General features: G+C 47.3%; 1 non-coding gene across 1 annotated transcript; it reads right to left on the bottom strand.

Annotated features, from left to right (window-relative positions):
• Nucleotides 1-40,754: 40,754 nt before the first annotated feature.
• Nucleotides 40,755-40,858, bottom strand: LOC138400463 (small nucleolar RNA U13). Its single transcript, XR_011236341.1, has one exon. It is a non-coding gene; the product is annotated as a small nucleolar RNA U13 (small nucleolar RNA).
• Between the last annotated feature and the right edge of the window lie 31,025 nt (nucleotides 40,859-71,883).

The raw sequence follows: 71,883 nt of genomic DNA, 5'->3' as shown, positions 1-71,883 counted from the left end.
TGCCCCTCAGACTTTCTGAGATGACCAGGACTTGAGGACTTCAGAATCTTTCAGTGCCTCGGATCTCGGGCCATCACTAGGAGTGACAGACATCTTCATGCAAAGTAGATGTGTAGTAAACCCAAGAGTTCCCGTTAAGAGAAGGCCAGGTAAACTTAGCTTTTATTATAGTTCTGTTAAGTTTCAAATTGAATTCTTAAAAGTCAGAGAAGTGTGGGTTTGGAGAGATTATGACAAAAGTGCACGGTTTTCTTTATTCCTGAGGTCTAGCAACACAGAGTGCATGCCTTCTTGGATACGAAGGGCCCCGACGAGCATGAACCTTGCGTATTGTGTCCTCCATTGTTCGCACCCCCCACCTTCTGCACACCTTGACGCCGATGCCTAAGGCCTTTTCTCCTCTTCAGCAGTAAACCTTTAATAGCCTTCGTGCTAAGGGCTAAAGATGAGGAGAAACAGCCCCTGTCTTCAAGGGACATTCATTTTAGCTGGAGAGACGTGAAGCTGACGCCAACCCAGGAGGCAGGTGCTTAGAGCAGAACGTGCAGCTGTGGGCAGGCTTTCCTGGCCTGGGCCCGGAGGAAAAGAACCTAGAGAGGGAGAGGCCAGAAGCAGCCTTGTCAATCACCAGGGTCACTACCCCGGTTCATCAAGCCAGGCCGTGGGCTGAAATCTGGAAATGGTTTTCTCACACCTGCTATGTTGGGTCCCCACCACTGGGGGATATCAAAAGCACCAGTCCGACAGCTTTTCCAGCTCACTCAGAAATTAATCAAGAGTCCCCTACCCGCGCAAACATCACCAAACCCTCACTCTCTCATTCAGTTTAAAGATTATTTTCCCGCCCAGGCTTGGAAATCCTATAGTTTCACCTTTTTTTCTATCCTAATTTTCTGTTCCTTATCCAGCCTCTGACTCCTCCAGGATGGGGTGTGGGGAACAAAGATGGCTGAAGGGCAGAAACTGCCTGTCTGACAGGGACCATTGTAAAGAGTCACTGTGAAGTGGCCCACATGACCCCTCATGCTTTGTTTGCTTTTTAGAAACCCAGGAGGGAGGCACAGGGCAGGCACTACTTGCTCCTTGGCAGGGGCTGTACCCTTGCAGCCCACCACCTGAACCCCACCTTGGCTACTGCTTTTGTAATAGGGTGATATGCCGCCCAATCCCCTAGCCCTGTGGTCATCTGCCCTGGCAGGCAGATCTCCTGCCCTTAAAAGAAATTTGAAGACAACCCAAACTGACTCTTTTTCCACATGTCCATTCCGGCCCCATTCTGCCGACCCTCCAAGGCCCTCGGCGGGTCACAGGCTCCTTCCTCCATGGCACTCCCCTGGCGCGGCCATCGAGAGCAGGGGCAGCTGGCACCTGCAGGAACCCCGTGGCAGGCACTCTGGGTCTACCTCATGGGCCACGAGGCTTGAGGGGAAGAGAAATACCCAGGACTCCAGGACAGCTCTCTGCCTCGTATTTTCACTGCTAACGTGTAGAATGAATTGCTTGAAAGTGAGTGGGCTTTGGCCTCAGAAAGGCAGAACTCTGGTTTGGTTTTGTTTGCTGTTTTTGTTTTTTATTTAACAAGTCCTGCCCAGAATGTCCAGCACCTTTCTATAAAAAGGAGGTGTTCTTGTCACCTATTTTATCAGTTTAGAAGACTCAGCTGTGCCTGACACAACAAGAAAAGTCCTATAGTCCTTCTCTATTATTCTTAATAAAAGCAATATCTAAGAGTTTTATAGAGCTTTTCCAGGGCACCACTAGACACTGTGACCCGCGTGGACGGCACCCTCTGGAGCTGTGCAGTGCTGTTCGCACAGCCCAGCTGGCAGCCCTGGGCCTTATGGTTTTGTTGTAAGAAAAGCAGGCCCTTTCACATATGTAGTAGTAATTATCATAACAACCATTACTACCATTTGTTTAGCACATACGATGGACCAGTATATACTACACAGTATAGAGTATACATTATATTTAATCTTCACAAGATTCTAGCCACTGCAAGACGGGGCTTTTATCTCCGGCTTGCAGATGAAGAAACCAAGCCCCAGCTTCTTGCCCAGTGATAGGCAGCTGGGATTTGAATGCAGCCCTGTCTGTCACCCCAGGCCTTGCTCCTTCTCCTTTCACCCTTGGATCCAACCACTCATCTTCAGATGAGCAAACTCCAGCTCAGAGAGGTCTCGCAGCGTGCTCTGAGGCATGCAGCATCTCCCACTTTATTTCACAGAACTTTTAGGGATTTGGTGTATCTGCAAGAACCTGTTCAAAGGGGGAATCTCAGGGAGAGACATAATAATATTGAATACATACAGCAAAAAGACACAGCTCAAGTTCTTTTTGACATCTGTACTAGTCAGGGTTCACCAAAGAAACAGAATCCATAGGTTTACATTATATATATCATATAAAAATAAAATATATATCATATAAACTGCACTGCACAACTCCAGGGGGTGCCATCTACATGGATCACAAGGTCTAGTGGTGCCCTGGAAAAGCTTTATAAAACTTTTGGTTATTATTTTTATTCAGAATAATCCTAGGACTCTGGGACACCGAGGCAAGAGGATCACTTGAGATCAGGAGTTCAAGACCAGCCTGAGCAAGAGCAAGACCCCATCTCTACAAAAAAATGGAAAAATTAGCTAGGTATTATGGCATGTACCCTATAGTCCCAGCTACTCAGGAGGCTGAGGCAGGAGGATCCCTTGACCCCAGGACTTTGAGGTTGCTGTGAGCTAGGAGTACACCACTGTACTCCAGCCAGGGTGACAGAGTGAGACTGTCTCAAAAAAGAAAAAAAAGGAATAATAGGGAGGTAATATGGGACTTTTCTTGTTGTGTTAGGCACAGCTGAGGCTTCTGAATGGATAAAGTAAGTGACAAGAACACCTGCTTTTTACAGAAAGGTGCTGGACATTCTGGGCAGGACTTGTTAAATAAGAAACAAAAACAAACAAAACAAAACAAAAACAGAGTTCTGCCTTTCTAATCCATCCATATATATATCTCCTATTTGTTTATATCATATAGAAAGAAAGATAAATGTGCATGTGTATATATAAAAAAAGATTTATTATGAGAAACGACTCCTGTGCTTGTGGAGGCTGAGGAGTCCCACGACCTGCCATCTGCCAGCCGGAGACCCGGGAAAGCAGGTCGTGTAATTCAATCCGAGTTAGAAGGCCTGAGAACCAGGAGAGCCGATGGCATGAGTCTCAGTCTCAGGACAGGAGATTTATGTCCCAGCTCAAGCAGGAAAAAAAGGGGGGAGGTGGATTCTCTTTTCCTCCGCCTTTTGTTCTCTAGTGTCTCCATGGATTGGATTGTGCCGCACCGGGGAGGGCAGGCTGCCTTACTGAGTCCCCGGGTTCCAATGCTGATCTCACCTGGAAACACCCTCGCAGACACACCCAGAAATGATGCTCAGCCAGATAGCTGGGCACTCCCGATCCAGTCAAGTTGACACATAAAATTAAACATCGCGGCATCTTGCTGTTCTTTCTCCTCCATGTGCTGTTCTCTGGGCGTCCTGGGGGAAGGTGGTGTGGGTGGCAGGTAGGCCCCGAGAGGTGCACCCAAGGCAGATGCTTTGGCTTCCTTGGCCTGGATTGATGATAAGGAAAGAGGTTAAATGTGAGGTGGGCTCAGTGCAAATCCGGCAAGCGAAATTCTGTAGCCTAATAGTTGTGTGTTTTCAAAAATGAATGTTTACTGATTTTTTTCCTGATTGAAGATAATACATGCCCACATAGAAAATTCACATGATACTGCAAAGCATAAAGAAAAAAGCAAAATCCTGTCACCCAAAGAGACTAATGGGGTTTGTTTGTTTATTATTGGAAAGCTGACAAAGGGAAACTGCACGTTTATTTGCTCCCTGTGATCATTCTACTGGGGCTGAGGTTTCAGGCATTTTAAATCCTTCTCAGGAAGTAGCAAGAGGGCATGGAAGACGCATTGCCTGACAGGACGAATGTCCTGCAACACCCAAATCCAGTGCTGCTCTTAGTCAAAACCACTCTTTTCCCTTCGTCGCCAGTTAAAAGTCAGTCTCTTCTTTCTTAGTTCAGTACTAAAAATGATTTACAGACTTGAGAAACAATTCCTCCCTTTTATTGGCGGCTCAGTAAATGCTCTGAGTTGAAATGGAATGAAGTCAACAATGGGGTATGAATCCATTGTGTTAGATTTTATGAAATCTGGTCTAAATGAGGAATCAAGGAGAGAGCATGGGTGGGTCAGACAAACCCGCCTCTCCCCCTCTCACGTGTTTGACTTTGGGCAAAGGGCCCACATATGCCCAAATAGCAGTTGGCACCAAATATGAGGCAGCCCTGAATTTTCCAATGGGTAAATCCTCCCATAATATTTTGGTCAACTTGAGCATATAAAACTTTTGGTGACATGGATGAAATTACGATCTGCTTATTACATGTATAAACTTAGTTATACATGCATGTTTAATATAATTTATATAATAAATCAATTAATTTATAACTACTGCTTTTTTCCGCTCTCGGGTTTCATACAACAAATCTATTCAAATTCTTCGTGTGCCTCTTGGTCATCGGCATCCTCATTATCATTCAAGCCACTTTGAAGGTGTCCTCGCTTCCATCTGGATGGCTGGAGAGCCTCCTGGACTCTGTGTAGATGCTGCCCCTGGAAATTTTAGCCCAAACCACAAAGTGCCCATTCGCATAGCATTAGTCAGTTTGTGTTTTCACTGGTCTCTCCACCGTAACCACGGGCTGTACTGCTTTTTAAGGTAATCATAAAAGGCTTGTTTACAGCAGCTGCCCGCATTGCAAATGTGAAGTCTCACCCCCAGGAATAAGGAACAAATCTGTGTTAGATCTCACCTCCTTTTGTACTGAGTCAACGATCTCCCTAAGCATCCAAAACTAACATTAATTGAGGTGATTTTAGGCTAATGTCTTCCCCAAACTGTACCCTGGTTGTTAAATATAAAGTAATTTAGAAAGCGTTGGTGTAATATGAGAGACATTGCAAAGATTCAAAGACAAAGTATCTCCTTCTTTTCGGAGCAATATTTTTTGGGGAAAAAAGCCTTATTTACTGGCAGACATAGTGGTTAACATCCTTAGACTTTACGTGGCCAGATATGAAATGTGAATAATGACTATTAAAACTAACTGGGGGCTTCTTGAGGGCAGGGCCTAGTTAATTATTCATCTTTGTCCTCTGTGCCCAGCACAATGACTGGCTCATAACAAGTGCTCTATAGAATTGTTGGATGGGTAAATGCATCCAAAAGCGTTACTCTGTCTGCAAGGCACGTGTCCACTTCTGTCGGCAAGACCACCCTGACCCCAGGCTCTTCCCACAGGGTCTGGCACAGGAAGTGCAGATCTCGGCCCAAACCGAGAGATACTTCTCCAGGCTGTATCAGCCCATGACCATCCTCCAGTGTTTGGACTAATGCTCCATAAACAGTTATTACATGGACGGACAGCGGAACTGCTTAGACCTGTTTGAGTTCAAAATCCACCTACGTGCGAATGCATTCTGACAAGATGCTGATCTTGGATGCCGCCTCCTCCAGTTCCTCTGGGCACAGTTCCTGTCACTTCTCGGTGCTGGGGCTCATGCTGTGGGAAGGCCCAGCCGAGGCAGAGCAGAGGTTTGCTCTGGGAGCCTGGACCTGGGGTCGGGTGGGGCATCTAGAGCAGAGGAAGCTGGGGTTGGGGCCACCCCAGACAGAGGCAGGGGCCCGCACATTTCTGGGACAACATCTGAGAATAAGTACTAGCAGCCAGAAGTGGGTTTGAGTCAAAAAAACCAAAAAGTAGCAGTTGGGTGGCACTTCGATGATTGGGTGAGAACCCAGGTAGAGAGAAATCAGAGGAAACTTTAATAACCAGACAGGACGTGGCCAGAAAACAAAAACTGAGTTTTTTTTGCTTGAATGGATATCATTCCTCTGCCCTCTCCATTAAGGGGACTTTACCACAAGCCTTCTGTGTACGCTAGTGTTTGTGTGAGAGAGACGTATGTGCACAATCAGAGGTGTGGGGACTTTCTGCCCTTAAGGGGCTAAGAAACTGGGGACAGGGAGAGGAGGAAACAGACACTTGCTGAGCACCAGACAGGCCAGGCACAAGGCACTCTGGCTCTGCGGCCACGCTGCCTGGATCAGAGCCCAGCTCTGCTGCTTCCCAGCCGGCGGACCTCAGCCAAGTGCCCAGTACCTCTGCTCTCAGCGTCCCACCCTAAAATGGGGATCCCACCAGTACCTACTGCCCGGGGCTGTTCTGAGGATTGCATGAGTTAACGCATGTTGTGTGGACCACGGAAAGCCACAGAATCTTTGCTATTCCTCCCTGTCCTCTCATTCTGCCAGTGAAGGGAGGTGAGGAGATTGCCCCCACCCAAGATATGTAACTGTTCCTGCTGCCAGGAAACCCAGAAGTCTTACGGAGACAGAGCCTCGCGTTGTGTGATTATGGTGGATGTGAAATGTAAAGGGCAAGGCCACCGGAAGAAGGAAGTAGGCCCTGACTTGCACTCACACTAAGCCCAGGCGATTCTGAGACCGAGTTCAGACGGGGAGAGGCAAGACCAGGGCTGGGGTTGGAGGTGAAGGACAAGAAGAACCCAAGAAAGGAGGAAAAGGCGGGCACAAAGAGAGGGCTTGGTTTCATCAAGACAAGGAATAGTTCCTCCAACTAGTCCTGCCAGGAAGAGCTCTTGGGGTCCATCTTCTGAAATTTCCAGCTCTGAGCCAGGACAATGCGGAGTAAGCATCTGGCTAAGGGAAGCGGGTGGGTGAAAGTAGTTGGATTCATTTACCGGACACCGATTTGCCAGAAAAGGAAGTGGGGGTGTCAGGGACATTATTTCCACTTCCTGGTTACATATTCAAACATGGAACAACTGAGTCCTAACAGGATGAGAGAATAAAATAAGCGACCACCCCAGGTGGCACCACACCCGTCGCATTTCAGAACGGAGTAAGAATTGGCAGCATTTTTAAGGGCCTCCAGAGAGCAATGCCTAGTGGCCACCTTAAACAAAGGACAACAAAGTTACCTCAAGAATATATACCTTTAAAAGCCGGCTCCAAAAAAATTGGACACAACCTCTTTGCTTTTGAATAAAATGATTAATAAATAAATTGTGGTTCATTCAGACAACAGAATACTATGTAACCACTAAAGAAACTTGTCTGCTTTCTACCTGTTGGTATGGAATGATCAAGATAAATGTGAAAAAAGCAAGAGGCACAACAGTCTGGGTAATGTGGTATAGGATGTTTAAAATGCATTTTACTACATTTGTATAAAATCACAGCATATGCCTATTCCTGAATGTGCATAGAATGTCTGTAGAGGAACACAGATGAATGTGTGTGAGCTGTTAAAAATAACAACTGGGTTACAAGTCAGGGTAGTGATTCTCCTTGTTTGGGGGGAACGTAGGGGGCTCCTGGGATGTAGCCAAACTGTTTCTTGACCTGGGTGCTGATTTCACAATGTGCTCAGTTTGTGAAGGCTTATACATCTGTATTTATGATTTGTGCACTTTTCTATGTTATGCTCCTATAAAATTTTCCAAAAAAATAATAACTTTGAATTAAAAAAAAACGTAACTCCAGTATCAGGCAATCCAAGAGGTTCTCTGTCCCTTTCTCAGCAGGATTAGTCCTGACAATTACTCATATGCCCAATTCAGGATGAAAGAGGCTTAAGTTTCAACGTCCCCAATCTGGCCTCATTTACTTTTCCTTCACACTGACCTCAGCCTCTTGTTTATCAATTGCTTCAGGACCTTTTTTTTCCCCCCAAACAGATTAAGCCACAGTTGTTCGTCTGTTCAATAAAGTCTGCCCGTTGTGCAATCTGCAGCTCCCCGGGACTGGGGTGTTGAGGAGAACCTGCCGGCTGCGAAACAGAAGGGAAGTTGTTTCATTTCGTGCCGGCACTGTTCAGTGTGAGCAAGCATATTCTTATTTCAAAAAAAAAAGGAAGAAGAGACTTAATTCTTTTACTTTTCTAATTGAGGAGAAAGAAAAAACAATATAATTTTCCTGATACAAGGTATGATATTTTTCCTAAGGGGATAACAGATTGCCCCAGAAAGAAAAATCAAATGCTCTCCAACCCCATTTTCAAATGTGACCATAAGATTCCCCTTGAGGAAGCTGCGTGTCTGCCAGGGAGTTCAGGGCAGCAGCCAAGAGCCACTCACACCTGGGACATAGACCTTCCCAGAGGAAGAGCAGGGAGGAGCCTGGCACATACTGAAGGCCTGCTGTATACCAGGCACTACACTAGGCATGTCCATCATTATTAATTCATATCACGGTAACTCTAGAAAGCACATACCATTATTTTGCCCATTTTACAGAAGAAAACTAAGCCTCAGAGTGGTTAAGTATCTCACCTGAGATCATACACTTTACATACCACAGTGCACGGTGGTTTCAATCAACATTTTACCATCGTCACTTATGATTCTGTGGGTGATGGAGCCCAGTCGGGTGCTTCTCACTTGGTTTCTCTTACGCAGTTGATGTCGGCTGTGGCTGGGGTCAAATGAAGGCTCCAGTGAGCTAGATGGCCAAGCACAAGTTGGTTGAATAAATGCTGCCTGGGGCTGTCACCTGAGTGTCCACATGTAGCTCCCCCCACCCCCACCATGACAGTTGTGCTCCAAGAGGGAGTGTCCCGAAGCATTCTGAGAGAGACGGGCAGAAGCTGCAAACCTTCTTTTGTCCCAGCGTCACTTCTGCTGTATCCTACTGGTCACAGTGAACCACAGGCCTAGCCCAGATTAAAGGAGAGGGGAACAGACTCCACCTCTCAATGGGAGAGGCACGAGAAAGAGTTTGCAGCCAAAATATAGTTAGATACTTAGACAGAATGAACAATATTTGATAGCACAACAAAGTATACAGAACAATAAATATACTTTAAATAACTAAAAGAATAGAATTGGAATGTTCCTACTACAAAGAAATGATAAATGCCTGGGTTGATGGATACCACAATTACCTTGATTTGATTAATACACATCATATGTCTGTATCAAAACATCACATGAGGGCCAGGCGCGGTGGCTCACGCCTGTAATCCTAGCACTCTGGGAGGCTGAGGCAGGAGGATCGCTCCAGGTCAGGAGTCCAAGACCAGCCTGAGCAAAAGCGAGACCCCGTCTCTACTAAAAATAGAAAGAAATTAGCTGGACAGCTAAAAATATATATAGAAAAAAAAATTAGCCAGGCATGGTGGCACATGCCTATAGTCCCAGCTACTCGGGAGGCTGACGCAGAAGGATTGCTTGAGCCCAGAAGTTTGAGGTTGTTGTGAGCTAGGCTGACGCCATGGCACTCTAGCCTGGGCAACAGAGCGAGACTCTGTCTCAAAAAAAAAAAAAACAAAAAAGAGTTTGCAGCCATCTTCAATCTACTATACCTAGGAAGTTCCGAAGTCAGGATTTGAATCCAGGTTGGCCCGACTCCTTCCTTTAGAGTCACCTCCAGGCTTAATTATGAACCCGCCCAACTGCTGGAAAGTGGCCATTATTGATTCTGGTATTTGAAAAGGAAGTTAAGTGGCAATATCAACACCACATAGATATCTCTTGATAAAGAAGCCAGTGCGTGCTACACCAAGCTCCACTAAGAAGGGTCTGATCTTCTCATTACCCACTGGAAGCTGTTATCTCTTTCAACAAAAGGTGAGCATCTTGGGAACCATTGAGCCCAATGCCCGCAAGACTTCCAAGGTGCAGGCATCTCTCCTGAGGTAGCTGATTCTTCCACCATAAGATGATGGGCCCCAGTTGAACCTCTCCTCTGCATACCTAGGTTAGGAGTTCTTGGGAGGCTCTCTGGTATGTGCTATTTGGAATCCTAAGCAAAGGTCTTCAAAAATAACTTTTTAACCATGGTTTCTTTTAGAAATGAGAGCTCCAGCCATGTTCCCCTGCCACCCATCCTTGGCTACTGCCCCTGCCCTAGGGGGCTACCCACTCTCTCCAAAGACTCATCCGCATGCTTGTGTTTGATGCATGTATGATGCTGTGCCCTCTGCTCTCCACATCTTTCTGCTGTGCTCTCTGGTGATGTGAGGCCAAGGTAAGAGTGGGCATTGCCAGATATAAGAAAAGCTTTCTCATCCTGGGGCAGCGAGGTTCAATCAAGGCAGGTCAGTGAAGGGGCATTCTATGGAAAGCTGAGTTATTCTCCCAAGAGAGACTGGCAAAGGAGTTTTCTTCCTTTAGCACCTGTTGCAGCTGAAGGGGACCAGAATATACTGCCCCCACATATGTCACTTTGGTATATGGATTATTTTGAGCTGAACACCATTGAGAATCAACAGATGCACAAAGAAGCCTTCCTCTGGCTTCCTTTATCTGACCAAGATCAGAAACTTCTGAGAAGTGAGGACTTCCATAAATCTCCCATAAATCTCCCCCAAGAGAGTTCTATGGCCATAAAGAAGTTGGAAAGTCAGCATTGAGATGGGCCTGCACAAACACACTTGACTAAGTAACCCTCATCCATTAGTTTCCCATCTGTTTACCTTCCCCAAATTCACCACCAATAGAAGCTCAAAGCCCTTTTCCTTTGTCTTATTACTTCTTGACAAATATATCACCCTTTGTTAGATTGGTATATGAGCCTTCTGGTCTGACTGTCTTTCTGGAATTTTCACTTCATTACTGTGTGGCCCCCTGGATGCATATCAAATAATTCTTTTTTTTTTTTCTCATGTTAATCTGTCAGTTTATTTGCAGGCCCTCAGTCCTGAACCTAAAAGAGTAGAGGATAAAGGTTTTTTCCTTCCCCAATACAGCATTCATTCATGCCTCAGACATTATATTGGTACCTGCTCTAGATCAGGCATTGCCTTAACCTTCTTCTAATTCTGAGCACCTCTTTCCTGGCCTCATCTCTCACCTACCTTCTTTCATTTGAGAGACCCCCAGACCCCACCTCCACTGCAAAAACCTCCTGCTTCCCCAGAGCCCACACAGTGCACTGCACCCAGTTAGTGCCCAGCTAACTTTATTCATTGAATAAATATTTTGTTTGTTTGTTTGTTTGTTTGAGACAGAGTCTCACTCTGTTGCCCAGGCTAGAGAACAGTGGCGTCATCGTAGCTCACTGCAGCCTCAAATTCCTGGGCTCAAGTGATCCTCTTGCATCAGCCTCCCGAGTAGCTGGGACTACAGGCACACGCCACCAAACCTGGCTAATTTTACTATTTTTAGTAGAGATAGGGGGTCTCGCTTTTGCTCATGCTGGTCTTGAACTCCTGACAAGCTCAAGTGATCCTCCAGCCTTGGCCTCCCAGACTACTAGGATTACAGGTATGAGCCACTGCACCCAGCCTGAATAAAGATATTTTACTTTTGAAATTTAGCAAAAGATTTTAAAGTTGAGGGGAGGAAGCAACTTAAAGAATTTGAATGCTGCAAATTGGAGTGTTAAAAACTAATTACTCTTCAGACAAAAACCTCAAAATGGCCTCAATCAATATTATTGAATGATTAAGCAAACTTTACATTTACACTGTTGGTCAACAAAAGGATTTTTCTAATAAGTTAATCATTAGAAGAGATTGCAAGAGGGAGTTTAACTTAATTAAGAGGATTGTTCTCAAACCTTTTTGTTTCATCCATTTCCAAATAACAGGCTTACTTACAAATTTCAAGTGTGCTTTAGGTATTTGTTAAAGAAAGTCTAAGATTTGTCTCCATTAGACAAGATCCCTATCGGTGCATTTGTAGTGGCCCTTAAAAGAAATAACGGTGAATGCCTTTTAAGTAGCCCTGATCCTAACTTTTTGCCAATTCCCTTAAAAGAAATAACTATGAATGGCTTTTAAGTAGCCCTGATCCTAACTTTTTGCCAATTGAAAATGATCTTTGATCCTCCCACCCACAGTACATGGAAAAGTGTTGTGGCAACGTAGCTTGAGAAGGTAGCTTAACGTCTTCATCTGACAAGTAGAGGTAGTGATGCACCCATATCACAGGGTGGTCATTCAGAATTAAATGAGATTGTGATGGGAAGATATTATTTTTACCTTTGACCCCAGGAAAAAGACACTGAAGAAAGTCTTCATACTCTTTAAGAAAGTTCTATTACCTTCTTTTAGAGAACCAAGGAAGGAAGGGGGGCGGTCATTTTATTCTCACCAAGTGACACTCAGGTTAGTACTATGAACAGTTATGGTGGGAAAATGTGTTCTCAACAAGCCAGAGAGTTCACTGTGGAGAGTCCATAACTGGTAGGGTAAGCTCCCTCTTCTCTGAGATTGACTCCACTATTTAGGGGCTTTATACAGACTTCCATATGTCCAGCAAAGTCAGCTTCCCTTGGACACAAAGTGAGACTACACTTCCCAGTTTCTCCTTCGAAGTCAGGTGGGACAGGACCATGGACCAATTCTGGCCAGTGGAACAGGAGAGGAGTAAAGGATGCCCCTTTCCTGCACCCTAGAAAATTTCTCTAACCAGAAGTAAAGTATTCTGAGGACAAGAGAGACAAGCAGCACCACGAGATAGAAGGAGCCGGGTTCCTGACAAGCCCCTTGGAGGACAGCCACACACCAGGACACTGGGGTTGGACTGTTCCTAAGTGAGAACTAAGCTTTTCTTGGGTTAAGCCAGTGCAATTTTGGGGCTGTTTGACATAGTAGTCTATCCTGATACGTGCTGTGTAAATAGTAGAGTAAGTTTGGTGAGTTCCTTGCAAACAGAGTTGTGGCTCCTCTGCCCCCATGTCCCCTCTCCCAGCCCTGTCACCACACCCCACGCTTTTTAGAAGCCTCCCCAGAAGTCAGAGAGTGACTGGATGCAATTGCACCCTATTTGCCTTGGAACTGCTCTTTTGGATTCAGGCATTAAAAAGGGCGAGCATGAGATGATTTCATTTTAGGAACCTGACAATCCTAGATTTGAGAGAATCTTTAGAAATGGAAGGCACATTTGTAAGCATTTGGCCCAGCTATTAACACAAGTGAAGAGGAAACCAAAGCCTTGAGAAGCAAAGTACCGGTGTGAGGCCACAGAGCTGGGTAGCACCAGCACCAAAATCCGGAGCCACTTCTTCAGAACTTCCTTTCACGTGCCTGCAGATGCGTGTGGGCGTCCAGCATAGCATCACATTAACAGCCAAGCTCAGGGTGGGACCAGACTGGGTTAAAATTCTGGCTCCACCTCTTACCAGGTGGACCACCTTAGGAATGGCTTTTTTTTTTTTTTTTTTTTTTTGAGACAGAGTCTCACTCTGTTGCCACGGTTAGAGTACAGTGGTGTCATCATAGCTCACTGCAACCTCCAACTCCTGGACTCAAGCCATCCTTGTGCCTCAGCCTCCTAAGTAGCTGGAACTACAGGCGCACGCCACCATGCCTGGCTAATTTTTCTATTTTTAGCAGAGACAGGGTCACGCTCTTGCTCAGACTGGTGTTGAACTCCTGAGCTCAAGTGATCCTTCTACCTCGGCCTCCCAGAGTGCTAGGATTCCAGGTGTGAGCCATCTCGCCCAGCCTAGGAATAGCATTTAACTTCTCTGAGGATCAGTTTCCCCATTTGTAAAAAGGGGAAAGTGTTGTCATAGCAACTAAACAGAACAATGCATTCAAAGTGTTTAGCACAAATCTGACCCTAATAAAGTTAGTTCCTGCTATTACTTAAAATAATACCAAAGTTGTACAAAAATAGTAAGGCTACCTTAACTGCACTGCACACAGCTTGAGGATTACTTCTGTGAACAGAACTGTGCATTCTCTGCTCATACTCTGTTTGGGGCACTGATTCCTTATCCTACATGCATGATTCTCTCCCCTACCAGATGACAAGACAAACTTCTTGTAGCATTATTGTTTTCTGTACTCCTCAAGGTATAGGAGAGTGACTTGCACGGAAGTTTGTTGGGGAGCAGAGCCTGGCATGGGGAAGATGACTGTAAGCAGGTTTGGGAGTCTCTGACACCCCTTTCTAGGACAGGTTGTCCAGGCCCCATTCCCACCTCCATCTTCAGAGCACCAGCTCCCACTCTGATGAAGAGAAGGCAGCCACTCCTGGCTGTCTGGCTGAATGGCCATTATTAAATGTGTTGGGGCTCAGAAACTGTACCCCAAAGTGTAGTGCTTTGACATACTGGGCTGAGAAGATACTCAAGGTCTCTCTGACCTCCACTGTGCCCATCCCTGTCTCTTGAGCCTCTGTCTGTCCCAAAGCAAAGGATGAAGTTGTTCTCTAAAGTTCCCTTCTCTACCTAAAGTCCAGACTCACCAAAGAAGAAAACAATTACCTCTGGTCCCTTCCCGACTTCTTATTGGCTAAGCTCATATTGCAGGTAGAAAGACCGAAGTCCATCAACACACGTGGCCTTTTTGTCAGCTGACTTTCAGCAAATGAAGGCAAAGGGGAAGTTTTCCCTATGCCCCTGTGTTAGAGAAGACCTTGACCTTGATGAGATCTAGAGAAGGCAGTGGCCCCAGAAATACTTGAGCAGTTCTGGCCACTAACAGGCAGACCTAATTAGCTGGACTCTTGCTGTCTATCAGCTTCAGTCCTGAGGACAAGAACTGCTTCATGAAAACCAGAAGGCTGGAAAGTCATGTTCATAATTCTAGCTCCTTGTCCTAGGGCTTACCAGTACGTTCCGGTACACCCCGCCTCCAGAGGCTGGGCTTGCTATCAGGATCCTGAGCACTGTGTTCCACATCAGCACTCCCAGCAGAGTGTCAGACTTAAACTGAACTGGCTGTAGCTCTGCAAAATGGACAGATTTGAAACTACTCCTAAGAATCAGTCTCGCTATTTGTTGATTGGCATCTGGGAGTTAGAATTTTCCAAGGCCTCTTCTGCCCGGAGGTGCTAATAGAACTCCACTAACAATAAAAACTCCAATTTCCTTGGCCTACGCTCCCACTTGCACAACCCAGAACCTTGGCCTCCTACCCTGATTTTAGGAGGCCCCAGTGGTGCACACAGATGCCTTGGCCCTTAAAGCCAAGTGAGCACTGGCACTGCCGTTTCTGCCAAAGTCCGCGAGGAAGCTGATGCTGGCCAGGGGCATCAACCGTGGGATCTTGGGCTGCCAGCCTTAGACACGCCAGCTTGCAGCCTTCACCCCCATGGGCCTCACTACCCAGTGAGCCATGCCGTGTACCCCTTAGGGTGGGGTGAAATGGGCCTGTCCCTAGCCCACACGGTGCAGTGGCCCTTGGGCACCCAAGTAGTCTCTGCCGATGCCACTCTGTGCATGGTTCAGGTTCAGACACCAGGCCAGAGCCTGTATAAGCCTGCATAAACAAAACTGATATTTTTTAGGTAAGGAAGCAATAATTTAAGGGCTGTCAACAGCTTTCAGGACTTGGTTGAGGCAGAAAGTTATCTTGGAACCTTTTTTTGTTGTTGTCGTTTTGTTTTAGAGGTGGGGTCTTGAGCTATTGCCCAGCCTGGGCTCAAGGGATCCTCTCACCTCAGCCTGGCAAGTAGCCGGGCCTGTAGGCATGCCCCACCTGGCCTGCCAAGATTTTATTTGTTCTGTAACAATACCTGGAGTGGCCCTCTTGGTCATGTAATGTGCAGGCTAAGAGGTGCTCCCTGCCCTGGGGGAAAGGATAAAGCAAGATCTTTGGTAGCAACCTGTCTACCATGTTTGATATGCATAGTTGGTCTCAAGGAAGAGAGGGGCAAATTTGAAAAGAGGCCCAGGAACTTCCCAGACCTCAAGGTTGCTGAGGTGGCTGATTAGAAGGATGGCAAGGACACCAACAGGGCCCATCTCCAGGGAGGCAGCACTGGGCAGTGGTGTGGGATCAATCAGGAACCCTGATGGCACTTTGAGGCTTCCCCAGCTGCCCCACAAGGAAGCCTGGCTTTGAGAACCGGGACAGGGCACGAACCTCCAGAAGAGGGTGTCTCAACCCTGCTGCATGTTAAAATCAGCAGAGGAGCGTCTGAAAAATCCAGATGCTGCAGCACTTGTAGCTACCTGTGCATCAATCTTTCCAACAGTATTATTCACAATAGCCAAAAGGTGGAAATAACCTAAGTGTCCATCAACAGATGAATGGATAAAGAAAATGTGGTATACACATACAATGGAACATTATTTCATCCTTAAAAAGGAAGGAAATTCTGACACATGCTACGACCTGGATGAACATTGAAGACATTATGCTAAGTGAAATAAGCCAGACACAAAAGGACAAATATTGTTATGATTTCACTTATATGAGGTACCTAGAACAGTCAAATTCTTAGAGACTCAAGTAGAATCATTGTTGCCAAGGGCTGGGGAAAAGGGAGAGTGGAAAGTTATTGTTTAATGGGTACATAGTTTCAGTTTAGGATAATAAAAACGTTCTCTGGATGGATGGTGAGGATGGTTGCACAACAGTGTGAATATAGTTAATGCCACTGAATTGTACACGTAAAAATGGTTAAAATGACAAATTTTGTGTTATATGTATTTTAACCGTACACACACACAATATCAAGGAGGTAATATGGAACTTTTCTTGTTGGGTTAGGACCCTAAATTAAAAAGGAGGTGACAAGAACATCTTCTTTTAAAACAAAAGTGCTGGACCTTCTGAGTAAGACTTGTTAAGTTTAAAATTTAAAAAGAAAAAAAAAAATGTTCTGACTTTCTGAACCCATCACTCACTCATCTTCAAGCTATGTATTCTAAATGATAGTAGTGAAGATACTAGAGGAGAATCATCCTGGAGTCGTGGGTACTTTACTGACACAAGAATTGGACCCAGGGTGCTTGATACGAGTTTCCTGGAATTAGGAAAACTGGAAAAGTTCAAAGAAGAGGTGCTGGCTTCCCCTGCTCTTGATCTGAAACGTCCTGACAGCACTGGAGGATCAGAGCGTGCCACCCCCAAACATGCCACTTTGGCGTAAGGATTATTCTGAGCTGAAGGCTTTTGGAGAGACACAGATACAAGAAAAGCTCTCTGCCCTCCCCCATTTGCCTAAAAGCAGGACATAAGTTTGCAAAGGTGTTCCCCCTCCCTTTCTACCAGGAAGGACAGAACTTAGACATGGGAGGCAAATCTACAGGAGGAATATGCATAACAAACCTTACTAATGAGCCCTTATCTTCCATTAGTTCCCTATATATTTGCCTTCCCACAATTTGCCGTCCTAAAAATTCAAAGTTCTTTCCCTTTGTCTTGTTACTTCTCTAATAATTTATTGTTCTTTTGCTAAGATGCTATATAAACCCAGGTTCTAACCACACCTCTGAGTTCTTACTCATCCCTGAGTGCTCCATTGTGTAAGCAGGATGCACATATTAATAAACTTGTTTGTTTTTCTTTTTTTAATCCATCTTTTTTTTTTTTTTTTTTTTTTTTTTGAGACAGAGTCTTGCTCTGTTGCCTGGGCTAGAGTGCCGTGGCATCAGCCTAGCTCACAGCAACCTCAAACTCCTGGGCTCAAGCGATCCTACTGCCTCAGCCTCCCGAGTAGCTGGGACTACAGGCATGCACCACCATGCCTGGCTAATTTTTCTATATATATTTTTAGCTGTCCATATAATTTCTTTCTATTTTTAGTAGAGACGGGGTCTCGCTCTTGCTCAGGCTGGTCTCAAACTCCTGAGCTCAACCGATCCACCCTCCTCAGCCTCCCAAGTGCTAGGATTACAGGCGTGAGCCCCTGCACCCGGCTTAATCCCGTCTTTTGTTGGTCTAATTCACAGGGTGTCAGAGAAGCTAAGATGAGTGGAAAAAGATTTTTTTTCCTCCCCTTCATCACCAATAAATAAATAAATACACACACACACAAATACATTAATATACGTATGTTAAATGAAGTTTGGCCTAAAGCTGTCTTCTCGTGTTTTAAGTTCGGCCTAAAGATTCCTCCACCCATAGTGAACTGTAACTGAACTGCATGTATACAGACTGTTGCCTACTCTTGTACCAACCACCAAGTTTCCGCCAATCAAGGGCAGCCAACTGTTCAAACCCTGTTCAAATAAAGCAAACACCAAGCTGTAACCAAGCCAGCTGTTTTTGTATCTCACTTCTGTTTTTTGTACATCACTTTCCTTTTTCTCTACGTCACTTTTCTTTTTCTGTCCATAAATCCTCTCTGACCACGAGGCAGTGCTGGAGTCTCTCTAAACTTATTCTTATTGTAGGGGGGCTGCCCCATTTATGAATTGTTATTCGCTCAATTAAACTCTGGTTAAATTTAATTTGTCTAAAGTTTTCCTTTTCTCAGGTGAGAAGCGATTTGGAAAGAAAAATAAAACAGGCCGGGCACAGTGGCTCACACCTGTAATCCTAGCAGTCTGGGAGGCCGAGGCGGGAGGATCGTTTGAGCTCAGGAGTTCGAGACCAGCCTGAGCAAGAGCGAGACCCCGTCTCTACTAAAAGAATAGAAAGAAATTATATGGACAACTAAAAATATATATAAAAAAAAAAAATCAGCCAGGCATGGGTGGCACATGCCTGTAGGCCCAGCTACCTGGGAGGCTGAGGCAGAAGGATTGCTTGAGCCCAGGAGTTTGAGGTTGCTGTGAGCTAGGCTGACTCTACAGCACTCTAGCCTGGGCAATAGAGCGAGACTCTGTCTCAAAAAAAAAAAATATATATATATATATATATACATATAAAAACAAAACAAAAAAAGTTTTTCTTTTAACATATAGATACCTAGATAGATACACTGCAGAAAGGAGCCTTCAGAGGGACGAGGAGTGTTCCACATCTTGATCTAGGTGGTAGTTACTTAGGTAGATACACATGCAAACATTCATGTAGCTGTATACTTAAGATTTGTGCATTTTGCTACATCTAAGTTAAACCTTAATTTAAAAATACCAGTGGCCAAGCATACCCTCCAGAGACTCTAGATTCCGATTGTCTGGGGTGCAGCTCAGGCATCATTATTTCTAAAGTTCCCCAGTTGGCTTTCATATGTGGCCAGAGCTGGGAAACACAAGTGGGGGCCTCGCAGCACACCCTTGCGGGGGCTGGCTAGTGGCTGGTCTGTGCCTGGCCTTGGAAAGCAAGGCTGGCTTCTGTGGACTCAGTGAACCCCAGGGATTATAGGGCAATTCATGGGGTGGGGGGAAGTACCTTATGTCCCTCCAGGACCTCCCTCCCTACTCTCCTTCACAATTCCACTGTACCAATCCACGCTGTAGGCCACCACCCAGTGGCCCACAAGTTCTGCCCAGACAGCCTAACCCCAGCAGCAAGGGCCGCCCACAGTGAAAGCCAACAGGCCAAAGCTTCAACCTTCAATGCCTCTGGCCAGAGCATCAGCCTGTGGTAAGCCAGGAAGCCAGAGGTTTACAACTGTAGGAAATCGAGGCCCACAGCTTCAACCTGGCATCTGGACACATGGACTGCTGGCCCAGCAGTGCAAGGAAGGTGGTTTCAGTGAGGCAGGTGGTGGGAGGACATGGACATTTCCAACGACCCATGAGGAATAGGAGTCAGATGATTTGGGCTGGGCTGGGGAGCTCCTAGTAAATGCAGTGTAAAAGCTTTGTGATGATGGTCTGGGGAGCTGTTGGAATAAGTATTTATGGCCATATTTTTTCAATGAGCTTGGCTTGAAAGCTTCAGAAATGAGAGATTTTTTTTTTTTTTTTTTTTTGGCATCAAAAGGCTTGCACCAATCAGCATATCTCTAAATTAAGTGGGAAGCAGACAGGCTCTGAGTTATTGGACACTAATTCATACCCCAACATGAAAATTCAAGCTTATTAGAATGAGTTCTTGCAATTAGACATTTAGAAGTATCCAATGAATACCAATGAAGAAAGAAAAAACGAAGTGATATCTACTTAAGCAGCTGTTAATGGCAGAAAGTGTAGAGAGCATCCACAGGGTGGCCCGTGGCAAAGCCCCCTTTTTCTTTCTGAGAGGTGAGAGCCACCCTAAACCACTTCCAGTTTTCCTGAACAACTGCCCAAAGTCCTGTACGCAGTCAGTGTACATTTGAAACAGCACCAATGGCACTGTCAAATCATCCAATCCTCTCCTTAGGCTCCAAATATCAAAGCCAGACCCTCTTCCGTCTTTCTCCCTTTACAGTAAGTCCTTCCCTTAGGGTGTCCCCGGCTCCCTGACACGGTTTCCTTGGTTTCTCATCTCTCATTCTTACTGCTATCTTTCTCCTTCTTTGCCTTCTTCCTTTTCAACTTCAGTCCCCAATTTTGTGCCACCACCATGATTTTTACATATCCTAATATTACTTATTTACATCCAATGACTTTTTTCTCTTGACTCTACTTTAAATAATATTATTTTATAAATAAATGTTTTGGGCTGGGTACAGTAGATCACACCTGTAATCCTAGCACTCTGGGATGCCAAGGTGGGAGGATCGCTTGAAGTCAGGAGTTTGAGACCAGCCTGAGCAAGAGTGAGACCCCATCTCTACAAAAATAGCACAATTAGCCAGGTGTGGTGGTGCATGCCTGTAGTCCCACCTACCCAGGTAGCTGATGCAGGAGGATTGCTTGAGCCCAGGAGTTAAAGGTTGCAATGAGCCATGATGGTACCACTACACTCTAGCCAGGGTGACAGAGGGAGACTCTGTCTCAAAAAAATAAAAATAAACTTTTTGCTGGGCACAGAGGCATGTGCCTATAGTCCCAGCTACCCGGGAGGCTGAGGTGGGAGGATCTGCTTGAGCCCAGGAGTTCTGGGCTGTAGTGTGCTATGCTGATTGGGTGTCCGCACTAAGTTCAGCACCAACATGGTGACCTCCTGGGAGTGGGGGACCACCAGGTTGCCTAAGAAGGGTGGACGGGCCCAGATCAGAAACGAAGCAGGTCAAAAAGAAACTTTTTAATCAGTGGAAAACCAGTATCCCTTGCTATAACTAGGAGGACATATTATAAAACAATAAGATGAATACGATGAAAACAGAGCAATGGTGTTAAATTCTGCTGGATACTCTTGCTGACTGAAAGCCCTGAGCCTGAGGCCTACTCATCCTTGGTTAGGAGAGAAGATAGGGAAAGTTAAAAGAGGTGTTGAAGACAGAGTAGCACCAAACTGAGGCTGTCTTCTTCACATAATCACAAGTGCCAAGGGAGAGCCTTGTCACTGTGTTATTTAACGCTGTGTCCGTAGATCATTTTGTGTAGCCCAGAAAATATTGGTGGCAAGACTACTCTAGTTTGTTTTTGCTGTAGTTTGGATGTTTGTCTCCCTCACCTCATGTTGAAATTTGACCCCTAGTGCCGGAGGTGGGACCTAATGGGAGGGTTTGGGTCCGGGGCTGGATCCCTCATGAATGGCTTGGTGCAGTCCTTGGGGTAACCAATGAGTTCTTACTCTATTAGTTCTGGGAAGATCTGGTTGTTAAAAAGAGCTGGCACCTCCCCTCTCTCTCTCGTGCTTCCTCTCTCACCATGTGATCTCTGCACCGCTGGCTCCCTGTCCCCTCTGCCATGAGTGGAAGCAGCCTGAGGCTTTCACCAGATGCCCAGTCTTCCAGCCAGCAGAACTATAAGCCAAATGAACCTCTTTTTTTTTTTTTTTAATAAGTTACCCAGCCTCAGGTGTTCCTTTACAGCAACAAGAATTGACTAAGACAGTTCTCTTCCCCCTACCCCTTGTTTCCCTCCCTCACTGCTTCCCTGTTTCCCTGTTTGTCCCTTTCCCTCACATTCCCTTCTCACTTTCCCCCTTTTATTTTTGGTGCAGCAGACAAATACTTCTGTTAGCTTCAATAACTAACAACGCATGAGAAAAAAAGACAGGGACAGAAATTCAAACTAAGGATAAAGGAACCAAGAGGCATCTAGTCAGCCTGCCTCCCTGCCCACGTGAGCCTTGCCTCCAGGGCCTGGCCAGCAGGCTGCCTTCCAAGCTGGCCTCCTGCTCTCAGAGGGGGTAGGACGACTTCCCTGGCTTAGTTTTTGAAAGTGTCAAAAGAGGAACACTAATCCATGGCATGGGGCTGTGGGGCCCAGGTCAGCCACCCTGGGCCAGCCCTAGCTGCCATCCTTGGACACGCTGTCTCTCCAGCAAAGCCGGCCAAGAGTAGCTCTGGTTGGATTCATGTGGACACAGAGACAGATGCATCCAGCAGCCACTCACCACACCACATGGTGGGATGGCTGGGCCTAGTAGACGAGGTATGACATTGTTAAAAGGTAAAATTGCAACTTCCATAAAAATATTTTAAAAGAAGAACAAGTGTTAAAGAATTTATGTTGCTCAAATGATATGATGGAAGCAGGCAGATAGGTGTTATCACTGGTTCAAAGGAAAAAACAACAGATTTATATGCAATAAAGGAATATTAAGTCGAATTGCAAATGAGGACAAAAGTGGGTTTTTTTCCATTGCCCTTGGGAAGGGGTGGGAAGAAGCCAAATCTCTGTCAGACAGAACAGAATTTTGTATCTATCAATTACCTACAATTTACAGAGTTGCAAAATAGCTTAAACACAATGACCAGGGCTAGAATCTCATGGCCCTGAGGGGTGTGCTATAAATGATACATAGTTTTCCATTGAAACACAAAATTTTTTCTGCATAAAGTTCTTAACCCAAGACACCCTATTCATTGGATGAATGCTTCCCTCACACCAGCTGCTTTGATCATGGGCCACGCATCCTGTCCATCAGCCCTGCACCAGGCCCGAGGTTAGGACAGGATGTTCATCTGCCAGTAGGTTTAAGGGGTGTTGGGGGCTTGGGTTCCAAGCGTGACTCATCATTCGCTAACAGCAAGAACAGCACAGCCTACTCAAGTCACCTAGCCGTCCAGGTCTCTTCATTAAAATGAAGGCTGTGGGCCGGCCTAACGGCTCACACCTGTAATCCCAGCACTTTGAGAGGCTGAAGTGGGAGGATTGATTGCTTGAGGTCAAGAATTTGAGACAAGCCTGAGCAGGAGTGAGACCCCTCTCTACCAAAAATAGAAAAAATTAGCTTGCTATGGTGGAGTGTGCCTGTAGTCCCAGCTATTTGGGAGGCTGAGGCAGGAGGATCACTTAAGCCCAGGAGTTTGAGGTTGCTGTGAGCTATGATGATGCCACTGCAATCTAGCCTGGGCCACAGAGGGAGACCCTGGCAAAAAAAAAAAAAAAAAAAAAAAAGAACAGAAAAGAAAAGGTGGTGAATTGTGAGTACTCGCTAAGGTTTCTCTACCTCTAAGTCTCTAGAATTCAGGGGAATAAGAAACATGTTTATCAATTTTAAAACAGTCAAGGACTTAGGGCAAGTAGGTGGCAACCCACAGGTCTGACTGGGGTAGGGCCCACTAATTCAGTCACTACCCTGGGATAAATGGCAAGTAGGATAACACCGTTGGACTTTTCCTTTGTTTGGTATTCTTACCCGTCCCCAACAGTTTAGGGCCCCGCCCCCCAGCAACACTGCCACGGTGATTAACTGAGAAGACCCCTTTCCTTTTGTCTCATGGTGTTCCAGGAAGAGAATGGCTGCAGAAGACAGCAGCTCTTTGTGCCCATCGCTTCCCGCTCGCGTTCCACGTGTCTGTGTTTTCTCCAGCTGTGGGCCGAGGGAACGGCTCCAAGCCTGGGACGCGGACTGCAGCCATCCAAGCCATCCAAAGGAGGCCGAGGGAGGCTGCGAGTCCAGTTCGGGCTACACACCCCGGGCGCGCCCCGCACCACCCCAGGAATTAGCAGTGCACGTGCCACTTCAGGGGCACACCCAGCACGGCGCGGCGGGGCTCCTCTCCGGGCCTCCCACCCGGCTGCGCGGCGGGGCCGGAGCAGGGTGAGTCACGGGGCGGGGCCCGCCGGGAGGCCGCAGGAGTGACTAGCACTACAGCGTCCCGCGGGTGCCGCACAGCCTGCGGCCCCGCGCAGAACCGGTGTGCCAACCCTCCACTTCGCCCGGACTCTCCTGGCCCCAGAGGCAGGAGGAGCCAAGAAAGAGAGGGGAAAAAGAATTCAGTTTCCAGTCGTTGCAGTCCTAAATTCTGCCTGCGACTGCCAGAAAAGATGCTAATGAAAGACCAATTGTGTGGCCAGAGTGTTTTCTTCGGACATCTGCCCAGGGAACTGGATACCCAGCCCAGAAGCCAGGTCACCAGCCCCATCCTATGGCAACACCTTTTGCTCGCCACTGCCCCCTACTGGGAAGATGGGACAACGGGCTGAGGAGCGGGAGGCAGCTGGGAAAAAGAAAGTAGACCTGGAAGTGCCTGTATGTTCTCAATCCAACATTTGCTGTTGGAGGATGGATCTTGCTTGAACCTCAGGCCACAGACCCAGAGGATCAAACCTTGGGAATTCCCTTTCCTCCAAGGGTCCGACAAACCTTTCACATTGGACTTCTTTTTTGCCTGAATCTCCCTAACATTTTGTTCTGCAGGAAATGGGGACTCTTGGAGACCTTTAGGAGCACGAAATGAACATAGTTAGCAATGTCGCTCCAGCAGCAGAACACAGAGTGAATTTGGGGCGCAAGGCTAGGGTCAGCCAGAGTCCTTAACAATTATTTATTGACATCGTACTAGGTGCTGGCCCAGCAGGAAGACCAATTAGGAGCTTGGCAAACATCCAGTTGAAAGATCTGGAGGGACTGCAGGAGGACAAGAGCAGTGGGTGGAGAGAAGAGGATGGGGAGCGGTTTGGGAGGGGCCTCTGCTGGCCCTTGGTGAGGGGTCGGACGGGGTAGGGGCTCTAGAGCTGGGAGCAGAGTCCAGCACCACCTACCCCTCCATACCCTCCTCTCCCCTGGAGGGTTAGTTTTTGCCAACATCCTTCCCGCAAAATGGGATTTTAAGCAGAAGAGCAGATGTGGAACATGAAAAGAGAATGGAATTTGATTGTCGAATATGTTGAGAGATGGGGTTATTGTAGCGGTGTAGAAGAAGGACTTTGGCCTTAAACTCTGTTCAAAGCCAAGCTTGGCCACTGCCAGGCTGTAGGACCTTACACAGATGCTCCATCTCTCAGCTTGTTTCTTCACCTGTAAAAAGAAAATACAACACCTATCCCATGTCTTTAAATAAAAATTTTTGTGTGTTTTTTAGGATTAAATAATGTAAATTGTTTAGTGCCTGGCTGTTCAGGAAATAAAAGCTTTTTTAAAAAAAGATGAGTAATAGGCAACAGAATGCCATGGAAATAACCTCACTGATTGTCACTGTGAGTCAGGCACTGTACTAAGCACTGCACATAGTCTCATTTAATCTTCTCAGCAGCTGCATAAGGTAAGCACATTATGATCTCCAGTTTATAACTGAGGAAACTGAAGCACAGAGATTAAGCACCTGACCAAAGTCACACAGCTAATGGGTGGTAGATCCAGGACTCAAACCTAGATCTGTCTAACTCCAAAACCACGGACCTTAACAATCACACTGAGGCTTCAGAGCAAATATAGGTCAAAGCATAGAAGAAAAGTCTTAGCTAAAATTACATAATGATTAAGGAGTTGTCAGGATTTGGTAATAGTGGAAACCATGGTTATAGCTGAAATCGTCCAAGAAAAGCGTGTACAGTTGAGAAGGAGAGAGGGAGGAAACACCAGCATTTACACTGCAGACACAGGAAGAGGAGCCCTAAGAGGAAACTGAGCAGGAGCAGGCAGAGATGGGAGGGGAAGTAGGGAAGTGACATCAATGGAGGATTGGGCTCTGAGGAGGAGGGTTGGTCAGTAGGGCCACACTGAGCAGCCAGCCCATGGCCTGAGTCCACTGACAGGTCCTTGGAGAGCCCAGCAAGAGCAGTGGTAGGGGCAGAGTCCAGGCTGAAGGGAGAGTTAGGAACAGACAGCAAATGAGACTTGTATTGCAGGTCGCTTGTCAGGGAAGGGATGGGGAGAGGGTGATAGCCAGAGGTGGATGTGGAGGGCAGGAAGGGATGGAGTCTGGATTTCTGATGATTGTTTAGGAGAAGTAGGGAAAGGCTTCCTCTAAGCAGCAAGAAAGGAGATGCATGCTGAGTGAGAGTGCAGGAGAGCAAGGAGGTTGATGATAGCCGATAGCTTCTGCTTTCTTGGTGATATTGGAAGTCAGTGGCAAAAAGAGTGGAGTGGGAGCTGAGTAGGCATTTTGAAAGCCCCGGTGAAGACTTGTAACCACCACTGAGGTGACGGGGACAAATAGTGCTTGGTAATAGGATTGCCAAATAGGGATGAGCTCCGTTGGAGATTGGAGACTATACATTGGTACCGGCCATTGATCACATTGTTGGGCACTGTCCCCAGCATCCTCACCAGCTCAGGATAGGGTCACTCACAGTCCCAGTTCACCCAGGACAGTCCCAGTTTTAGCACTACAAGTATGGAATCCCAAGAAGCTGCTTGGTCTCAGAAACAACTGGACAGTAGTTTGTAACCATAATTCAAGGGTAGAAGCAGTGAAGGCAGAATTGGATGGCACCATGGCTGGGAATTTCAGGGGTGAGTGTGCTGGGGTCATGGGAAGTGAGGATTGGAGGGAGCTGGCAGGACAGGGGTGAGAAGAACTACTGTGCAAGGATTCTACAATGGCATGAAGGACATTAAGGACAGGAAATGATTGATAGAACTGGAGAAACAGGAAGGCTCATAGAACTAGAGTTTCCAATGAGTTCACTAGAGAGTGGGCTTAATGGTAAGAAAAGGATTTCAAGAGTTGGGAGGACAGCAATGTGGATGCTTCGGGCTACAAGTAACAGAAAACCCTGACTCAAATTAGCTTAAACGATACAGAAATGTGTTATGTTGCATAGCAGAAAGAGTGGGTTTCAGGATGGTTGATTTCATGGTTCAACAATACAATCAAAGAATCCAGTTCTTTTTGTCTCTCAGTTCTGCTACCTTCATTGGTGACTTCATCTTCAGACTAGCAGCAAAATAGCCACCTCCAGACATGACAATGTACAGAGTAAGAAGAAAAACCATCTTTTTAAAATGAGTTTCTCTTAGAAACAGGGACATTGTCCTCTGAAATCCCCTAGTGGACTTTCCTTCACCTCTCATTGGCCAGAACTGGGTCACATGCTTGTTCTAGAACCCATCATCCGCAAGATAGACCAGTTAGACCCCTCTGAGTGTGGGGGTGGGGCCAGCTTCCCTCTGGGCACACGGCTGCATGGGGGAGGAAGAGATCTTGAACAAAATTGGAGTTCTGTTAGGAAGAAAGAACTGGTAATGGTTACCGAGTCTAAAATCAACAGTGTCCATGACAAAGGCAGCAGTGGGCGAGTGGGATATGAACATTATTGTAAAAACTCTTCAATTTTAGGGCTGGGCGCGGTGGCTCACGCCTGTAATCCTAGCACTCTGGGAGGCCGAGGCGGGTGGATCGCTCAAGGTCAGGAGTTCGAGACCAGCCTGAGCGAGACCCCGTCTCTACTAAAAATAGAAAGACATTATATGGACACCTAAAAATCTATATAGAAAAAATTAGCCGGGCATAGTGGCGCATGCCTGTAGTCCCAGCTACTCAGGAGGCTGAGGCAGTAGGATCACTTGAGCCCAGGAGTTTGAGGTTGCTGTGAGCTAAGCTGATGCCACGGCACTCACTCTAGCCTGGGCAACAAAGTGAGACTCTGTCTCAACAAAAAAAAAAAAAAAAAAAAAAAAAAAAAAAACTCTTCAATTTTAGTTCCTTAGCTGTTCAAATTTTTCACTGGCTCTCTTCTGCCCATGGGATACATTACATACTCATTAGTTCTAACCAATATTGCAGAAAATCTTCTATCATTTCTTTATAAAAATCCTCTGCTCGGGCTAAGCATGCTGATGCTAGAACACACCTTGTACTTCAAACCTCCTTGACAGTCCCTGTACCTGTAATGTCTCCCACCCTCCTCCCCCAACACCTAATAGATAGCCAGACCCCACTCATCCATCAGGCCTGGCCCAAACTCAATCACCTCGTTCTAGAACCTAGTTCAATAACATAATATCAATGTCCCAGGGAACCTTTAGACCCCCCAGTCCAGAACCGTCTCTCTTCAGGGATCTCCCCGTGTAGATGTAGCTCCCTGAGAGTGGGCCCAGTTTTACACTTCTCAGGGGTCCTCTCAGCTCCCAGTACAACGACTGATACAACAGATGCTCACTAAGTACGTATCGACTGGCAGATTAATCAATAAATGCGCACAGACTGAGGAGTGAGTGTAACCCACCCTGCTTTAGAATCTGCAGACGGCTCTCAGGAGAGAGAGCCCAGAGGAAGGCCATGGGGAGAGCTGGCTCGGAACCCAGGAGGCTCTGCTGGGCAACCCCGCGCTGTCAGGGCAGGAAACGAGCGATTCCAAAGCTGAAAGGCACGGAAAGGATCACCCCTCAGACGGACATGTTCCATGACAAATTGTAACCCACTGACTGTCTCCTAAGATACACTTTCAGCATCAGCTCTGCTAAGCCAGGTGCTGCCGCCATCCCCTTCACAGCCCTGAGGGTCGGGATCCTTGGTGGGAAGGTGCAGAGACCTCCCTGTGTGAGCTGCCTCTGCCTGTCCTTCATTCTTAATGGCAGCTCAGCACCAAGAGGCCTGGATTTCCTCTTACTACTCTGGATTTCCAAAGAGCCTGGAAGATCTCGAGGATTCTGGGTCCACTCAGAGCTTCACAGATAGGTGTATTTTTAGTGATTAGTGGTCCTGCCCGGGCCTGTTTGTCTAATAGTTAATCAACCAGTCAGCAAACCTGTATTGAGGGCTTGCTTATTGGGGGACGCCAAGACAAGCACAGGAGAGAACACCTGCTTTTGAGGCCTTCACTGTATAATTGAGGCCTAACATTAACTAAGGCAGGCAACGATCACAAACGATGTGCTGGTATGTGTGTGGCTCCGATCGCCCTGGTCCTCCCAGCACGACCCCTCCACGTTCTACTCAGACTTCACTGCTGGGGGCCCAGGTGGGTTGCGACGAGCCAATCAGAGTCCCTCCTTGAGGTGCTCGCTCTAAAGCTGCCAGCCAGAAGTTACAAGGTGGTAAGGGGACAACCTAGGAGTGGCCCAAGGCCATGTTCTGGCCTTCTCGGGCAGTGAGCTTGAGAGAAAGAAAGAAAAAAACACACTGGGAGACACAGGCAGGGACAGACAGACAGATGGAGTTGGAGTCTCTGGTCTGCCAGGCTCCCCACAGCCACCTCTAGCTTGTCACTTTCTTCAGATAAGTCACACGAGACAATACACTCCCTCCTTTTTCCATTTAGCCAGGGCAGGTCAGTTCCCCACGCTGTGTAGCTAAAAGGTCCCGAACAGAACGTACAGCGGCGTTTGCTCAGCAAGGGCTGGGTGATTCAGGAGGGTGGTCTCGCAGGATGGAGAGGGTGTCTCAGGTGAAGAGGAGGACAAGAGAAAGCTCTAGAGAGACTTGAGCAGGGATGGTGGCCAGACAGTCCCGGAGGGGGCTCTGGGAGGGTGCAGGTGGAGGCCAGAGCCAGCTAGGCACAGCAACCTGGGTGAATCCTTTCCCAGGGGTCCCCCAGGCTCAGCAGAAGCCCACCCCGCCTGCCCACGACAGAGTGCTGGCCTCGGCACACATGCCCTCCCCATTTTATACTGCAGAGCTGGAACTGCACACTCAGACCACGCTGTGGCTAACCGAGGATCCCATCCTGCTGCTGGTTCTGTTTAACGTTTGTGTTTTGTCCACATTCTCCTCCAACCCGTTTTATTCTTCCCACTTCCTTCTAACCCTCAGCTTCTCTTATTCCCCATCTTCAATCGTTTGAAGACTTGCTCACCGTTGAGACCCTCCCTCTGGGAGGAGTGGCCTCTAAAGGACCCCAAATCTCTACTTTTGAGAATTGTATCTGTACCCAGCCGGCAGCTTCTGAATTTCAAACCAGGCAAAGGCAGGGGTTCTGGATATTCTCATGGAAACCCCGATTTACACGCCCAGAAGAGCCTTCAGGATGGCCACCTGGACCCCGGTGGCTTTCCCTGGGCAATGCTTGTATCAAAGGCTTGTTTGCAGCGGGATCTGCTGCACCCAGAGGCTCCCTGCCCCACCCACCCTCTGGCTCTTCCTGCCCTACCTCCTCCTGCTGCACCAAGGTGGAGCCGCGCCGCCCTCCCCCACCCAGCCCTCTGTGACTCAGTGGAAGCCGGTGGCCACTTCTACTCACCCACCCACCCACGCTCACATTCCAACAGCCAGCTCACTCCCTTCTTGGCACTCAACCCGCACCCACCAGGCCTCTGCCTAGAGTAAATAGTCATCTCTTTATGGGATTTACGGCCAGGGCCAGCCCAGTATGGGAAGGGGTCACGTGTACTTGCCCTCTGAGCACACTCCTTTCTCTCCACAGCCAATAACTGACCCCTGTGGTTCTTTCCTTTTGGCCCCTGGCTGACCTGGGCCATTTTGTTTAAGCACAGAGACTTATCCTCCAGTGTTGCACCTGGCGCAGTGCTGACTCAGTACGTTTGAATAAAAGTTTTTTATTTTAAAGGATTAATAGGCCAGGCATGGTGGCTCATGCCTGTAATCCCGGCACTTAGGGTGGTTGAGGCAGGAGGATCGCTTGAGGCCAGGAGTTCAAGACCAGCCTGGGCAACATAGTGAGACCCCTGTCTCTACGAAAAATAAAAAATATTTGCTGGGCATGGTGATGTGGGCCTGTAGTCCCAGATACTTGGGAGGCTGAGGAGGGAGGATCACTTGAGCCCAGGAATTGGAGGCTGCAGTGAGCTATGTTCACACCTCTGAACTCCAGCCTGGGCAACAGAGCAAGACCTTGTCTCAAAAGTAAATTAATAAATATTTAAAAAAAATAAAAAGGTTAATAAATGGAGAGTAATATAGAGAGCCTCCAGGTTTTCCCAGCACCTGACAGATCGTACTATCTTGGTAAAGACTTGTTTCAGCCACACCTGGCAACAGGGTGATTAAAGGTGGAGTCAGCGATACCTGGCTTGAAGTCCCAGCTCTGCTACCCTAAGATCTTGAGCACATTTTATGACCCACCTAAGCTTCCATTCCTTACCTGCTTACTGGGGATGATAATTCCGTGTTTCATCAATTCCAGGATGTGCAGTTTTTCACATTTTAATATCTCCCAAATCGGGATATATTCTTCAATTGATCTGGGAGTGGGAGGGTGGGCTGCTGTTTGCTGCAGTGCCCCTACAGTGCCTCTCTGCAGCCGGAGCCCACATCCTGCCTGCTGAGCCTGGGCTGCAGCTTTAAAAGGCAACTGTGGTTCACCTCGTGCTCTTTTCCATCCTCCCCGACAGCCAGCAAAATTCCAGACAGAGGCGGTTTCGTGGCCCTGATCCTAAAGTAAAGATGGTGTAGAGCTGATGCATTTAAGGGGAGAGAAGCATAAACCTTTCTTCTTTAGCCATTGAGATTGGGGGTTCTAGGTTTTGACCTCACAGTGTAGCATATCCTGATTGGTACCGAATCTTCCAGTTAATTGGCAGATTCTTTTTTCTTTCTTAGTCCTATTGGCGTAACTCACAATAGGTGGTATTGTTGATTCAATGAAACAGGATAGTACCTCTCGCAGCCTGATTGAGTTAATCCATGTAAATCACTCAGCACAATGCCTTCCTCCAGTAAATGTTCAATGCATGTTAGCCATTGTTATATTTCTAGCCCACTGCATATAGCCAATGTTTAATGCACGCTTGGAGTGATGATACTGATGACACATAAAGTTGGGCGCCCCCTTAAGTCCCTCGTGGAATGAGAAAGGGTATTGTCAAAAGACAAAATTACAACAAATTCAGTTTAAAAATCTCAATTGGCTTTATCACAATTCTGGAACCAGGCAATACTTCATTCTGTAAAATAGAACAAGTGTTCCAGTGAGCAGAAGAGGTTGGTTTTACAGACAGAAAGGACTGAAGAAAACAGAAACAAGAACAAAAAGCAGATTGGTTATTTCAAAGTTACTTTCTTTATTAATGCAAGGACAGGGAGACAGAACAGTAGAAAAATAACTGATGAGTTAATATCAGGTTATTTCAGGCTACCTTTTTTGTGTAAAGATTAAAGCAAGGAGGCCGGGTCTGGTGGCTCATGCCTGGAATCCTAGCACTCTGGGAGGTGGAGGAGGGAGGATTGCTTAAGCTCAGGAGTTCGAGACCAGCCTCAGCAAGAGTGAGACCTGGTTTCTACTAAAAATAGAAAAAATTATCTGGGCAACTAAAAATAGAAGCAAAAAGTTAGCAGAGTGTGGTGGTGAGCGCCTGTAGTCTTAGCTACTCAGGAGGTTGAGGCAGGAGGATTCCTTGAGCCCAGGAGTTTGAGGTTGCTCTGAGCTAGGCCGATGCCATAGCACTCTAGCTCAGGCAATAGAGTGAGGGGAAAAAAAAAAAAAAAAGGATTAAAGCAAGGGGAACTTCATTATCATGCCGACAGAAGATTGAATCTGGCGTGTTTGGGAAATTGACTATCTCTTTCCTGATTCCTCTGAAGGCCAGATAACAACTTAGTTCAGGTTTGATGACATGGAACTTTAGCATGGGTGACTCCATTTTGATTTTTAGTCTGGTTTGTCGGGGCCTACTGCAGGAGCTTAGTCCAAAACAATGGCCTCCTATAATTTTTATTTAACAATATAATTAAACAATTTGACAATATAAATAAGTTCAACTAAATAAAAGCATGGCTTTGGTGCTTGCTTATGGAGGCTTTTTGTGTGGGTGTAGGTATTTCTGATGCCCTTCCTGACAGGCAGACATTTAAAAAGCCACTCATTTTGGTAGGTAACTAAGAAGGCTGAGTTTTTATTCTTATTAATTAACAGTTTTAATTAATCTGGGATATGAGAAGGAAGGAGAAACTCCTCACATGTGACATGGCAAGTTTTTGGTGCAACTGAATAAAGAAACTCCACACTCTCTTAGAGAAAAATATAAGCATCTTGAATTTTTGCAGAATTAGGTATGGGCCACAGATCCCGGTAATGAAGATATACTTCCAGGTAATTCTTGACCTTCTGTGTTATACCTCTGTGCTTTGGAACAACTCCCTCCAGGAATTTTATAGCCAGCCCCTGCAGACCCAAGAGCAGTGGGAGTGGTCTGCATGCTGGGCTGGGCCTGAGTACAGCTGTGAGCATGACTTTCAGAACCACTTTCCATCCTCTACCCTGAACCTCATGTTTCCTGCCTGCCTCCTCCTTCACTTCCTCCACTAGAGAAGATGATGAAAGTAATTTATCCTAAGTATTAGTGATGTATGCATTTCTTAAAAAGGGAACCTGGAAAGTGAAAAAGGAAATTACGGGGCAGTTATGCGAGGGATCTGTTAACTGCAAGAAACAGAAACTTACTCCAGGTGGCTTAGATTTAAAAGGTAGGGGGACTTATTATTAGGAAACTAGAATTCACATGAAACTTGATGGTAGATAGTACAGTGTGGCCTCAAGGAGACTGAAAAGTCCCCAGGCAGCCTCTGTCTCTAACTCTTTCTCACTCTCTGGACTTCCATGGTCTCTGCTGTCTCCTGCTTGTGTCCACCTCAGTCTCTTCTCCAGCAGACGGCTTTCCTCACTCTTCACTCCAGCTTGCACATGGCCCCATACAATGGCTGCCCTAAAACGGCAGCCCTGGCACCTCATGACTGTGACTTTCTATTTCAAGCGATGCTCAGAATCTCAACCATAGTTGGGAAGAAATAAAGCACATGTCTAGTATATTTTTATATTTTCTTTTTCTATAAAAGCATGTGTCACTTTGGACATTTAAAACGTAAGTAAAAGAACCACTTTGGAAAACACATGAGAAGTTCTGGAAAATAGAGATCAGTGCTTAATCCAAAGGAATAATTTCTGGAAGTGGAATTTCAGGCATCGGAGAGATGGTGTTTTAGAAGTGGGAGTAGAGACCTTGCCAGAGACCCTCAAGTCACTGCACATGAATGTGCGGAAGGCCCGTCTGGTCTGCGCGAGGGTTCTGTGAGCAGGAATGTCCACCCCTCCCACACTGGAAGCCAAAGCTGGTCTCCTTGTCAGTCCACCCTTCTCTTCCCCATTTCACAATGTCACTCATGGTGGGGGAACATAGAGCTCACAGTCCACTTGGACTCAGTTCTTTCTCCCCACCACAATCACCCCCTATGCAACTGAGAGCTCTTTCAAAAATGCGAAGCAAGCCTGTTCCTCCACTGCTTGTATCCTTCTCAAACTCCCTGACCAAAGCAGGCAAACTCACTCCCCATGGGGCCCCTTCCCTAATATAGAGTCCTGCTTTCCGCCAGCTCTTCTGCCTCCTCCTTCTTCCCAGATCCAGCCTCCAAGGAGCTTCTGCTCTCTGGGATGCCCTGCCCCACTTTTCCTACCTAGCAAACTCCTACTTTCCCTTCAATGCCCTACTCAAACCACCTCCCCCATGAACTCTTCCTTGACTGCCTACAGACATGGGCCTTTTTTCCTTTAGTTTCCTGTGACACCTTGCACCCATCTCTGCTGGCAGCTCTGTCTTCTCCATCAGAGCATGAACTCTTTCAGGCTAGAGACTGGGCTTTATTCTCAGCTGAGCCTCAGTGCCAGGTGTCTGGCATAAGGCAATTACAAGGTAGTAGAGCACAGTAGTCAAGAGTATAAACTTTGATTCTACCCTACCTGGGTTTGAGGCCAAGGAATGCTACCCACTATGCCCTAACACCTCTGTGCCTCAGTTTCCCCACTTGTAAAAAGGAGATAATGATATTTCCTACCCCACATGGTTATGTTGAAGGCTAAATGAAGGCACATATGCAAAGGGTTCATCACTCATTATGTGTGAGCTATTATTTTTATTATTTCAAAATAAAGTTCTAGTCTAGCAGAAAGAGCACACATAACCCTGCTCCTCACCAGCTCAGGGATTTTGGCGAGGCAAGACTATCTCTCTGACAGATGCAGGCTGATGTTACTTAGAAATATTTTGCGGCAGTGACATACTGGCATTTCACCTTCCTGGACAAATTCAGGGAAGTTACAAAACACCATCTCTTTGCTCAGAGGATCTTGCATATTCCCTAGGCCCTAGACCATTTGCAAGGAGCACTTGTAGTAACCCAAACGGAGTATTGGAAAAGCTTGTTTGGAAAGGGTTAATCGCAGAGCCTTAGAAGGAGTTGGGCTCTGGGGAAAGACAGACTTCCAGGGTGAAGAATGAGGCCTCCCTGCCCTCTGAGACTCTGGGAGTCTGCACCACGGTGAAGTGCGGATCTACTTTGTGTTTTGCGTGGGGCTTTTCATTTCATCTGTCCTGGTGAGGGTCAGTTACGCTAGATTATAGGGAAATGAGGCACAGAGAAAGGGAAATGCTTTGGCCAGCAGGGTAGCCCGGGAAGTTATTGGAAAAGCAAGGACTAGGACTCTGATTCATTCATTAACACATGTTTATGGAGTCTGCTCTGCCAGGCCCAATTCTAGATATGGGGGACTTGGCAGAGAGCAAGGCAGATACTGTCTCTGGCCTAATGGGTACAACAGGCAATAATCAAGGAAGCAAATATGTGCCATATTTTGCCAACTCTAAGATGCCCACCCCCCTTTTTCACATTTTAAAATCTCTGAAATCAGGGTGGATGCATCTTACAATCAGTGATGTCTTGAGAACATATTTTTTCTTTCACAGCAATACATCATGCTACATGTTACAGAAGACAGCAGCTGAGATCCAATAAAATATAGTAATATGATTCAGGTGATGGTATCTTAACTCCTTGATGCTGATTTATTCTCCTTCCAAGCAAGTTGCTGTAGAAGCTCCTACCTGGAATGGACAATGATTCCTCTGATTGATCTATTCCTGGGACTTCTTTAGAAATTCACAACTTTTAGTTACATTTCTAAGAATCCACTTTCCTTTGGAACCAACAAGTACCCTCCCTCGTATCAGTAAAGAATTTGTTTGGCTGCAAACAAGAGAAAACCCAACCAACAGTGACTTGTGCTAATTTGCATGACCCTAGGGATGATACAGCTGCTCATCGGGCATCCAGGCTGCTGCTTTCATTCTGTTCTACCCTCCTCAGCTCGTGACTTCAGTCCTCATGGTCACAAGGTGGCTGCTGTACTTCCTGGTCTCACATCCATGTTCCAGGCAGGAAGAAGAAGGAACAGCAAAAGGCATGCCAGTCCGTCCTTTTTTTAAATCAGGAAAACAAGATTTTTCAGAAGCCTCACTGGGCTAACTTTGCCTACCTCTCATAGGTCAGTGTAGTGTCACACGCTCACCTCTAGCTAGAAGATGCCTGTGGAAAAGGGCGTTGTGTGTGAAGATGAGAAGCCAGCAGTGTCTGCTCTGCTAAAGAAATAGAACAACGCAGCCCTCCCGAGTGCACTGTGTGCCTGAGTGTGATGGCACGTGGAGTGGGACTCAGAAGGAAGGGTTTACAGTTCCCACTCCTGAAGGGAAATCCCTAAGCAGATTTGCCTCACCTGAAAATGTGACAGAAGCCAGTCAGCACACATTGCGACAGAGCCTGCGCTTCTTCATGCTTGTCTCCACGTATCCAGCCACCTCAAGGAACAGGGTGATCTCGTGGATGCTGGCCATGTTACTAACCACAGTGAACTTCCAAGGAAGAGGGAGGTAAACATTCCAGACCAGGGTAATGAACCCCGACTCTTGGAGCAGAGCTTCCATTCCTCCCAGAGAGTCTGAAATGACTCCATTGAAAAGTCGAGTAGCTCACAGGGGAACAGGATTGCTAGATCCAGGGAGCCAGGAGATGGAGAAAGGCTCCTAACCAGATGCTGGTGTCCTGAGGGCAGGACTCAAGTCCTGGGCTAAGGCTCAGCCAGGATCTCACATGAAAGGGAACAGGGAGTAGGGATGGGTCAGGGGAGGGACCTCTGCGGGGTGGGCTGTTGGGGGAGCAAGCACATTAGCAAAGATACTTTACCAGTCTGATGGTCTTGCTTTCCCATGTATCTTTTCACTCTAGGCTTGTCAACTAACATGTCAATATAATTTCCTTTGGGAAATGTTGAAAAACTATACACACTTATGGAATGTATTGGTACCTACAGTAGTAGATTACAAAAATGGCCACAATCCTTCACCACTCCCATGTGCTCACCCCTTTGCAAAATGACTCTGCACCCCCGTCAAGGGAGGCGGGCTATCTCTCCTCTCGCTGAACTGGGGCTGCCCTAGTGACTCGCTCTGGCCAATGGGACACCGCGGACTTTGTTTGTACAGTTCTGAGCCTCTTGCCTACTTCTGTCTCTGGGAACTCGTGTGAACAGGCCCGGGCTGGCCTGCGGGAGAAGGAGGTGCCACGTGGGGCACAGAAGAGCTGCCTCAGCTGAGGTCATCCTAGACCAGCCAGCCCCCAGCCCGTCAGGCAGCGACTTCAGAGCACGAGTGAGCCAGTCAAATATGCCAAACTGCAGAACTGTGAGCTAAATAGTGGTTGTTGTTTTAAGCCACTAACTTCAGGGAAGTTTTGTTAAATAGAAAGAGCTCACTTTCCAGTTGATACTTCTCCTAGTTAAAAGAAAAAAAAAAAAAAGCTAAAAAAAAAGAAAAAGAAAGAACTAACTGACAGACTTACTATGGATGCGGGACCCTGGCTAGGAACTTTATGTAATTGCCTTATTTCTTCTAACTGCATTAGAACCTATCGGTGCGTAGACTGCATGTTCAGGGAGAAACAGCCCCCTCAGCGCACCCCCGGGGTGCTTCTGCTTGTGTATCCATTCTGGTCGAATCTCTGTGTGGTCAATTGCTCCAAAGAGCTTTCACTCTGACAAAAGGATCAGAATGTTCTGTGATAAACCCCTAACATTCCTCAGCCTTTAGTCACTTAAAAGTGTGTGGGGTTAGGGAGGTGGTGCTCTAGTTGGAATCCATCCAACTTTTCAACCTGCAAGCAGCACTTTGGGGAGGTTTCTTTCTGTTTTTAAACATACATGGGCTCCTAGGTGACAGGAACTAAGGGATGATCCTTTGATGTCACTCACCAGACAGTCCTAGGGCACTGAGAGAGGGAAGGCAAGACGCTAGATTCTTTCTATGCAGAAAGAAATGGGAGTCAATGGAAGGTGGGTTAAAGCCCTTGGCAGGAGGACAGTCACCAAAGCAGTGACTCTTCAGCTATGGCACTGACATTGTCCACTCAAGGAGGACATGAGTGGAGGCCAAGGAAACCCCTCCACACAAGCTGTGGTTATTTCTAAGAAACCCAGGTTTAACTTTTGCAACATCAGTTTCCTCATATACCCTCCAGGCAGCACACGGAAATGTTCGATTTCCTTTGGGAATTGGAAGTCAATATTAATGGTTAATCCAAAAAGCCTCCTTCATCAAGTGCTTAAGGAAGGCTTGTAAGAAACCAGTTGGCTGGATTTGTTTCCTTTACTATCTATGAGCCTCTGTTGGAGGAGGGAAGACTTGTACACACTTAGTCCTTAAAAAGTCCAAACCCAACTGTTATGTCCTTTCTTCCCAAGGGGTGTGGGAAAATTGGAAAGTGGTCATTTCTCAACTGCTTCCCTTTATAGCCACAGGGAGGTAGATATTGTGGAATATCTGTCTCTAAGCAGCAAAACCAGAAAAGAAAGGAACAAACTGCAAAAAATGCAGAAGTGTTAAAACACTCCTGAAGTGTTTTATATCAAATTTCTTAAAAAGACAGAGACGCAAACTGGTTGACTATTCAGTCACTGGGAGAAGAACTACCAAAAGAATCCCAAAGAGACCGTCGCTGTCTCCAAGGGGCGACTGCTGAGAGGATTTTTGAGAAAGGTTTCCAGAGTCTGCAGTCGAGAACTGTCTTCTTGGGGCTGTGTGGGTCTTGTTTCATCTTCCTCTTTCGTAGCTCCCTGTGGCGACATGTTTCCGAGGAGCTCGCTGCTCCCAGTGACAAGGAAAACCCAGAGACTGAAAATAGAGCTGATTTCCCAGAATCTCAGGTACTGAGCGGGGGCGGGGGGTGGGGGGAGGGTGGGGACTTCTTGGACATGAGCTCACATGAGCTGATGAAATGCCGCTGTCCTGTGCCCCGCGGCTCTGCCCAGTGCCTGGTGGCAGGGCAAGAAGCCCGTTTTGCTGGGAAACACTGCAGAGGTTTTTACCTTGTTTCTGTGGGAAGGCCTGAGCTTCCACACTCTGGCAACATAGGCCAGACCCAAATGGACCTGTGGCTGGGGCCTGCTTTTGCTAATGAAAGTGTTCAATCAATCCTCAGCCGTGGGAACTGTGTTAGATCAACAGCCCCATAACTCCCATTTTGACGTTTGTTACCTGAGCACTGAAGGTCATCTGTGAGCAAAGTCTGCCACCCAGGTATCTGTTTCCAAGACCACTGACTTGTGAAGCACAGTTCACATTGGTGTGAAACTTCTCATTTCGAAGGAAGCTTTGTGTAACTTGGCCAGAAGATCCTTAGCCTATCGTGTTATAAACAACCCAGGAACAAGGTGGTCCTAGTTATTAACACTGCTCACAGGCTGGGTGCGGTGGACATTTATAATCCCAGCATGTTGGGAGGCTGAGGCAGGAGGATCACTTGAGGCCAGGAGTTCAGGACCAGCCTGGGCAACATAGCAAAACCGTGTCTCTACCAAGAAAACAACAAAAAAATAAAATTAGCTGAGCATGGTGGCATGTTCCTGTAGTCCCAGCTACTTAGGAGTCTGAGGCAGGAGGATTACTTGAGCCCAAGAGTTCAAGGTTACAGCGAGCTATGATCAGGCCACTGCATTCCAGCCTGGGCAATAGACTGAGACTCTGCCTTTAAAATTTTTTTTTTTTTTTTTTTTTAATTTAAAAACCCTGTTCACAGCGTTGCTCAGTCAGGACATCTTCCCCAGCTTCTCCGCTCAGGGACACTGACCCAAGAAAATAATAGCAAACATTATGCATTAGTTCTCTCTTGTTGTATAATAAATAACCGAGAAACATAATCACTTACAAATAAACATGTATTATCTCACACAGTTTCTGTGGGTCAGTAATTCAGGAGTAACTTAGTTTGATAGTTCCAGTTCAGGGTCTCTTACGAGGTTGTAGTCAAGATGCCAGCTGAGGCTGGGGTCGTCTGAAGGCTTGACCAAGGCTGGAGGATTCCCGCTAAGAGGGTGCACTCATGTGACTGGCAAGTTGGTGCTGGCTGTTGGCAGGAGGCCTCAGCTCCTAAACTGTATACAGATATTGCTTTGATTAATATATTAAAATATATATTACACTAAGTAAACAGATATTTACTAGAGGGATCCAAAATTTCCCTACCTTCGTAATTTCCCCAGTTCTCCTTTATGCTTCCGTTGCTTCCTCTGCATACCTTCTATCTCCTCCACCAAGTCGCACACTCCCCAGGGTCAGGGGCCTTGTTTTATCAATTTTTCTAGTGCCTGACATCCCATGCCCCTGCCCATCCCTTCTTCCCCCATTGCCTAGGACCTGACCCAGCATGACACACAGAAGGCACTCAACTGAAGAGAACAGAATAGAGTCACTTTCCCCCCGTAGCACAGTCCACAGTGAGGAGGCAAACCTGCCCCTGAACAGAATCTCAACCTGTGTTCGATTAGAGCGAGCAGAAACATGGATTTCAGTTGTTCTGGTTGGCTCTCCCCAAAATGAGCTGATAACATCGGGGATGCAGAGAGTGGTGGAGAGCAGGAATGAAGGAACAGGAGCAGAGGCCCAGCAATTTCTTGTCTAAGTTGAGTCAGGGCCTTCGCTCCACCTGGGGCCCTGGGCAGAGCAGAAATACCTGAGGATGGCAGGCCACCCTCACATAGTCGACCTGGCTCACCAGAATGGAGAAATCAATCCCTGGCAGAGCTCTGTGTGGGAGCACAGAGTAAAACAAAACCTTTCTCTCTCTCTCTCTCTCTCTCTCTCTATCCCTCCCTCCTTCTCTCTCTCTCTTTCGTTTTACGTCAGAAGAGTAATGTGCCAATGTCGTAACAAGGTTTGAGGGAGGCACATCTCACACATGAGCGTGAAAACCCAATCATCATGCTGATGAACTACAAAAGGATCAAAACCCTTCTCACTTAAAAAGGAAAACATGTTCTTTCCCACCCAGCTTACTCCCTGGTGGCTCATCTCTGTGCAGGCGTTGGCAGGAAGGGGAGGAAGAAAGAGAGGAAGGAGAGTGATGTTTCCTCCCACAGACTGGGTTGCCAAAGAACTGCTTGAAGATCCTCTTCTCCCTGGATCTTCCTGCCAGTTTGGCCCTGCTACTTGCCCAGGAAACTCCACTTTGTCATTTGGCACTCCCACTGGAGAATGGACTTCCTCCCTGCTCTGCTTCCCAGGTATCTGCTGCTTGCCCACTCTCCAGGCAGAACCTGACCTCGCTGCTGCCCACTTTGGCCACGGTGGTGCCTCTTTCGAGGCCTGAGCAAGTCATGACTCCTTTGGTTGCCCAGGACAGAAACCCACTGTACTCTAAGCTAGAAAAGGAATGTATGGACTCAGAATTACCATATGACCTAGCAATTCCACTTCTAGGTCTATACCCAAAACAACTGAGAATGAGTAGTCAAACAAATACTTGTACATGAATGTTCATAGCTGCCTTATGCATAGTAGCCAAAAGTAGTAACAACCTAATGTCCATCAACTGATGAATGGATAAACAAAAGATGGTATATCCACACAGTGGAATAGTAGTCAGCCCTAAGAAGGAATGAAATACTTAAACATTCTACAACACGGATGAACCTTGAAAACATTACACTAAGGGAGAGAGTCCAGACACGAAAGGTTCCATATTGTATTATTCCATTGATATGAAACTTCCAGAATAGGGAAAGCCATAGAGACAGAAAGAAGACTAGTGGCTTCCAGGGTTTGACAGGAGAGGAGCATAGAAAGTGCTTGCTTACTGAGCATGGGGTCTCCTTTTGGGATGACGAAAATGTCTTGAACTGGATAGAAGTGATGGTTGGCCAGCCTTGCGAATGTAAATGCCACTGAACTGCACATACTCAAATGGTTAATGGTTAATTTTGTTATGTAAATTTCATCTCAATAAAAAGAAAAGAGAGGAAACAATACCCCCAATACTTAAAAAATAAAATCTAATGACAATTTGGGGGTAAAAACAAAGAAAAAGAAACGTATGGGCTCCTGTACCTGAAAAGTCAGGGATGAATGCCACTGGCTTCACACACGGTACATCGTGGGGCTGGGCATCCCTGTCAGGGATGGGCCCAAGTTCTTGGGCCCAAGTTCATCTCAGTAGCCCTCTTGTGTGGGAGAGAGACACTGCCAGTTCTGGTGTCACGTGATGCTGACCAAACAAGAGAGGAGACTTCTTCCAGGTGTGGGTCATGTAGACACATGCAGATATACAGACACATCTCAGACCAGTCACCCGGGACTCCAGGGTAGGTGAAGTCCTCTGACTGATCAGGCTCAAGTCATGGGGTCACCCCTGCAGCCAGCCCAGCATGAGGGCGGGAGACAAAGTGTGAGGTCAGCACCACCCACAGCTCACGGGCTGAATGGGTTACTATGGAATGAAGAAGGAGCGAATCCCCAGCGGTAAGAACACTGGGCAGCAGTATTAATCCCCCATAGACCCTTCGCTAGGCTTTCATGCCCTCTACCCTGGACGATCGTCCCCTCTCCCCACCATGCGCTATGGTTCTATGCTCACTCCTACCTCCCCGAGCAGCACTACCACACTCAAGAACCCCAGCCCTATAGGTGGTCGTGTTCATTTTGCTTTACAGAGAGCAAACTGGCACTGCACTAAATTTTGAATGTTCTTATCTTTTGACCCTGCAGTTATGCTTTTAGGAATATATCCTAGGGGAAAATTCAGCAAGAGCGCTAAGAAACGTACACATAAGATGCTCCTGGGTACCTGTCTGTCGACAGGAAACAACATAAATGGGCATTGACATGGGAAGGGTTAAATACGTTATGCTGAAGACGAATTAAGGATCACCATGCAGCTGTTTAAAAGGTTAACAGCTATCTGCGTTTATTGACTTGACCATGAAATTTATTTTTAAAAAAGAGGATCTATAAAGCAAATATAACATGACCTCATCTTTTAAAAAACATAACCCTTACAAATCAGAGGGGATGGAACCATGTGGTTCAATCTCTCTATAGACTTAATGCATAGTTTAACGGCCAAAATTAATACAAAATAAATTCTATTATTTAATCACATCTCCAGAAGAACATTTAAAGGGCTCTGGATCATAACCACATGAGCCCATCTCAAAAGCCCCCTCCTCCATGTCCGATTATCTAGCGCTCTGTAACTTCTCCAGAGCCTGAAATGTGCTAAAATCTGAGAACCCTACTGAACTCCAGTCCCTAAGACTTCTCAACCCTGGACTTCTTTCTTGTCCCAGGCCATTCCTTTATCATGTAGATCAGCTTAGTTTTCCTCTACAACTAGTAACTCTTCCTCTTTCTAGAAGAGATAAGTGAAGGGAAACCAAATAGGCCAATTAAGGATTTTCTTCAGTGGCCAGGAGCAAGAAGAAGGCTGAGAACATTCTTATGTTAATAATTTTATCTTACCAAAAAAAAAAAATAGTATCTGCATACATAGAAAATGGCATGGGAAAAATATACAAAAATGATATCAGGGCTATCATTGGTGGTGGGATGATAGGTGATTTTTGTTCCCTTCTTACATATATTTTTTGGTCTGAATTTCTTTTTATAGAGCATGTTCTACTTTTATATTCAGAAAAAAGCTTTTCTTTCTTTCTTTCTTTTTTTTTTTTTAAAGAAAAGCTATCGTACTGTGGCATATTTCTTTTTATTTATTTATTTATTTTCTTCAAGATCTAGCAAAGGGGCCGGGCGAGGTGGCTCATGCCTGTAATCCTAGCACTCTGGGAGGCTGAGGCGGCTGGATCGTTTGAGCTCAGGAGTTCGAGACCAGCCTGAGCAAGAGCGAGACCCTGTCTCTACTAGAAACAGAAAGAAAATATATGGACAACTAAAAATATATATAGAAAAAATTAGCCAGGCATGGTGGCGCATGCCTGTAGTCCCAGCTACTCGGGAGGCTGAGGCAGGAGGATTGCTTGAGCCCAGGAGTTTGAGGTTGCTGTGAGCTAGGCTGACGCCATGGCACTCTAGCCTGAGCAACACAGTGAGACTCTGTCTCAAAAAAAAAAAAAAAAAAAAAAAAAGAAAAGAATAAAAATAGAAAGAAAAAAATTATCTGGACAACTGAAAATATATATACAAAAAATTAGCCAGGCATGGTGGTGCATGCCTGTAGTCCCAGCTACTCGGGAGGCTGAGGCAGAAGGATTGCCTGAGCCCAGGAGTTTGAGGTTGCTGTGAGCTAGGCTGATGCCATGGCACTCTAGCCCGGGCAACAGAGTGAGACTCTGTCTCAAAAAAAAATTAAAAGAAAAAGACCTAGCAAAGGATAAAGAGAACTGAGACACCAAATCCATCCTCAACACAGGATGATTTCTCTTTTTTCCTTTAATTTTAGAACTTTTAAAAAGTAAGCCCCTTCCATACATAACAAGTAATATGAATAAAAGAACATTCCTTTGTAGGTTTATAAATTTTACTCATAACATGCTACTGTGCAAGTTCATTTTCAAAAAGCAGCCTAAGCACGTGGTTTAAGGACTGGGTTTGCTCCAGGGCCAAGGTCAGTCCCTCCACAGCAGGGGCGGGGGCTGCCTTGCCCTCAACATCTTTCCTGCGAACTCCCCTTCCTCAGCTGGAAGCTGGTCTGTGCAGCCTGGTCACCGAGGTGTTGGTGACTCTTCACTGCCACGCTGGCATTTCTGTGTGAGCCTCTGGTGGTCCAAGTGGCCTTGGCCACATGTGAAGCCAGGGGTAGACCCCTCTGCAGACTTGCTGTGTGAGAACTCTGGGGTCTGAGCAGGGTAAAAATGACCTTGCTGCCTGCTTTCCTCTTCCTGCTGGGTCCCTCCCAGGCTGCTCTACCACCTCCCCTGGGTCCTCTCTGGCCAGCTCAGCTCTTGTGTTTGGGCCAGGCGGGAAAAAGCAGTTGGCTCCGCTCCTTGTCTGTCAGGAGTCCAGCATTACCAGGGGTCTCGCCTGGTTTCAAGTATTTCCCTGTGCCTTTCCCCGCTCCGTAGTCAAGTTTCTAGCCAGGATTTCTTGGCTCTGGAAAAGATTGAATGCCTGTCTGAGCCTTCTGGGCCTGTGTTTCATTTGCAGCTGCCTGGCTCTGTGCTGGGTGACAGTCTCGGCCCTCCCCGGTCAGCCCATCCCCTCCTGCTTGGCCAGGAGAGGAGGCCTTTGTGTTGTCCTGGTGCATGGGTAGGGGTGAGGCTTCTAGTCTCCATCCTCAGCCCTGTGTCCTGGGTTAACTGCAGGCCCAGCCCAGCACCTGGGTGGCACTGCCTTCTAAGAGCGAGTGATTCCTGCCTGTCTGCTAAGCCAAGCAAAGACAAGAATGCCAAACCCACACAGCCCCAGCCCCTAACTGTTTCTAAGTCACTCTGGGACCTGCTCAGCACTTGGTGCTTTCCTGCTAGAAATTTCCAGAAATTTTCAGAAAGTTCTGATCTTTCACATAGAGCTTGGCAAGGCCGAAACGATCTGGAACCAAAAGAACGCAGGAGACCTACAGAACATTGGGCCTGGGCTGGTGGGTACCTCTCCCTCTGTCTGCTTAGGGAGGACCCCTTCGTGGACTCCCCAGTCACCTCCCAGTTTGGATTCATCCAGAATGATGAACGGTCTGCTGGGGCTGTTAGGCCCTGGAGCTCAAGCCTCAGGGAAGAGAGAGCAGCTCACCTCTGTGACAGTGTTGCCAGCCCAGTGCGGAGAAAAGGTTGGCAACCTGAGCCATGGCTGTAGGTTCCAGGAGCCAATTTGGGAGTCTGTTCAGAACATGGACACAGAAATGAAGAACTCGGGGACTCTCATGCGTCCTCATCACCATAGGCAACCCATGCTCTGCCATCAGGGGAGGCTGTGAACGTTAATATAATACAGCCCTAGTAAAGACATCCCCTCCTCCCTCCTCTGTGAGACTATATATTTCCTGAGCACTCCTTTGCTTTTCTTTTAGGTACCCTGACCAAAGGTGCTGATAAATACACGAGCATTTGTAGCCTGTGGAAGGTAACTGTTAGGAATGTGCAGTTGCAACCATTTGGGGAGAAAAAAGGCCTTGTCGGTGAGGATTTCCTCTTTACACTTCTTACACTCTAGTAAGTACTGTATGCGGGAGATAAAATAGGTAGTTGAAAAGGTATCCTGCCTGTGCTCCATTCTGCTAGCGCTGCATTTATTTTCAGCCTCCTTCCTCCAGAATTGCTAAAACCGCCCACTGAGTTCTGCATTGGGAGTGAGGAAGCTACTGGACAAGCCTCTGTGCTGGGGTGTTAAGGAAAGCTAAGTACCCTTGTTGGGCTCTTCCTTTGGACCCAGGGAATTCCCTGCATGGTGGGCGGGAGGAGCTGCAATTCTGCATCTGCTGCAGGGGAGCTGCTGACAGCCACTGGGTCTTGGGTTTGCCCTTGTCCTCTGGGCATCGCGGGGGGCATTCACACCCCCGCCCTCGCCCTCGCATCACCCCTCTCAGAGGTGAACAGGTACCAGCCTCAACTGCAGATGAGGGAAACTGAGGCGCAGAGGTTCTAGGATTGTCCAAGGTCTCTCAGCCCGTCAAACCGTGGAGCAGAGGCCAGCCGCCAAGTGTCCTGGCTCCTGGGCTGGCGAGAAGCCCTGCCCTGGCGTGGCACTCTGGGTGACCGCCCGGGTCCGCTGGAGCCGCAGCCTGGCCTCCCTGGCTGGGCAGAGAGCAGGATGTGTCTGGGCGGGCCGGCCGGGAAACGGCGCGGCACGGAGGGCGGCCCGCAGGGCAGGGCCGGGCCGGGAGCCAGGCTGGACTCGCGCGCCCGGCAGGCCCTTCGCCTCGGGCGCCCGGGCTCCCGCCTGGCGGGGGCGGCCCCGGGGGAGGCCGGGGGCGGCGCGCGGCCCGGGCGAGGGGAGAGCGGCGGCGTCGGGTTACCCGGGCTCGCGCGGAGCCCAGTGCGCGGCGGCGGCGGGGAGGGGCGGCCGCGGCAGCTGGCCCGGCGGGGTGGGGACGCGGGCGGGACACCCTCCCCGTGACGGGGTCGGGGAGGGGGGTTCCTGGCCGCGAAGGGAAACCAGACCGCATTTGTATCCGACTCAATCGACAAACGCTGTACGTTAAGTGCTGGACTTGAGCGAGCCCAAAACGGTGAAGCCGGGGGTTCCTGCCCAAATCTGCGTCTAAGTGAGGAAGTAAGTTCACACAGAAGAACGCTGAAGACACGGGGAAGTAAAGGACAAGGCCTGAGAATCACGACCAACCAAAGTTACAGGGCTTCCTGGAAAAGGAAGACTGTTATCCCCCAAGTCATCTGGAAAGCTCCCACCGCACGGCCAGGTGTAGCTACCCGACACCTCCCGCGGGGCCTGCCACCTGCCCCCAGATGGCCAACAGGCAGGGATCGCAATGCCACCATGCCAACGGGCCACTCGCCTCCACGCCATCCACCGCCACCCCACCCCCACATGTACTGCTGAGCATCCCCCAGCCAACCCCGCCTCCACCCCTGCCTGCCTGCCCAAGCCTTACCCGGGTCTCTACTGTCCGTCTCCTCCGAGACAGGACCCTCACTCCCCGAGGACACTGCTGTGCATAGCCCTCTCCAGTCCAGGCTCTTTCCTCCCTGGGGCCATGCCCCTCAGGGCCTGCAGATGTCCTCCTCACCACTGACCTTTCCAGACTGTTTCTTCCTCTTTCAAAAACTCAGCTCCTTAGGGCAGTGAAACAAATAGGTATGACACTATTGTATGATGGTGGGTATGTGTCACTATACATTTGCCCAAACCCATAGAATGGACAACACCAAGAGTCATGTAAAGTAAAAGCGTCAAGAGTTTACACCAATGTAAACTATGGACTCTGGGTGGTAACAATGTGTCTGTCACTCACTGTAGGTTCATGTATTCTAACAAATGCCAGTCAGGGGTGCTGACAGTGGGGGACACTGGGCCTGTGAGGCGGGCAGGAAACTCTGTATTTTCCAATCAATTCTGCTGTGAACCTGAACCTACTCTAAAAAACAAAATATTAAAAAATTAAAATTGAAAAAATTTTAAATTAAAAAAAAATCTCAACAACCTTGCTCCTTTAGAATATATGTCATCAGGAGCTTACTGCCCACCACCCCTCCTAGTTAGTGTCATCTCTCACCCTCCCAGTCACTTCCCTCTCCTTTGATTTTAGCATGGATTCTTTCTTCTCTGTCATCATTTTTGGCAACCTCAGCATCTATGCTAATGACCCATTCAACAGGCTGGCCTCTAAGTCCCTAGACTTCCTTAGCCCTGGCAGTGTATTCCTCCCGCCTCACCTCAGCTTCCTGCTCATATCTTAGACCTTGGAACCATGAATGTCTACACCGTCTCTAAACTCTCAGATCCAAAGCTTCCATCACCTGCCAGCCCTCCGGCTCACTTATTTTAGTCCTGGGACTCAGCAATTGTCCCACCTGAGACCTCCAATCCAGGGCTCTATTTTTTTTTCACTATTTCTCCCCTCTCGAGTCTTCATTCTCAGCCAGCTGAGTGAGAGTCTATGGTCTAGCATGTGAAATACCCCTTGCAAACACTCTCACCTTCCTTGCACTGGTCTCTCTCCATCGTAGTCACTGGGTGAAAATCCAGCTGCAGCTAAATCCAACAGCTTACTTCACACCTGCACCTGAGCAGTTGAACACCACTGACGAAAATCACCCAACTACTCTGGATGGGCTCACTTCACATTGTGGCCATAGATTTCAAACAGGCGTTTGAACTTCTGGACAATCCTACTAAAGTGTCTTAGAAAATTCCTTTTCCTCTCCATAGTGCAATAAGTTCACACTTTCTCTTCTCTCTGCGTATTTTCAACACTCTTCCTCTTTCATCCTCAGTCTAATCTGAGATCAGCCTTCACAGAGAAAATAGGTACAATCAGACCAACCGTCTGATCCTCCTACCACCAAAGCCACCAGCATGCCTACAGCTCTGCATGCTCCCTGCCCATCGGCGGCTGATCCCTGCGCCATGCCCTGGGCTCCATCCCCTTTGACCAACTCAAGAATTCTGTTTCTTTTACGTATCATCAATTTCTTACTCTGGACTAGAGCCTTCCCATTGAAGTAAAACAGGGCTTAATAGCCCTAACGCCTTAGCCTTGAGTCCCCTTCTTGCCACTGTACCGTTTTTCTGCCTTTCTTCAGAAGGAACGTTCCTGAGTTGTCTATATACTGACATCTCCACTTCCACACCTCCCATTCTTGCCTCCACCCACTCTAACTCAGTTTTTATCCCTACCTTTCTGTTGTAATAACTCTTCCCGGGAATGCCGATGACCTACACCTTGAGGTTACATTAGTGGCAGTTCAGTGTTCTCTGCTCATCTGGCCCACCAGGGGCATTGAAAATGTTTGACCACTTCCTCTGTGAAAGATTGACTTATTGATCCTATTTATTCTTGTCACTCCTTGCTTTGTCCATATCCCTTTCTGTGTGACTTTGCAGTCCTTCCCACAAGAAGTAGCATCTACAATACTTTCTTGCCCCTTGACCTTGGGCTTGGTTACATGACTTCTTTTGGCCAATGGAATGTAGGAGGAAGTGACATAGTGCCAGTTCCCAACCTAGGCCTGAAGGAGGCATTTCGTGTTTCCAGCTGCCTATCTGTGCCTGTTATCACCATGGGAGAAAAACGTGCCCTAACTGGTCTCCTGGTACAAGGAGAACAAGGGACATGCATGCAGAGCAGACCCAACCACAGCTTAGAGCTGCCCAGCCAAGGTCAGCCTTATCTAGCTGACCTCCAGCTGACCCACAGCTGTGTGAGTAAAATAAATATTTACTGTTATGCCATTGAGATTTTTGTGGTTATTTGTTACCCAGCAATAGCAGGTTGATACATCTCAAAATACTTCCTTGTAATCACAGTCTTTTGGTTTTCCTCCAACATCAGGGAGCTGTCTTTCTCAGTCTCCTTTGCTGGCTTTTCCCCTGCCAGATCTCTAAAGGTTAGAGTGGCTTCAGTCTTAGCTTTCTGCTACCTTCTTTCTTTACTCTCTCCCTAAGTGGAATTATACTGGTCTGCTTCTTTGGATACCACCTACATGCTGGTTCTCAAATTTAAATCTGAAGGTAGGATGCCCTTGAACTCCAGACTCAAACCTGTCTACGCATATCTACCTGATGTCTGATAGGTCTTGGCATGGCCCAAACAGAACTAGTGATCCACTGCCTACTGCCAACATTGGCACCCATCTACCCAGTGAACCTAAAAGTGGAGGCACCGTCCTCTACTCCTCTCTCCTGTCCTAGGTCAGACCGTCAGTAAGTCTGTCTTCTCCACCTCCAAAATTGGTCCAGAAACCAGTATCATGTCTTACCATCTCCACAGCCACAACCCTGGTTTGTTTTTTATATCTCTTGTTGCCAGCACTTCTGCAATAGTGTCTTAACTGTTTTCCTCAGCTCTAGTCCACACTCTGCACAGTAGCCAGAGGATCTTCCTAAAAGATAATGAGATCTCTTCACTCCCCAGCTTAAAGCCTTCCAGAGGGTTCCTCTTGCAACCAAATAAAACCCACACTTCTCACCTTGATCCATAAGGACTCAGATCACCTGGTCCCTGCCCGTGTACCCAAGGCCCCTTTATTCTCCTTGTTCTCTTGCTCCAGCCACATTGGCCTCCACGGTGTCTCTTGAACATAACAAGCACATTCCTGCCTCAGGGCCTTTGCCCTTACTTTCCCTTCTGCTTGGAACACTCTTCTGAGATCTTCAAGGGACTGCCTCCTTCCCACCCATAAGGTCCCAAATGCCACCTCCTCAAAGAGGCCTTCCTAGCTAAACAAACACACCCAACTCTATCACTTTTTTAGAGTACTTGTCTACTCTGTTCCTCCCATTAAAATATAAAATCCTTAATGGCAGGTATTTGTCTTAGTCTCTGATGTATTCCCAGGGCCTAGAACATGTCTTGCACATAGTGAGCTTGCTGACTGACTGGCTGATGCTAGAACTGAATGGAGAAGGGATATAATTAGCTAGATTGTGAAGATGGGAATGGGTGTCCTAGGAAGGCAGTAGCAGACAGAGAGGCTGTAGAGTTCAAGGTACAGTATATCCAAGGGGCTATGAGGGGCCAGGCTGGCTACAGGAGAGAATTCACATGGGGAATGAAGGAAGAAAATTCCACATGGTGGGGAGGTTTGAATGCCATCTCTCCAAGTCGCCTGAGTTAGTGGGTGCTGCCTAAGGTTACGGATCAAGGACATGGTATGTTCAAAGCAAAGGTTTCAGGACGATTAATATGGTTGAAGACTATGCATTTCTGGGCGTCCTTAACTAAGTGCTCTCCCGTGGGAGCCCAGAATTTTAGAAGACAAAGACATCTAGAAGAATCTGGGAGCCCAAGGGAGCCAGAGATTGGTCCCCTTGGATTCCAGATGCAAGAAAAACCCATTACCCAACCTTTTAGGGACCAATATTGAGTTCCCGTTTTGGAAGGTCTCCCTGGGTAATTAAAGATTTGCTTAGCACACTCATACACACGTGTTAACGAGCTGGTGCCCCAGTGCCCTTGGGCTCCCTCACACCTTCCCCCTGCACACACACACACATATCCCTAAAGTGCTTTTATTCACCCAGTGACTGAACACGAGTTTCATCAGCCCTCCACCGCACGCATGCATCCCTATCCCAGCTTCTTGCCTTCCCAGCCCCCTCCACCCAACTCCATTGTCAGGGCTGAACAAAAGGCCCAAGGCATCCTGGGTTAAAGGATTTTTTAACTCTGCCCATCCCAGGAGGCTCCAACAAGCAGCAGCTTCCTGCTGGAGAAAAGTGACTGAGACATCTCCCCAGGCGACAGGGGATTCTTTTCAGGTCTGAAAAACAGAACCTAGTAGCCGCCAATCAGACACTCCCCCCAGGACCCCACCCCAGAGGCCGCCCAGCAGTCGAACGGGCGTTGAGGTCTTTTCCCTGAAGACTTCTTTTCGTGGCTGTCAGGCTTGTTAGCACCCGCGTCCCCGCCAACCCCGGCAGACCGGACTCTCGCTCTGCTCTGCCCCTACCTCGCTCCGGGGAAGCCCCCGCCCGGGCACGGCGCGCAGACGGGGCCGGGGCGCTCGCTCGAGGTCGCGGCGTGGGCCCCTCCGCCGGGCGCCGGCTCCGCGGCAGCGTCCCTCTCCTCGGGCACGGGCCCTGAATCTGCCTGGCCAGAAACGAAACCCGTTTTCAGGCGAGGAGAGCCTGCGGGCTTGCTGGTTCTTCGCAAGAGAATTCCAGGGCGGCCAAGTTCGGGTGTGTTTGTCTCCATGCGCCTCCGTCCTAACCCGGGAGTGGGGTCCGGGGGCCCTTCCTGGCGGCTCTGCCCCAGTCCGGGAGGTTTCAGGAACAAAACTGCATTTGGTGTCAAAACCCCTTTTTGCCCAACCTGGCACTAAAGTAAAGCGTGTATTTTTCCCCCTTAAGTTTTCCACGTAGAAGAGATACCGGGTAAATTAGAAACATGTTTGGGAAAGGAGTGAGCAGCAAACGCTGGCATTTAAACAACACAAAAATGCCCACGCCAGGCCACACGCCCAGGCGGCCGCCGAGCGCCCGGCAGCGGAGCAGCGCCCCCTGGCGGCCGCGCGGGGGACCCCCGAACCGCCTCCACCCCCCACCCGTTCTCCGGGCGGCTGGGGGCACCCGCTCCCCCACGTCTGGGAAACACTGGGACACCTTGGGAGGAAGGGAATGAAAGGAGTCCAACGCCAAGGTCCTGGGAAATGCTTTCTGTGGTTTCGTGGCTTGCGCCGATACCAACAGTCCAGGGAAACAGACAACATAAAAGAAAAACCCTTGTTCCATTTTCAATGGATGCCTGAAATTCTACTAATACAGCATCCATTCTGTACCTGCAGGCTTCGATTCCTTTTAAAATTCGAATGCCTAAAGGAAGGGTAACCCTTAAAACAAGGGTAGATGGCAGGTGACATCGGAAAATCACCAACGTCACCAAAAAGGCGTGATTATACCATAGTATGTACATATTATATGGTGAGGACATTTAATAAGTAATGCTTAATCTTCTTTTTTCTATTATTGGTTGCCCAGGCATCCTTTTGTACTCTGAACAGCAGTGTTATTTTAAGATGTCCCACTCCCAGTGACCCATACCGTCCATTTCAGTTGGCTTTGCATTTTCTTGTCCCTTGTACATCCTAAATATGTCTCCAATCTTTCCACTTCTCATTCTCAAGTTGCTGCTCACAGTGTCTTATTCCTAGGCGGGATCACTGCGGTAGCCTGGTGGCAGGATCTGGATCCCTTCCGTGGCACACAGGATCCCAGGGAGATCCGGGGGGTCTCTCAAGTCCTCCCTCTGCCCCACATACAACCCCACTGTATCTGTCAAGCGGCAGCCACTGGGTGGGATTTTCTTCCTAAAGTCAGCAGAGAACCCCTGCTTTTAGCTTTCTCCCTGTCTAGCCGGAATTTCTCTCCTTTTGCTACTCCGTCTAGCAGAAGCCAGAAGAAATGGGGGTGCTGGGTTTCTGAAAGATCCAGGCAGTTTCTTCCCCACCCCTCACCTTTGTCCTCTGAAACTCTCTTTTTCCTGCCTAAAGGGTTTCTACTTATCCATACTGTCTGGTGGGAGTGCTTCCAACTTCATATCTTCCTTCTCTTTGAGGTGTTTCCTGCTGCATCAGCTATCTATTGCCACATAACAAGCCACCCAGTGGCTTAGACTCAGTAGCTTAAAACAATAAACATTTATTTGCTCAGGACTCTGTGGGTTGGCTGGGCGGTTCTTCCAGCCTGGCTCTGCTGGGCCCACTGTGTGTCTGTGGTGAGCTGGCAGGTCACTGGGTGGTTTGAGATGGCCTCAGCACACATCTGGTGGTTGGCAGGCTGTCAGCGGGGGTGAAAGGGTGCTGGGGCCACGTGTCTGTCATCCAGCAGGCTGGCCTGCCCTGGCTGCTTCTTCCGATGGCAGTAGGGTTCCAAGGATGGGAGCACATAGTGTCCCATAGATGTCAGCTATTGTGTGCAGGGGGTGATGCTTGGCTGCCACCAGGACTGCTGAGGCCACAATGCTACCTCCAGTTGCCCCAAAGCCCCCTCCCACCACTGCTGACACTGGCAGCCCTGTGCTGCCAGCGCTGCTGGTGGCATCTGGCATTTACAGGACCCCACTAGGTGCCAGTGAAATGGCCCTGCCGGTTTTTACCAGTACCTCAATCGGAGCCTGCCTATCTAGAGCTGGGACAGGTTAGCTGTCACAAAAAGGACTCTGACATCACACAGACCTGAGATTTGCTTCTAGCTCTTCTTCCTGAGAGATTTAGACAAGCTGATTAATTTCTCTGCATTTCAGTTCCTCTGTCTGTAAAATGGGTAGTGCTGCCTTCCACAGAGCATATGAACCACAGTGTGAAGAACTTAAGAGCCTGGGCTTAAAAAGTACAGGACACAGGACCCATGTTGTACCTGAAATTACCCATACGTGATATTTCTGGGAATGAATACTTATTCCCCCAAATATCCTCAGTGGCTCGTAAGCCCTCCCACCCCCCAGTCCACCAAGATGGGCTGGGATCCAAGGGCACCAGCTAAGCTCTCCCTGTAAGTATCAGTGTTATGAATGGGCCCCCACTACACCTCCTGAGACCTGTACCTTTTATTTCCAATGTAGTATCTCTAATATTTAGCCTAGGGCTTGGCATATAGGTGCCCAATAAATGTTTGATGAAAGAAAGAAAGGAAAGAAAGAAAAAAGGGGGGGGGAGGAAGGAAGGAAGGAAGGGAGGAAGGAAAACAGACGTCATTCTGATAATTTCTCTTTTCCTTGGATTACACTGGCTTCTTCTGGATGGTTTCCAAGCCAAGTGAACCGACAGGAAGGCAGAGGAGGAGATGTTCATAAGAAGCAAGAGTAAGGCAGTGCTCTTCAACTTGCTGCCACTGCAGTCCCCAGGAGCCCGGGCCCACCCCCAGAGACTGGGATGAGATTGTTGTGGGGAGCAGCCGTGGTGAGCACACCTGGGAGATAGCCCTGACTGGGGCACCTTCATCATTTTCACCTGGTCTCTCCCAGAATTGAGTCTTCCATAGCTGACAGCAAAGATTTGGCTAAAAGTTCCCATGGAGTTCAGACCACAGAAAAGGATGGAGCTGAGCAGGGATCACAAAGGACAGACAGGCCCAATTCCATCCTGAGTGTGTGTGGCCTGGACACAATTGGAAAAAGAAGCCACTCATCACAATTTGATGTTTTAAGCACTTCATGAAATGAGTTGGTGTTCACACCCTTAATAGCCACAGGTATGTGTGTCCTGCAGAGGAAATGTGAACGTGAAAGCCAGAGGCAGAAGCAGAGGGGGAGGGCAGCAGGCTGCAGAGCAGACCATGGGGCCCAGGGGTTGTTCCCTGGGGAGCCAGGCCCGCAGGAGTCCTGCTAGAAAACCAGAAAACCAGAGGCTGGAGGCGGGAAGTAGGGTGAAAGGAGAGAGCAGCCCCTTCTGGCATGAGGGGACTAAAGTACCCTCCAAAAAATTAGGAGAAGGTGGGAGCAGGCTCCTGGCGTGCAGAAAGCTGAGTTAAGTCTGCTTCTCTTCCCTGTGGACCTTTAGCTTGGCTCTGTAGAAAGACGGATGTTGCCTGATTGACAAGGATGATATAAAAGTGGGGAGAAGGCTCCCGGGTGAACAGGGGGGCCAAGGTGACACAGCCAGCACTCACGCAGGGCTCAGTTGCAATTTGAGAAGAAAGGGATCTTCTTGGAGTGCATAGTTCTAGGATCAGGGTGGAAGGTTTTCACCTTCATCAGAGGGGACTTGGGAACGTACGAATTTAAATTTAGGCTCCCAAGAGGGAGTGTGATTGTTCAGAGGAGAAGGAGGGAAGACTAAGATTGTGCTGGTTTCAAACTGGGCCTTAAAGTGACTTTGTAACACACAGGCTGTGACACACGGACTGTAACACATGGGCTGTGATACATGGATTGCAACAAACCTTGCGGCACGGGATTGTCCTGGGCCCTCTCTGTCAGAATTAGCTGGGCTATTGGTTAAAAACTTGTTCCTGGGCCCAAGGGATGGAGGTCCCTTGTCAAGTCAGTAGACAAGCCTCTCTATGACACCTCCTCCTACTTAGAGGAGGCCAGCAGCCCCCAAACCTGGGGCTGTCAATTGCTGATTGATTTGAGGTGGGACCAGGCATTAGTATTCTGGAGAAGTCCCTCCGATGGTTATGAAAATCACTCAGGTTTCGTACCCTGGGAGGGAATTAACTGGGAAGAAACTTTCCTGACCTGTTACTCTACTCTCCCACATTGCCTCTTAATTCCCAGGGGTATTCTGCACAGACCCCCAGAGCAGGCCTAGGGGCACAGAGATGTTGGAGCCATTGTTGTGAAATATATTTGGATTGCTAAGAACTCACAAAATGGTTTCAAAGCCAGCAGAATATCTGAATCAGAAAAACAAAACCCTCCCCAAGGAAAATGAACCTTTTCATCTGCCTCTGGCCACGGTCCACCAGCTGTGTTCAGGACAGCAGGCAGTGAACAGGCAGCTGTGATAGAGTCCTACACCCAGGCTGGGAATGGACACACAACACATGTATTGTCTACACCTGCTGAGGCCCTGCTTTCTAGCACCATTGGCAGTGGAGGTCACATCCTTGTTGGTGCGTGAACTTGTGGGCAATGTGGTCCTCAGCCCTCGGCCCTCACCAAACCTTTCTTTTACAAAAAGCAATTCAATCCTTATCCAAAAGTAACACTGTATGCCATTTATACTCTATTTAATATCAAAATGAGTAGGGGGGTCTGCAAGGTCAAAACTCTTCATTATGAGATGTTATTTGCCTTTTCCGCACTTGTGGAAAAGTTTTTCCCAAAGCTATGTGCTTTGGCAGATCATAGCAGACCAAATGCAGCAGCAGATATGAGATTTCATCTGTTTTTTATTAAGCTAGACATTTTTAAAATTTGCAGAAATGTAAAATAGTGTCATATCTCTTCCTTTTTGTTGTTGTTGTCTTGGAAGATGCAGTTATTTTTCTAAACAAAAAGTGTTATGTTAACATGTAATGGGTTTATTTTTGTAATAAGTAAATAAATATTTTTAAATTCTCAGTTTTAATTTCTATATTGGTAAATATTGAGAGGTACAACCCACCTACACAAGAAGCTCTTTGAGGCCCTCGATAACGTTAAGAGGCTGCAGGGTCCGGAGACCAGGGAGTCTGCGAGGGGCTGCCTCACTCCCCCTCTCAGGGTGAGAACGGGTCCCTTCGATTCGGTTCAGACAACCTCGAATAGGGCAACTGAGCAAGCAAGGCGACTAAAACACAGTCACTGCGCTCATGGAACTTCTGGTTTTGTAGGAGGTGGGGACAGGTAAGCAGCTGCCGGTGAGATCCCTGTCATTGCTATTCGCCGGGGAACACATAGCGAGGAGACGGAAGGCTGAGTCTCCCGCAGCCGCGCTCCCTCCCGCAGCCCGCGGGTTCCGGCCGCGCACGCCCCCTGGTGGCCGTCCCTCTCCTGCGCAGTCTTCCTCCGGAGGCGCGGGGCGGGCTCCAACACCAGGAGACTGGGGTCCGGGCGCTGGGGCCCCACCACTAGGGGACCGGTCTAGGTCCTGCACCGCCTTCTGTCTGTCTCTGTGCGCACATTTGTCGCTTGATGACTAAGTCCAGGCCGCTCCTGCCTCTGTGCCTGCGCTTTATGGGTGCTGGGCATCGTTCCCCTCACCCGCCTTGTCTGGAGGTGCTAGGACACATTACAGCAGAAATACACGTGGTGCGGACTGAACCTAAGTCCAGGCAGCGTGAAGCCAAAGTTCCTCCTCCTGATTTGTCCTATAGCAAATAATCCGATATATTAAGTAACCCTGGACATTGGCGATTGGTGGATTTTCTACGATGGGACCAAGCTCCTTAGAGGGGCTGGGAAAGTGACTCCCAACTAGCTGAATCTTCTTGGCTTAGGCTGGATTAGCTGCTCTTCTGGAGTGTATGTCACTGGTTATACTTTCGGCATTCTAATGTTAGATCAGTACCTCAGGACCTGCGTAAGTCCTCCTAAAATCCCAGAATTCTTCAAAGTGAATATGCAGATCAACACTTTGGCCTACTCAACACAAAATAAAGCAAGCCCTAAAATTCAAGAACACCAGCCTGAGCAAGAGTGAGACCCTGTCTCTACTAAAAATAGAAAAAAAAACTAGCTGGGCAACTAAAAATAGAAAAAATTAGCCGGATGTGGTGGAGTGCACCTGTAGTCCCAGCTACTCCGGAGGCTGAGGCAGGAGGATTGCTTGAGCGCAGGAGTTGGAGGTTGCTGTCAGCTAGGGTGACAGCATGGCAGTCTAGCCCGGGCAACCATGCGCCACCATGCCCGGCTAATTTTTTCTATATATTTTTAGTTGTCCAGCTAATTTCTTTCTATTTTTAGTAGAGATGGGGTCTCGCTCTTGCTCAGGCTGGTCTCAAACTCCTGAGCTCAAACGATCCACCTGCCTCAGCCTCCCAGAGTGCTAGGATTACAGGCGTGAGCCACCTCACCCAGCCAATAAATCTTTAAAGTATAATAAAAATGTGTGGATTTGGAGGGAAGTAAAAAAAAAAAAATCAATTAATCTCGTTGCCCTTCTTCTACAACCCCCTTCCTGTCTTTTTCCCTTGAAGGCTCCTCTCCCTCCCCAACCTTGCAAACTTGCACAGTGAGAAGTACAGCAAGTGTTAAAACCCACTGCTTTTGTCCTGCAGCAGAGGTTGGGTACACTATGGTTTTGGGAACTGTTTGATCAAGACTTCTTCCACAAATTTAAAAGACAGCCCATGAATAACATTAAAGATATTTTTCTGTTGTATATTTAGTTTGTGAGATAAATGTATTAACCAGAAATTGAGGCATTAAAATTCAAATTTTGGATTACTATTTGCTAAATCATTAACATGAAAGTATATTGTCATTCTCTTTAAATCCTAAATAAAACCAAATGTCAGTAATGCAAAAACAAAATCAGAAACAAACCCAACTATGATCATGACCTATTTTTGTATGACCAGGAAGCTAAGAAGTGGTGTTTTTTGGTTTTGGTTTTTTTTTTGTTTTTTTTTTTTTTTTGCAGGTTTAAAGGGTTGTAAAGCAAGCAAACACACAAAGAAGAATATGTGACAGAGACACATGTCTGCTCTCTGGCTGGGTCTGACCTCTGCCGTAGGCTGGCTGGAGCCCTGGTAAAAGGTGGCTTTTCTTCCATCCAGGCAGCCACTGACAAGAGGTACAGCCTTGAAGTTGCCATGCCGACAAGGAATTCAGTTCTTAAAATAGTAGACTGTGCTCAGGCATTTTCAGGGGGGTGGGTTTGGAGGGGGGGTTGGGGAGAGGGGTGGGGAGAGATGATAAACTAATGAGTCAGACCCAACTGGCGACAGCTGCTCTATCATCCCTCTGGCAATACCAGGTGGGGAGGGAACAACTCTTGGAAAAAGAGGACCGAAAGGGACATTTTCCACTGAAAGAGTAAGAACAGCTCAGTTTCCTCACACTGTTTTCCTGCCTGCCCAAAGGAAACTCCCCTCTGCACCTCTTCTCCCTCCAGACACTCCCCGGCCTCCTTCTCGCAGAGAGCAGACCCAAGCCACCTCACAGAAAGCCTGCAGTGATTCAGAGGGATGGAGCGGGGGAATGGGGGGGCGGTTTGCTGGGATTAGCCTGTGTAGGGCTGGAGAGGGGGGCGCCTTATCCCTGTCATGGTCATCATCATCATTGCGTCAAAATGAAAGTATATCACTAAAAATGTCTGTAATCCAGATAGACCAATCCAGCACTAATTATTCTTTGAGACATTTGTCACTCCTTTGCTGTTTCCTCAATGCCCGCTAAGTCGCTTTTCTTTTTTTTAAAAGACAGGGTCTCACTATGATGCCCAGGCTGGAGTGCAGTGGTTATTCATAGGTGCAACCATGGCTCACTGCAGCCTGGAACTCCTGGGCTCAAGCACTCGTCCTCCCTCAGCCTCCAGAGAAGCTGGGACTACAGGTACTGGGCTGATCTTTTTGTTTATTGTAAAATATACATAATATAAAATTTTAACCATTTTTTAACTATACAATTCAGTGGCATTAGGTTCATTCCCATTGTTGTGGAAACACTGCCACCATCCGTCTCCAGAACTTTGTAATCATCCCATACTCTGAAACTGTAAACATAACTCCCCACTCTGCCCCCGGCCACCCCAGCCCTTGGCAACCACCCTTCTACTTTCTGTCTCTGTGAATTTGACACTTTAGGTAACTCATATATAAGTAAAATCATACAATATTTATCCTTTCATGTATGGCTTATTTCACTTATCATATCTTTAAGGTTCACCCATGTTGTAACACATGTCAAACTTGAGTCCACGAGTTCAAGGACAACCTGGGCCACATAGCAAGAACCTGTCACACACATACACAAAAAGAGACAAAGTTACAACAAATTTAGTTTAAAAATTTCAATTAGCTTTATTTACAGTTCTAGAATTGGGAAACACTTTATTGCATAAAATAGAATAAGTGTTCCAATGAACTGAGGATAAAAGCTTGGCTTTATAAGCAGAGGAGGGCAGAGAAAGCAGATTAGTTACTTTTCAGAGTTATTTTCCTTTTAAGGTGGGGAGAGAACAATGGAAAAATAACTGATTAGTTAACATCAGGTTACATCAGGCTTAGAGCAGAGGGAACTTCATCATCATGCTGATTGAGGACTGAAACTGGCCTGTTTGGAAAATGGCTGTTATCTCTTTCTCCTGATTTCTCCAAAAGTCAGATAAAACTTAATTTGGTTTGGCGATATGGAGCTTTAGCGTAGGTGACTCTGTTTTTATTTTTAGTCTGGTTGTTAAGACCAGTGCAGCAGCTTGGTCTAAAACAATAGCCCCTATAATTTTTATTCAACAAGTGCGTTACAGTTTCATTCCTGAAATAATGAATAATATTCTATTGCATGTATATACCACAGTTTGTTTATCCACTCTTCCATAGAGGGACATTTGGGCTGTTTTTGTCTTTCGGCTGTTGTGAATAGTGCTGCTGTGAACATCCACATACAAATTGCCACTCTCCATTCTAGTGCTGGCTACCGAGATGGAGCAAGGACCTCTCTCAGGGGCCTGCCAGGCTCCTCCAGGCCTAGAAGTAAAGGAAAAATCTTGAGTCCCTTCAAGGGAAATTCCAGGCACCTTGAAAAGTGAGTGAGCAACCTGATAGGCAAGAAGATAATAACAATAGTCTCCCAAGCAAGTCAGAGTCACAAGGTGTTTTGGCTCCCTATGTAAACTGAAAGACAACATCTTCACATATGTTCTTGAGTTGTTTTTCCCCACCAAGTGGAACATGACCTCAGATAAGGGGGAGCCAAGGGAGGAACTCTGACCACCATTCTTTGTTCTAAATTTCTTCCTGAGGGGTCTGGAGAAAATCACATCATAGGCCAAACCTTAACATCCCTTTCCTCTGACCCTAAGTGTTTAGACAAGGTCTTGCTTCCTTAACGAATCCCAAATCAAAGAATCTCTGAATCCACCTATGACCCGTAAGCCGCCACTTCAAGATATCCTGCCTTTTGGGGCCAAACCAATGTATAACCTCCAGTATTGGTTTATGATTTTGCCTGTAACCTCTGCTTTCCTGGAATGTACCCCTGCCTTTAAAAAGCCTTGTTTGTAGACCACTGGGGAGCTCGAGTCTTACGTGTTAGTTGCCCATTCTCCTTGCTTGGTGCCTTGCAATAAATGCCTTTCCTTCTCTCGCTGCAAATCTTGGTGTCAGTGTTTGGCTTTGCTGCCCTGGGTGAGTGGACTCAGGTTCGGTTTGGTAACACTAAGTCCATTTTCAGAAAGAAAACAATTAGCAAATTGAGAACCCAGCCAGGGTGCAGAAGATGCTACAGCAGCATTTTCTTATTTTTTCCATCCCATCCAGTCAGTGTCCTAGGAGGCCAGCAAGTCCTGGAGTCCCATCCTCCTTCCTCAATGCTCCAGCCCTCTGCTCCTGCTGCCCATTACCATAAGGTCAAGGCCCTGGGACCTCTGGTCCTAGATCCACCAACAAAGACAGTGGGGAGCATTGAGTTTGATAGTTGGCTCTTTCATATTCTTCAGAGTTGACATCGTTAGAGCAAAACTTTCTGTTTTTAATGCCAATTTTATATTTTAGCATGTTTTCAATGTTTTTGTACTAAAGGACCCATTTCCCACCCAGGGCAGGGAATGGAAGGACTCGGTGCATGACATGCCACTAAGAATTTTTTGGTGGGGAATAGGCACGTGGGCTCAAATGGCTCACTCAAGCTGACAGAAGGGAATTTTAGTCCATGGCTGGGCAAGATGTTCTTTTTTTTTCTGTGGCAGTATCTCATTTGATACTGATCAAAAGAAAGTTAGCTGGGCTGTGGATAAAGCTGGCACCTAGCGGGGAAAGCAGAGCTAAGAGAATAGAAGAATGTGGCGCTAGAGCCCTGATCATACAATGCCTGAAGCCTGCCCTATTCCTGTCTACCCGTTAGGGAGCTAATCAACTGCCTGTATGTTGAACTTGGTTTATTAGGCCTTTCTGATCCCCAGGGGTAAAATCATCCTAATAGACTCAATCTGCATGGTGTTAGGATTTTGGTTTTCACACCAAGAAAAGTGGGAAGTCATTAAGAGGTTTAAGCTGGGAGAGTCCAGTGTGTTAAGACCAGGTCTGTATTTCAAAGCATCCCTCTGGCTACAGGGTGGAAATAGGTAGTGGCTGGAGTGGTTGTAGTTTTGGGCCAACTGGGGTAGTTCAGATGAGAGGTCATAGAGAAGGAGAGGAAAACAGATCTGGGATTTGAAGGAAGTTAGTAAGGCTGATGAGCTGTGATGATGGTTTGGTGGAAGGGGAAGGGGAGTGTCAGGGTGACCTCTAGGTTTGTGGCTTGCTCAGCTGGATGAACAGGGGTGCTGCCCACCATGACAGGACTATTGCTGAGAGGAAAAGGGACAGTCCCACTGACAGTGGGACACTGACAGTGTCAGGTCCCTGGGGGGACTGAGCTTAGGTGGGAGACACAACAGCTAACGTTAACTTAGTGATAGCCATGAACCAACTGTGGCCAAAAGTGCTGTACATGTATAGACTCATTAACACAATGACTTTATTCCCATTTTACTGATGAAGAAACTGAGGCACTGAGAGGTGAAGTAATTTTTCCAAGGCCACACAACCAACTAGGAAATGGGACTTGAACACAAGTAGTTTATCCCCATGAGGCTCCCAAGGAATATATGTGCCAGGAAGGCTCTAAAGGGCAAATGGCATGTAGCATCCATAACACTATTACCTGAGGCCTGGGCCCCCGACTCCAGTGCAGAGAACTCCAGGAAGATGGATTTTGATTCCATCCTTTTTGTAACTCTGTAAGGCTAAGTGGCTTCTGACTAAGCAGCCTGGGAAGTGTGCTCTGTTTCACAGCCACCACCCTGGGGGTCTCTGATCTCACCACTTACGATCTGGGGAACCGGACCTGGTGGATCCCCAGCAGGGCAGGGTGAGGCCGTGTGCTTCCCCCAGTGCCTGCAGCTGATTCTGCTGCTTCCGCCTGCTGCCGGGAGGAAGAGAGGACCCCCACACTGGAAGGAAGACATAGGTGAGCTGGCTTTGGGGAAGAGTCAGCACATGGTGTGGTCTCCTGGAAAGAAGAGAGAGCAGAGAGAGCTGCCCACACGTGCTCTACCTCCTTCAAAAACACCCCCACTAGAAAATGTGGCCTGGCCTATTCCCTGGAGTCAGCAGATCTTGTCTAAACATATAGTGATTTAATTCTTCATCGTGGTCTTTTCAACCCCCAGTGCTAACCAACATCCTTAACGACATCCTTCCAGCAGGCACAGAGGGAGTTTCCCAGAGCACTGTCCTAGAACATCCTTCAGCGTAGGTGACTCCAAGGGTTCGTCCAACAACAAGACTGTGGCGGGGGGTGGGGGGAGGGCCAAGGACACAGCTCTGTGTCTCTATCACCACTGCCATCGTCATCTTCCTCATCATCGTCACTGGAAGGTGTTTCTCACTTATCTCACTCTGCTTTATACTGTAACTCAGGTGTCAGAGGGCGGTTTCTTTTCCCTTGAGATCTATGTGAAATCTTGTTGATGTCCATCCAACTCCAACAAATGCATATAATCCAAAGTCAATGGAAATCTAAAAGCCACCCCCCCATTTCAACTAAATTTTGGGGACAGGGAAGTGGCTTTCATTTCTCATGGCCCTTTCTGCTCTTGGATTTCCACTGCTAAGAGTGATTTCTTTCAATCTGCCCACTCATGGGGGTAGGGGTGTGAATTTTAGTCCTTCCTTGGTTTCCACAGAAATAGCCCCTCCCGCGGACAGTCCTGACCAGGTGGGCTCTGCTGTGACGTGGGCGGTGGGCGGGCTCATGTCGCAGTCCCGCCTCTCGTCTGCTCATTCTCCTTCCTCTTCCTCCCCACTTTGCTGGATTCCCTCCCTCCAAGGTTATTGGGGAGCTCCAATTTTTTTTTCTCCCTTCATGGTAGAGAAAAATTCAGCCTTTCCAGCTCCTTTCCCCAACCTCACACAGCTGGCTCCATCAAAGACCTCCGCTGGGCACAGTCTTCTGTCCCCAAGAGGCAGGTGAGTTACAAATGGCCAGCTTTCCTCCTCGCCCTCCTGGGCGCAGTGGTCCTCCCTTACCTGCGTGGGACATGTTCCAAGACCCCAGTGGATGCCTGAAACTGCAGATGGTACCAAACTCTACATATGCTAAGCTTTTTGCCCATACATACATACTTATGATACAGTTTAATTTATAAATTAGGCACAGTAAGAGATTAACAACAATAACTAAGACTAAAATAGAACAATTATAACAATATACTGTATAAAAATTATGTGAATGTGGTCCCTGTCTTTCTCTCTCCTCTTGCAAAAGGTCTTATTGTGTGTAATATTTTTGGACCTCGGTTGACCACGGGTAACTGAGACTGCAGGTGGCGGAACCACAGATAAGGAGGACACTGCTGGATACGGATTTGTCTCCTCCCACTAGTGGATTATAAATTCCTGGAAGGTGGGGACCATGTCATTTAGTCCTCTTGGGAGTCGGGCTGTTTTCCTGTAGGTAATGGTTAGGCGCCCAGGAGAACTTTAGCTTGGACTGCGACATGATCACTTGTGTCCATTCTTCCTCCCTCCATCCGCGCCTGGGAAGAGCAGGGCGCAGGATCGGAGAAAACCTTTAAGATGTCAGCGCCCCAGGCTGCTGACATTCTGGCTCCCTGGAGTCTAAGAGAGAAGAAAAGAGTGGATTAAAAATGAGAAAATACCTGTGTGAAGGAGTAAAAAGCAGCTGGAAGTACAACGCTCATTTGGAGATGGAATGAATAAATGAGATAAAATTCTAAATAAATATCTTGCATGGTTCTAATTGCGTTTTAAAAGCTGCCACTGGAGAAGAGATACAACGATGCTGTATTTCATTAGTGGCTCCCATAATTCTGTGGTGTTTGCCAGCAAGCCCCAGCACAGCACTCTGGAATTAAAGGCCAGTTCAGGGTCCTGTAATTTAGAGCATTATCAAAATACAGCAAGTGACTGGAGGTAAGGACATGGAAACAAATACAGCTTTCATGAGGTCCTTGTAAATCCCACACAATGCGAATTTTAAAAGCTCAGCCCTTGTTCCGCCCCTGCCAACAAGGTCAGTCCACATCAGTGTTTCCCATTTGACAGGCGACAAGCTATGTTTTTATTATCCTAAAAAAGCGTGGATGGAGAAGTATATCAGTTCTTTCTGTGTGATTTTTAAAAATTGAAATATTATTCTCATAACATAAAATTACCACTTTAAAGTGTATAACTCAGTGGTTTTTAGTATATTAATAATGTCGTACAACCATCATCACTATTTAGTTCCAGAATATTTTCAACACCCTAAAAAGAAACTCTGTACTTATATTAGCAGTGTCCTAGTACATTCCCACTGCTGTAACAAAATATCCAAGACTGGGTAATTCATAAATAATGGAAATTTATTCCTCACAGTTCTGGAGGCTGGGAAGTCTAAGATCAAGGCGCCAGCAGATCCGTGTCTGGTGAGGGCTGCCCTCCGCTTCCCAGATGGCACCTCATACAGCAGAAGAGCAAGAGGGCAAAAGGGACCAGGGCACTCCCTTCGACCTCTTTTGTAAGGGCACTGATCGGTTCATGAGGGCAGAACGCTCATAAATTAATCACTTCCCCAAAGGCCCCACCTCTTAATGCTATCGTATTGGGTGTTAGGTCCCGACATGTGAATTCAGGGGGATACACATATTCCAGCCAGAGCAAGCAGTGTGTCCCCATTCCTACCCCTGGCAACCACTGGTCTACTTTCTGTCTCTATAGATTTGCTTATTCTGGACATTTCATATAAATGGAATTATACAATATGTGGTATTTTGTTTCTGGCTTCTTTCACTTAGAATGTTTTCAAAGTTCCTCCACGTAGTAGCTTGTGTCAGTACTCCCATCCCTTTTTTTTTTTTTTTTTTTTTTTTTTTTTTAGACAAGGTCTTACTCTGTTGCCCAGGCTGGAGTGCAGTGGCGTCATCATGGCTCACTGCAGCCTCTAACTCCTGGGCTCAGGCAATCCTCCTGCCTCAGCCTCCTGAGTAGCTGGGACTACAGGTGCGCACCACCACGCCTGGCTAATTTTTTCTTTTTCTTTTTCTTTTTCTTTTTCTTTTCCTTTTTCTTTTTTATAGAGATGGGGTCTTGCCCTTGCTCAGGCTGGCCATTCCTTTTTATGGCTAAATAATAGTCTGTGGTCTGGATATACCACACTTTGTTTATTCACTCATCTGTTCATGACATTTGAGTTGGTTCCTCTTTTTAGCTATTATAAATAATGCTCCTATTAATATAAGACGTGCATATGCAAGGGTCCGTGTGGCGTGGATTTTCAGTTCTTTCAGGTATATACCTAGGAGTGGAACTGCTGGGTCATATGAGAACTCTGTGTTTAACCTTCTGAGGAGCTGCCAAGCTGTTGTCCACGTAGCTGCACCATTTTACATTCCCACCAGCCACATATGAAGGCTCCAATTTCACCATATCCCTGCCAACACTTGCTGTTGTTCTTTTTCCTTCTTTTCTTTCTTTTTGGCTTTTTATTATAGCCATCCTAAAGCTGTGAAGCGGTATCTCATTGTGATTAAATCTGCCCCATAGCCATGAAAATAGCCGTCCTTTTCCCTCTGCTCTTTTGTGGGAAACCACGTGGATTGTCTCTGCTTTAGGCCAGCATGAGACAGTTTGTTGTCCTGCTTCTCCTGTTCCCTCCATCGGGCACTGGCCCAAACATGTCCTCCCAACCCAGGACACTGTCAGAGGGAGTCAAGTGGATGGAGTTCAAATCCTAGTTCTGCCAATTATTAGTGAGGGTTAACCTGGGCAAGTTATTAAACCCTTCTAAGCCTCACCTCTAAGACGGGAATAATTAAAGTGAGTGCTACCGTCTTTCAGGGACTCTAAGATACACCTTTTTTCACATCTGAACATCTCTAAGATGGATGTGTCTTAAAGCATCTGTCAGGTTAGCAGCGGTTGTGACTAGTTGTTCTTGCCTGAGTGTTTGCATCAAAACTTGCAGATTGGCTGATAGTTGCCTGGAGAAAACCCCAGAGACAATAGTGGAGCCTGTTCTAGGCAGTGCTGTGTCACCCATGCTCTTGCCACAGAGGACAGCTCTGCAGGGAAAACTCAGATCTCAACAACTGAGTCAGAGTGATTGAGAGAGTGGGCCCTAAATGGGAGGAAGTTTGGGGAATATCTTCACCAATTTATTTTACTTGCATTTTTCCTTTTATCTATGCACAAGAGTGATGTATGGTAAACATCTCTGTTTAAGTAAATCTAAAAGAGCTGTTTCAGTAGGTATAAAATAAAATTCTAAATGCTAAGGAACTCTTGTGTCAATTAATTGGCTTTTTTTTTCTTTCTTAGAGGAGCATAAAATAATGTCGCATGTTACAATCAGTGATCAAATACAGGTTACTTTCCTCCCACAATGCAGGGCTGTTGAGAGGGCTGGAAGGGACCACATGTGTAAAACACTTAACATGCAGCGTGGCAGAAAGTAGTCATGTTATAAATGTCGATGGTTAGGAATATTATTAAAAATTACGTGCCTATTTGGCTGATATCATGACATGTGTAAGCACTGCTCAGCTTTCTACAAGGGACCTCTCTTCTGATCCTTCATGACTCACTGATCCTAGAGGAGGAAAAACCATAATAAATCCTTATTTATTTTGCAGCTCTCAGAAAAATCAATAAGTAAGCTGGCCCAATTAATGCAAAATTTAACAAATGTTAGTCACAAGCTCTTAGAGAAAAGGCTTGACTCATGCTATTTGCAAGAGTGGAAGGTGACACACAGATGTTGGCTTCCTCCTAGAGGGTGCTCACCTGGCACCATGTAGTACAGTCCTGAGCAACAGCTGATTTCTGGACCCCCAGGGGTGCATGTGGTTTAGCAGATTTCTCTATGAAGCCCAGTAATTATGCCCTCTATTATGTGGATCTCTTCTTAACTTTGGTTTCAGCGACTTTACATTGGTAGCTTGAAATTGGCTTTTAGTATTTACACCACAAGAATTGGCAAACACTATAAATCAGGGGTTTTTCATTGTTGTTTGTTTGTTTTTGATAGTTAACTTACCAGCACATCACTACATTCAATTCCTTGGATTGAAGTGGTGTCTGTAAACTCAGTCTCAAACCACAGGGTGAGGGGCACTCACCAGGTCTGCCTTGGAGGAGTTGTGGCACCAGGGGCATTTGCCCCCTACTTCCTTGGACATGCATCCTGGCAGCCCTGTCCATTTCCATGCGGCTGTCTCTGGGCATGGGTAACCTGCTAGGAGGCTCCTCTTGCTCCTGCTTCACAGCACTTCCATCTTCTAGACACTGGCCAAACCTCTCCATGGTCTCTACATGGCTGGAGTGAGGCTTAGAGTTGAGGCTTCTCAGGGCTGGGGAAGGATGAGAGTGAAACAGAAACAAAAGCACGACAAAAGAGGGAGACAAAGCATATTTGACAACTGAAAAGGGGATGGAGACAGGCTTCTTCTCAATTCCTTAGTGTAGGTAGACTCAGCTGAAATTATTATCAAGGTTGAATTCATAGACTTCTGCCCACCGCCAGCTCCCCAGGCAGAATTCTGTAACCACCAGCCGGATCTCTCTTCTCTCCTCTTCCACTTTCTTTAGGAAGCTCAGCAGATCTGGTAACAAAGGCAGAGCAACAGAAGAATGGGGAAGGGAGAACAGAAAACCAGCTTGCCTAAGGAAGAGATGGCTGTTTGAGGAGGGAGGTCCTGGAGCAGCTATGGGGTAGGAGAGAAGTGGATGGGGAAGGACAGGAGATTAAACATGTTGCTTTATTAATTTCTGAATAGGTAATGTATGCACGTGGTACAATGGCAGAAATCCCCCACTTCCCCTTGCCTGTGCACCAGTAGCCCCATTTCCTCCCTATAAATAACCTCAGTTGTCAGTTCTTTGCATATCTTTCCAGAAATACTCCATCGCAGAGGTTCTCAAGCTTCTTTGTGGATGGCAATCACCAGGAGAGCCTGTCCGAACACCTCAGCCCTGGGGTTTCTTTCCTGATCCAAAGGCTCTAAGGTGAGATCTGAGAATTTGCATTTCTAACAAGTTCCTGGGTGCTGATGCTTTTGGCCCAAGGATTGCATTTTGAGAAGCATAATTCTGGAGGTATTCATAGGAACCCTTTCAATTCTCTCTCTCTCTCTCTCTCTCTCTCTCTCTCTTTTTAAAGTAATTTGAGTGTCTATTTCTGGCAGTGGAAATGTCCCTGACTAAGACAGTATAGATATGGCACAATTCCTGTCTGTGGGTCTCCCCTATGCTTTCTTCGCTCGGAATACTCTCATCCCCGACTTCCACATGGCCAAGGCCCAGCTCAAAGGCCACTTCCTCCAGGAAGTCTTCCGTTGTTCACTCCCTACACTGGAAGAGATTTTATGCTCCTTTAACCCCCCACAGGAGTGTTTGTCTGTCTTCTTCTTCTTCTTCTTTTTTTTTTTTCTGAGACAGAGTCTCACTCTGTTGCCCAGGCTAGAGTGCCATGGCATCAGCCTAGCTCACAGCAACCTCAAACTCCTGGGCTCAAGCAATCCTCCTGCCTCAGCCTCCTGAGTAGCTGGGACTATAGGCATGTGCCACCATGCCCAGCTAATTTTTTCTATATATATTTTTAGCTGTCCAGATCATTTCTTTCTAGTTTTAGTAGAGATAGGGTCTCACTCTTGCTCAGGCTGGTCTCGAACTCCTGACCTCGAGCGATCCACCTGCCTCAGCCTCCCAGAGTGCTAGGATTACAGGCGTGAGCCACTGCGCCCAGCCTGTCTGTCCTCTTCTAAGGGCATCTGTTATTTATTAAAACAGGATGTAAAAAATGGGGATTTCTCTGCCTCACTTTTTATAATTTTTTTGTTAAAGAGATATCAGATCCCTAAGTGAGTTTAGGAAGCTCATCAAATGGAGAGTATAGGATTCAGGACTCTTGGTCCTCCCATCCCTGGTCACCTTGGGGACTATGGAATGGTTGAGGGGATTTTCAGATGATTTCTTCAGAGAGAGCTGTGCTGAAAGCCTAGAGGAAAAAATGAGGAATCAAATGGGGGTGTCACTTCCTCCCCATGGAGTCTAGAGAGCCTGGGTTTCAGGGGCCACTTTATTTATTTATTTATTTATTTTGAGACAGAGTCTCACTCTGTTGCCCAGGCTAAAGTGCCATGGCATCAGCCTAGCTCACAGCAACCTCCAGCTCCTGGGCTCAAGCAATCCTCCTGCCTCAGCCTCCCGAGTAGCTGGGACTACAGGCATGCACCACCATGCCCGGCTAATTTTTCTATATATATTTTTAGCTGTCCAGATCATTTCTTTCTATTTTTAGTAGAGATGGGATCTTGCTCTTGCTCAGGCTGGTCTCGAACTCCTGAGCTCAAACGATCCACCCGGCTCGGCCTCCCCGAGTGCTAGGATTACAGGCGTGCACCACCGCGCCTGGCCCAGTGGCCACTTTAGAGCTTGACACAAGTTCTCTGCAGGTGGGGGACTCTGGGGACCAGCTGGAGACAGCTGAAGCAGCCTGAAGCCAGGCAGAGTGAGGGAAGGACATGCCCTCCACCAAGGGTAGAGCGAGGGGAGCCCTGTTGTTTCTTGTGGACCAACAGAAAGTCTCCAAGGCAACTGTCGTGGGGACATCTTAAATCCCCCCAATATGGCCAGGGTGGTAGGGGCTGTGAGGCACCTCAGCTCAGAGGGAGTGGGAGAACTCCAGATGCCCGTGGTTCCACAGGGCAGTGTCCTGGGAACTGCTGCTAAGCCCCCAGCTTGGGGATCTCTGAGGACCACCCAGAGCACTCATGATCACGAATGTCACCTTTACCTACCTCTCGTCCAGAATACCCCGATGTCTCTAGACAAAGGCACCGCCTCATGATTTTATCCTTTCTCCCTATGGTCAGGGCCTTGTTAGCCTGCTGGTGGGAAAAGGAGTGGGATGGGAGCGAGAGAAAAAGCGCCACCCACCTCCCTTCTCAGGCAGCTGGGGAGATGGAGGAACATGTGACACCAAATCAAGTTCAAAGTTTTGATTTTTATATAGCACTGGACATTCTCCTGAAAGGAGACAGTGGCTGTTCCTTAAAGGGGCCGAGGACTATGAGACTGCCGTGTCCTGAGGGTGACGCGACAGTGCACAGCTCTGCTGCAGTCTCCGCCAGGGGCAGGTGAAGTCGTCCTTTTGATAGTTACGCATCACGTTCGCTCCAAGTACCAGTCACACACACACGCACACACACACACACACACACACACGCACCCCTTTCCCCATGTAGGCTTTTTCTCTCTCACACAATGCTATAAACTCCTTGATACCATGGCTTGTCATACCTTTGTGGCCCTTTTGGTGCCTAGCGCCATGCCTGGC

Source organism: Eulemur rufifrons, chromosome 19 (genome assembly GCF_041146395.1).
Source record: "Eulemur rufifrons isolate Redbay chromosome 19, OSU_ERuf_1, whole genome shotgun sequence".
Lineage (NCBI taxonomy): Eukaryota > Metazoa > Chordata > Mammalia > Primates > Lemuridae > Eulemur > Eulemur rufifrons.
Note: the sequence above shows the minus strand (reverse complement) of the source record. Positions and strands in the feature narration are given on the sequence as shown.